This window comes from Phaenicophaeus curvirostris, chromosome 7, assembly GCF_032191515.1.
Source record: "Phaenicophaeus curvirostris isolate KB17595 chromosome 7, BPBGC_Pcur_1.0, whole genome shotgun sequence".
Lineage (NCBI taxonomy): Eukaryota > Metazoa > Chordata > Aves > Cuculiformes > Cuculidae > Phaenicophaeus > Phaenicophaeus curvirostris.
The window spans coordinates 27,220,171-27,292,259 of record NC_091398.1 but is presented as its reverse complement, the minus strand read 5'-3'; the positions used below and the strand labels follow the sequence as shown (position 1 = coordinate 27,292,259).

Sequence of the window (72,089 nt, the reverse complement as noted above, 5' to 3'; positions counted from 1 at the left end):
CTGTTAAGCTCAAAGTATCAAGCTCAAATACAGTAGGTTTATCCCACTTTATAAAGTCAGATAACAGAAAATATGCTGTGCATCAGGACATTAAGACCAGAAGTAACATACAGTAAAAGGACTAATCTTGGAAATAAATTGTTGAGATTGTACAAATACAAGAAAAAAAAATCTCCATAGGCAAGGAGAGAAGAGTTAAGACAGCCTGCCTGGAATTGCAATCTATTTTCTTCTCCTGGTAGAAACTGTCCTGGACCTGATATGCCAGCTGCTGTCACTGATACATGTCTCCTGCCTCCCCATATGCTTCATGTATATGCTTGCATATCACTCTGTAGTTATCCAACAGCTTTAAAATGTCACTCTGATAGCTTGCTGGGTAAAACTCCCCGCTGCCGGTGCTCATGACTTAATTTGTAGGTCTCAAGTCTCCTTATATATACATAAAGGCAGCACCTGGGAGGTGGTTTACAGTGAATTTCTTGAGCAGTGCTAACATGGTAAACAATGGAGTGAGCTAATACAGATGGTTTCATTGGCCTGTTGCCTGTAGGGACAGAAGAGTCATCACAATCATGTCATTGGTTACTCTGTCCTGTACAAGTCATAGATTTTCATTGGCTGATTCACAGATTAATATCTTCAAGGCCACAGAATGATATTGAACTAATAACTTTTGCTTGACTCATAAATCTTCCAGCAAGGTGTCTGTAAGATTCCAAGAAGTAGAAAAATTCATACTTTTTCTTAGCACTTTGTTCCAAATCTCAGTTGTAAAAAAATAGCGTCTTTTTTTCTCAAGTGCATTGTTACAGAGTAAATGTATAATTGCTAACTCTCATTAAATTTTACTCCACTAGATTCAAAATATTTTTTAGTACCTGGATTTTCCTTCCCATGGAGATCCTTGTGGGTACCAATGATATTACCTGTAGATCTTCTTTTTGACAAGTTAAACAGATGTGTTCCTGCAGCAAGGCCTTGACCTTGTATGAATCATAAATCCAATGTACTTAAAGATATCTTAATTCCATGCTTTCAAAATGGAAAAGAAAATCTGTGATTCTGTTGCTTGTTTACCAAAATGTTGATAAGACCACCGAAATTAGCTCAAGCTATCAGTTTCCAGAAGAGGTAAGATCAGCCACTGATTGTTCACCTCAGACTTTTTACAATGATTTGCAGATGATGAGACTTTTTTTAAAAGTGAAAGGACACATTCAGTTTCAAATAGTCAAATAGTCTTTCCAGGGAATTCAAACTGTCTATGTAAGGAGGCAAAAGTCCCTGTACAGTCAGTGGAGAAAAATTAAATGACAACTAAAGGCAACTTAGCCTGCCTAAGAGAGGCACTCCTCCCTCTCTGCTTCAAGAGGTAACCTCCATTTCTTCATGGGGTGGTTAGTCCCTCTCACACTGAGTAGGTTCCCAGAGGGGCCTCACATCATAGAAATGATGTAGCACAGAGGAAGTCCAAATGTGAGCCCAATTAAGTCCTGTATAGCAAACATTCTGCGTTCACAATGACAAAGGCACTATTAAAAACCGACGCCTGATAGTGAAAAAAAGCAGGAAGAACCTATAACATTTAGTGACCAGAGTGCCCACACAGAAACTTGCATACTCCTAAGGGCTTTTCAGCCTGACAGAACAAAATCAGTGATTTCACTTGTCCACAATGAGCTCTAACCATAGTGCTATGCCACGACCCCAGTGGAAGATAACTTCTCAGCAGAGTCAAGAAGTTAAAAAAGTCAAGACATCAGTCAGGAATAAAATGGATGTTCAGTGGCTTCTCATTGTGCTTGTGTGCTTTTTACAAGGAGATACTACGGTGATATAACTTTTAGCCTGAGAGGTTTGTCCACATTTTTACTTTCAGAATGTAAATGTCCTAAACATTTCATTTGATTTAGGCTGAACTAATGTGACTTCTAAATGAAGAAAAGCCACTTATGTCTCTGTATTATAGGTGTGCTTCTCTTCCTAAATAATATTTGCAATACAGGATGTTTCAAAACCTTTTTTTCCCAGTAATCAAAAAACTCAACCATTCCAGCCTTTTCTGTCAGTATGTCTGTAGATGATCTTGCGTTCCTCTAAGCAATCTGAATAATTTTTAGATCTCCACCAGAGATATCTGATACCAGGTCACTAGGAGAGTATGGAAAATTGCTAGAAATATTCGGTCTTCTTTCTGCTATTAAGGTAAACCTGTGAATAGAATTACTGAATCTCCTCACATACCTTCAAAACTTAAAATACACTGACCTAACACTGTTAAAAAGCTGACTATAAACATCTTTTGTGTATGTCTGTGTGGAATTAATGTCTAGATATTGACTATGGCCATTCAATATGCCACTGCATTGACTACTAAGTCAATGTAGACTTTAGTGAACAAGATAAAAATGCTAACTGATATGACTACAGCAGGGTTAGATTGTTCGTATTCGTATTCGTATTCGTATTCAACAAATTTGTTACGAGGTACAGCTAACAGTTACAGTAGATGCAGCTGACAGCAGTGTAGTTGTACTGCAACACTCATGGTTTAAGAGAAGTTAGATGGGAAGATAGCAGGTCAGGGCTAGCAGCAAAAGAAGCAGATGTTAACAGGAGAGACAATCAACAATGTTATTTGGTGGAAGTGTTTCTGGTTTTTTTGCAGGTGAATTGGACAATTTGAATACCTTAGGAGGACAAAACTTCATAATAACCACTGTGAACTACAACAGCTTTATACACATGATATCTGGCTATTCAATTCAGTGAGATCAAGTATCAGGAAGACATTACTATTTTATGTTTCATTTTGTATTTTAGCTGAGATACTGTGTTAGATAATTTACATGGGAATTGTGCCCAGATCCCCTAGATCCTTTAAGTACTTCTTTCTGTCCTTTATTTCTGTACCTGCAAAAAGTACACAGTAATATTTGTACGATTATCAAATGTCTGATCTCACAGCCCAAAGATTAATTATTTTAGGGTACTAGGTACAGCAAAACTCCAAAACTTTGAATGTACTACAGAAAAAAACCGCATTATTTAATGGTAACTGCTGAAATACAACTTCCTAGGGGTTATTCCCAGTTCTAAACTTACAATAAGAATGCCCTATATGCAATAGATGATAAACAGCAAAGAACGGTGTTGTTTTTTCCCTTAGAGAGGAGACAAAATTATAGCCATAATTTTAGCCATAGAATGAATCACCTTCTGGAAACCTCTATCTCTTCCTTTGACTCCGGAGGGAGTGCAGAAGACTAGAATAGATCATGTGGCTAACATCTCAATCACTGAAGTTACACAAAATGACACTAACCCCTTATCTTTAAAAAGCTTCTTCAACAGACTGCTTCATCCTAGAGTCTGAGTATAATTAGGAAATTTAATTTGGGTTATGTGGTAAAAGGAATTGTCCATATATGAATATTTATAGGAAGCTTTCAGTAATCACAAAAATCTTTAAGCGTGCTCTCAACTTGGAAAGAGACCTAAGCATGTACTTATAATTAAGAGCATGCTTTGTATTTTCTTAAACCAAGGTAGCCATGAGGACATTCTTCAGTGTCTCCTTAATACAGGTTTGAGCTCCCAGAGATGAATCAGCAGTGTAGCACCAGTGTTACACAGTTTCTTAATTCCGTTTTTTAAAAAAAAAAAATTACAAGATCCAGTGTTCTTATAGATTTCTGAACTCACATTTTCCCCAAAATTTCCTGATCTAAACAATAATAATTCCACTCCTGAACTCTTCCTGTGAAATCTAGATCTCCTGTCAGCCTGACTTTGCAAGCCAGAATTTATACTAATTAAGTTGGTAGAGAAAAGCTATGTTTAGATTATTCAGATATTTTTCCTGTAATTATGTTTATTTTCCTGACTTACTACTTCCTGTGCAGATCTTTGATTTAGTAAGGAAGAATACTATTTCTAAATAAACCATTACAGACTTCACAATGAAGTATGTATATATCAGTAGACTTTGCTTGCAGCTCATTACAAGAAAGGAGTAATCTTTACATAATTTGTTTCAGCACCTCATCTTTTCCTTGCAGTGTGATGTCTACCATGTCCAACAGGAACACAGGGATGGGAAAATGTAGGTCTATGGGAGTATTGCAGAACTGACAGCTAAAATTTTCAACTATGTTCGTATGTACTTAGGAGATTGTAAAGAGGTGAGAGTTGGTCTCTTTTCCCAAGTAACTAGTAATAGGATGAGAGGAAATGGCCTCAAGTTGTGCCAGGGGAGATTCAGATGAGATATCAGGAAAAATTTCTTCACTGAAAGAGTTAACAGGCACTGGAACAGTCTTCCCAAGGAGGTGGTTGAGTCACCATCACTGGAGCTATTTAAAAGACAGTAGAAGAGGTGTTCAGGAATATGGTTTAGTAGCGGACAGGTATGAATGGACTCAAAGGTCTTTTCTAACCAAACAATTCTGATTGTGTATCATTTAAATAAGTTTCAAGGAAGTCTGTGACATTTTATTCAGAGTCTGCATTTGGAGTCTGCATTAAAACAAAGCAAAACTCATTGCATAATTTAGTTGGCAAAAACATTCATTGTATGTTCCAGTGCCTGCTTAAGATGTGAGTGGGTTGTAGTTGGTGTAGCTGGTGAGTTGCTGTAGCTGGGCTTGTTGCCATTCCAACATGTGCAGTTTGAGAGCTTTTTATTTTGTTTTGGGTTTTGCAGCTGTATATTATTCTCATGCTGAACGTTAAAAATGTTGAAGTAGTGCCAATCAGATACAGCTGGATTGCCTTTGCTGCAGTAAAAAAAAATGATCAGTGTGCAATTTATTATTAGAATAGACCATTCTAAATTTTTACTCCTATCACAGAAGACAGCTATATCCATTTTTGTAGAAAATCATACTTAGCACAAGTAAAACCAACAAATTAGCTGGGTTTAGGACCATATCCTATTTTAGCTTGACTCACTGGGGAGCAGACCTCAAGGATGGCCACATTCAGGGCATTTTGTTATATTTTGGGAACTCTTTCTTTCCCAGTCCCTGCACAAAGCATGTAAACCGTATTAATTATCAGTGGCTTAGGAACCTCACTTCAGTAAGATGATTATTTTACTGTTTGAGAAAATTGAAAATGATCCATTAAGCAGGAATAGGTGAATTTCCTTTAAAAGGAAATGGAAAAATAAGGCACCAATTTATGTCTTGCTAAAAGACAATGAGGAATCACATTCCTAATGTTTGGGTTTGGCTTTGAAAGTCCTCCCCGGTGTTCTGGTTTTACAGTCACTTTCTCATCTGTTTAATTCCTGTATATAGTCTTTTGAAAACAATGGGAGCAACTGTCTGCAGGTTGTTTGTAAATCCAGTCACGGGACTGCACTGGAAAGACACACGTGTCTGTATAGCAAGGGTCAAAAAACATGGGGTTTTTTTTAGAGTACACAGTAAGCAGATAAGGAGAATTTATTTCTACAATGTTACTGTAAGTTTACACCAGGATTTTAGCCAGGGCTCCTTGGATACTATATCTGTTAATTAAGGAATTATTTAGAATAAGAGTTAATAAAAAAAAATTTAAAAAATCAACCAATCAAAGAATTCCCCCAAATCTCCCCAAAACAAACACTACCAGCATAAAAGTTTTCACTGCTTTGGAAGCTTCCAGATTTCATAGTGTGGTCCTAAGGGATGTGCTGCATGCTGGATATGGTAACCAACTGCCACTTTGGGAATGGTGTCCAAGAGCCTAAGGATTTGCAAACACTACAGCCAGACATCAGTGGAGAACACACTCTGAGCAAGCTTGAGAGGACCCAGATCTGTGCTAACTGTTTGTAAGACCGTTCTTCCCACCACACTGTTGAGTTACTGGTACAATTGTAATGAACTCTATTAGGATTGCTGACTACTGTCTTCTAGCTATTTAATTAATCACTTAATAAAGGAAGAAACTTGACTGAGTCAGTAAACACAAACCTCTCCATGATTGCTCAGATAGGTAGCAGAATGATAGAAAAAACAATGTGCATTTAAAGTTGTTCTAAAATAAAAACAACTAAAATCATATGACTTATGATAAAAATGAAGTTTAAGCCTACCTAGGGATAGGAATTCTGTGGAGTTATTTTTAAAGCAGTGACAAGGGCACTGTTAAGTGACAGGGTCTCAGGGTCATCACCCACATCCTCATGGTGCCCTAGTTCATTCAATGTAACTATGCCTTTATCACATGACAGCTTTGTGCTCAGATAGCTGATTGAAATATTAAATATACACTGAAGTATTTCTACTTTTGGAATTAATCCAAGACTATGGAAAGAAGTCTAATAATCAAAGTGAAAACTGTTGCGACATCAATATACTAGGTCTGACACAAAAAAACACCAGAGACTGTGCCTATAACTCTTTTTATTTAACAAATTAGGAACATCAACTACAATCGCCTTCAAAATAGTTCCCTTCTGCGTTGACACACTGCTGCATATGATGCTGCCAAGATTCAAAGCAATTCTGAAGATCATTCTCTGAAAGGCTGTTGTGAATCCCAGTCATTTTTGTTCTCACATTTTCTGCTGACAAAAAATGGATTCCTTTGAGCACTGACATGATCTTTGGGAAGAGGGCGCCAGGTCTGGTGAGTAGGGTGGTTGCTCAAGCACAGTGAGCAGGTTATTAGCTAAAAACAAAGTGTTGTGGGCTGGTGCACAACATTTTCTGACCTAAGGTAAGAAAACATTTATATTTTAATCAAGTTGAGCCTTGTCTCATTGTCACAGGCTAGAACATGCTCTATAACCATCTCTTTATCTCTCCCCTCTCACTCTTTGTTCCTCAGCTATGGGTTAGTCTCAGGGTTTTTGTGTCAGACCTCATAATGAGGATGACACCTTCTGAGTTATTATAAACCGTGCTTGTAAAAATTACCAGGGGAGCATTAATTTGGTAGGATAACTACCTTTGAGTAAATTTAGCCTGCAATCCTGCATAGATACTGCCAGTTGTGGACTGACTAGAGGTACAGAAGATAACAGAAAGAAGAGCTTTTTCTTTTGCACTTACAGAAGGAAGTAGTCTTAATCTGCTGCCTTTAACAACATACAACATGCAAGCTAAAAATGATAGCAAATACCTCAATGTTGTTACAGTTCATGAAATATCATCTGCCAATCTGACTGTGTCTGTTTGTCTCCAAGTTGCTGCAATCTGGGAAGGAGATTCAAGAATGGATTTAAAGATCACATGCAACACCTTTGTTGGACGTATCCCAGCTACTGCTTTGGTCAAAGCATTCACATTTCTCTTTTAATTCTTCTCTTAGATTTCTTGAACTCAGGAAGAGACAACAGTGTGATTCACCCTCTCTATGTCTACCCATCTCATGTTACTAATGTCCAAAACCTGCACTATCAAACAGCATGTCAATATTCTGTTGATTAGTCTACAGTACAAGTAGATGATGTGTTTTTCAGCAGTATCAGTTATTAGGTAGGAGAGGAGGCAGGAATCAGAGGCTCTAAGGCATCCTGTCTTATCCTTGAACATGATAACGTTAAAGATAGTCACAGAGAATCTGCAGCACTTTGTCCACTGAGCTCTTGACCTTGCTCATTTTCCTTCCATGGTGTCATTAAGTAAACCACAGATCATCTAAAATCATTCACAGGGCTGTACACAAGATGTAGAGTCTGCTTATATTTCCATTTCACAGAGTGATGGCATGCTTTGAGAAAGATTTGTATTGTAGTGACATTGGAGTTTCCCCTGAGAACGCAGATACTTTGCAGACACAAACAGAAAAGAACTTGCCCCCAAAAAAACTAACAGCCTAGGTGGGAATGCCATAAATGCAAACATACTTTAACTACAAATAATTGTGCGATAAGGGAAAGCAGGGGCTCTGCTGTGTTCCAGGGATAGTGATATATATCCCAAAGGTTCAAGCAGAAGTCAGAGGGGTGGTAAAAATAAAGATGCATGCCTGAGACACAAAGTAAGAAGGACAGTTGATCTCTTATCTCCAGAATAAATCCTTTTCTTATGGCCTTACGTGAGCATCAAGAACTTGTTCAGTGACAATTACTGTTATGACCACAGACAGACAATTCCTTCTCTGTGTCCCAGCTTCATGAGCTAGTTGTGCTTACAGTCACTGGCAGCATAGGCACCACAGAAAACATGAGATGTACGAGCATCATAGTTCGTCCTGGTTAGCAGGTCTACTTCATTCCTTTTTCTATGGTCACAAAGGTTTCGTTTTCCATTACATTCTTCAGGTGTGAGTTGACCTACACAGGGGATGGGTATCCTATGGCCAGTTATTGCTGCCCTCTTACTCAAAAATAAATGGGAAACAGGAAGAAAACAATAGGGTTGAAGTCAGAGGGGAAACCCTACCAAGAAAGGTAACACATAATAGAATATTATTACTTCCAGAGATTAGGAGGAAGATAATTTCATGGTGTGTTCAGAGCCAAATGGTTTCCTGAAGCATCTCTCATCCAAATTATCCCTCCTTCAGGATTCAGCCTAACTTCTGCTACACTGCAGGTATATCTCCCCCTGACCTGCAAGTCACACATAGCTCACCAGCCTGGCATGTTTAAGACAAGCTGAAGTGTGTAGTCAGCAGAGGAGAGAAGAAGCCAACACCATCTCTCATGGCAGCTGACCAGGTGACCATGGCATGCAGCCCGGTGGGACACACAGATGATCTATGCAAATGTGGCCATCAGTACAGGCATAAGGCTCATCTTGAACTCATAATCAGGCAAGAACCACTTCAGCTGTGGTTACATCCCCTCCTCAAAGGTCCAGGTTGTGGATCCATGGTCCAGGTGATTGCATAAGGCGAACAAAGAAGGATATTACTGAGAATTTACTGCTCAGCCTATGTCAATCTTGATACACCTTTTGCAGGCTGAGATTAGAGATTTTGCACTGTTTTGCCATGAAAATGCAGCAGAGAAAGGAATTTCTAGTCCAATGTCCTGTTGTTTTCTGGCATAACTGCCTGAAGAGAGATTTTTTCCTTTGGCTTATTTATTTATTTTCCTTCGAGTGCAGCCTAAACCCTCCCTTCCTGTTTGGAACAACAGCTGCAGCATGCAGCATTGGCTTGCCAAGCCTGAACGACTGTGAAATATCATTTATCTTGGAGCAAGATAGTATCAAAGAGAATAACTGTGTGGGCCTGACTATGAATTCATTACGTAGCTGTGCTTAGGAGGAGTATAAGTTGCGTTATCAGAGGCAAAAGAGGTCCCATTTCTGAACTAATTCCCTTGGACTTGAAAGGATTGTTGCATCTGAAAACACTACTGAGACAGAAAGGGAAATTTTGTTTCCTTGCTCAGAAAAACACTCTAAAATTTCAAAGGCTGGAGATAGAAAAGTATTCATCAAGGCAAGAAACTGACATTTCTTCGGTAGGTTAATGGGAATATAGTGGCCCCAGAAGTTCAAGTAGTTGTCTAATGAAAGCCACGCAGCTGAGACACCCACTTCCCAGCATACCTGAATTATCCCACAGATCCTGTGGATCCTGCATGAATGCTACAGCCCTTAGATAAAAAATGCTTCCAGCTACCCTTCTACTATCTTCAGTCTTTTGCCTTTTGGAGGGCATTTATTCCCAGAAGCAACCACTGTATTTAAAGTTTAGGAGACAGTTCAGACAAGTTGGAAATTAATAATTAATCACTTTCTCCACCACCATGCCACCCATCTTTTGCTCTGTTTCATTGGTGTCTCCTGTCCCTCAGGGGCTGAAAGTAGGGGCAAGCAGAGAGCTCTAGGCTTCTTTTTGTTTTCTGCCCCAGTCTCAGGCTCCTCCAGAAGCATGCTGGGATCTGTGAAGATGTCATGCTCACTTCCTTTTTCAGCCTCACACATTTCCCATTAATGATAAATGGGAAAGGTCAGGCAAGATCTCTTTAATGGCCTGCCTGAGGGCAAGCAACAGCCTTGGAAAATGGCTCTTTGACTTCCTGGGTATCCTAGCCTATTCAATAAGTAAAGAAAGAAGTCCTAAGAAAAGTGAAGATATTAAGGTGTTAAAGGGCACTTCCCCATGTGGGTTTGGTTCTATTAGAATCCTTTTGTATAAAGTTGAGTATAACTCTCCCAGTGAGAGATAGATGCACAGGGCTTAAGTGCTAGGAACTAACTGGGCTCACTTTAGGGCAGCCCATTTGGGTGCATGTATGACGTTTTGAGTAGTCTACCACAAAACTCCTGGGAAGGGTCTAGACCACTGGCACTAACATAATAAACGCATCAATACCTTCAGTTCTTCAGTTCACCTGCAGTGGCCAAGAAGCCTTTTGCCAACAGGAGTTCTGAAATTTCTCAGGGATAAGGATGATGATTTAAACATAACAACTTCACATGACAACAATTCTCATGTCCCAGGATAAAAAGCTCTAATTTTACTTGTGCACATTGTGCTTCAAATATAGAAGAAGTAATACATAACATGCTCAATGATATCTTCATAGAAAAGTTACCTGGTGTAAACCAGTGTTCTGCTAGACAGTTGAGGCCACTGGAGCAATGTCAGGAGTTTTCACTATTATTTTTCCCTCTTTGTTTTGTGCCTTGCTTTGCTCTATCATTGAATGTTCCAGAGCTCTCTACCACGAGCCTAGAGCGTGAAAAATGCTGACCGATGTCAGCTGTTACTGTATCTGTGATCACAAACAAGCTGTTATTTGTCGTTCACGTGTAAATAAGTTACTGTTCTTTCAAACCTATAGCTGTTAAATAAACACTGTGAACCAAGTTTGCAGCATTGGTTTCTTGTAGGAGGTCACTGAGATAATTTCACAGAAATATCCTGCAACAGTTTTGCAAAACAGGATGAGTCTCAGCCTGAATTTCATGACTCTGTTTTTTTCCACTTCCATTCCGATGGTTACTGTGTTTTTTCTGTCAGGGACAGGCAGTTAATTCATCCTGATTCACAGAGAACTGGAAAATGGAAACTTTGTCCACTCTTCTTAGAGTCTAAGACATGTGCATTGTAAACTACATGTATTTTGGTATGACCTAGAAGTCCTAGCCCATGTCAACAGCAGACTGCCTGTGTATGCACATTTACAAAATCTACATACTGCTGATCGCAGTGTAGCATGCAAAGAGTCAAACAGATAGCTTTAAATGGTAGCAATATGAATGTGGGAGCTGGTAGCCTAGTCCAGGCTGAAAAACTTGCTGCTGAGTTTGAGTAAATTAACTTATGCAGACCAATACATATGCCCTATTTATAAACAAAACCTGCCTGCAGATTAAAATAAAATTACCAAGACTGGGAGGAAATCGGTTGTATCACCTTTATTCTGCAGATGGCAAACTGAAGCAGAGGTTAAATGCTTTGCCCAAGGTGCCTTAAGAAGCCTGTGTCAGAGACAAGACAGGAGTTACCTGTGTCTCAGCCTGCGTCACAGCTACATGTCCCTCCTTGTTCTTCGCACAGTGTAAATGAATGCTATACGCTGACATAGCTACTCTGACCAAGTCATTGTCAGCCTCAATTTTCACCCACTAAAAGGACAGAAGCAGTTAGACTGTGAGTGTTAGGGATGCTGCTGGGCAATGAAAATTGAAAGCCCTACTTTCAACCTCATCCACTGATGATAGGCATTTTGGGAAGGGAGTCAGCAGCATGTTTTGCTCTTAAAAGGAACAATATCAACACTGGTGGGTAGGGGTTTGGGAAGTAAATCTATTAGGTGTGTCTAGATTTGGCTGGGCAATGAAAAGAGTGTTTTCTTTCCACTAGTTGCTGGCTAGTGAAAGCAAAGGGTGGAATACATCCAGCTTGCAGAACTTGAAAACAGTTACTTCTATCTGCAAATGAGTGCCCCTCCCCGCTCATGTGAGCTACACAGGCAAAAGAGAATGACACATGTGCTGTTTCCTTTTCCAGTTGCAAAGAGGTCAGGAGCCAGGCAAGGAGAGCCTGAACAAGAGGAGCATTTTCCTGGGCTCTTCCAGCTGTTTTGTTCAATCCCGTCGTCGATTCTGAGCAGGGAAGAGAGACTGTCAACACAAATAAGGCATTTTTCAAAGGCTTAAATTATGAGTTACCAAAACAATACGACATCTCAACCACGTGAGTACCCTTATCCTCCCCCCCTTACAGAAGAGTGCATTTATCAGTCTGCCGCTTAAGGAAAAGATTGTCTAACTGCTTCATATGTTAAAAAAAAACCCAAAAGAATGCCCGAGACTAATCCTGAAGGAAAAAAAGTTGTGATGAAACTGTTTTCCTTTTTTATTCTTTGTGTTTGTGTGTGAGTGTGTGTGTGAAGAACTGAAACGAACTCTGCAGACTCTGGCTCCTGAACAGGACTGAGCAAAGTTAGTAACGTTTCTGCCTACACCCTGGCTTAGAAAAGTTTCATTTGAATGTTTTCCCCTCCCCCTGCCTTCAGGAATGAAAATACAGAGCATTTTGAAAGCGTACTGATGCTTTTCTGCGATATTAATGGTGCTGCCCAACTCTTGTTTAGAGTCTCAAACGGTCTGTGTGTAACATGAGACGTAAGCCACAAACTGACAGGCTATATTTAAAGCCACAATGTGTTTCTGCTCCTGAAAATTTAGAAACACGGGCTTAAGGACAAGCAAATTAGTTTCTCAGCAAGAGAGGGTATAGGAGGGCAAGTCTGCAGCTGGCATAATTCTGCATATTTCAGGAAATTTGAAAAAACAGAATTTGGTTCAAAGAGTCAAGTGAGCACAGAGGCTCAGCTGCAGCATGGCGGTGTTCACTTTGGGACAGTTTTAAAAAGAAAGCAGAAGGGAAGGAGGTGGATTCTGATTACATAAGCTGAGAAAAGTCAACGGGAAAACTCTGAGTTTTTGGCGCTGCAATAGCTCCATATCTCTTTTACCGCTTTACTATAATCTTTTCTGTTTTATTTCAAGACAGTAGTTTTGTATTATTTTTTAATGAATAAACTATCAATAGCAGAACTGTTTATCATATCATGATATCTATCATGAACGCAGAAAGGACAGACAGTGCTGCTGGGAGCTGCCCGCGATTCAGGATTTGATTCAGAGATTGCTGTAAGATTACTTGTTCTGTATGAATGTTGACACTAATGATGTTTCCCAGGCTTTGAATGAGACAGGCTGATCCAGCAGAAATACACAGTGAGCAGCACCTCTGGAATCCTGACCAGCAATTTCTATTTACCCTTTAGTCCTTTTTGCAAATTCCCATCAACAAGAAAGATTAGATGCTAGCTTTGTATTATATTTTATTCTGTTTTATTCAGCAGTTTAAAATATTTTAGCTTGTTTTCTATTGTTTCTATTACAGCTTGTATTCTTTTACTGATAGGAAAGAAGTATGCAGGCTAATTCAGGATTCTGAGAGTTTAAGTTTGGAAAAGCTTGAGTAAGTTACTACCATTGGTGATCTTCAAGCATGTGCAGGAGGGTAGTTGTAACTCATTGAGGTGCATTTTGCTCTTTGTGCAGTACCAGTAAGGCTCCAGACCCAATCTTGTCTCCTTCGTGACAGGCTTAGCCAGATGACAAGTCCAGAACCAATTCTATAGTCCTGAATACATTACAAATCACTTATCTGACATACCCAGGTTGTCAGAGGACCCTACAGAAGGCCCTAGGATGGATCTGGATGAGGAGTTAGCAGCCTGTGGGCCCTTTTGTCTGTTCATAATAAAAAAAAAGGCTGATCCATCAAGTTCTCTTCTTTTTTCCAAAATCTAGACAGGAATTCTGAGCTTGAATTATTTTATGATTAGATGATTGCCAGTCAAAACAAATGGCTTGCAATCTAGCTAGAAGATGTATTCTGACTGAAAAAATAGAGACTATTTGTTCTTTATTTGCCCTCATAATTTCCCTTCCCGATTCAGACAGGATGTTCCTGTATTTTATTTCAGTTTGTCTTTGTCCTTTTTTTTTAAATTACATGGATCAAATTTACAGATTAAGAGCAAAATTAAATTAGAAGGAAGCCTGATAGTACTAAATTCCTGTATAACGCAAGTTTGGTGCATTGTTTTTATGACTGAGGTTTTGGGGGTAGGTCTTTGGGAAAAGGGTCTTATTTCTTAATAAAATTCCAGGAATTTTTGCAAGAAACAACATATTGAAAGATAGGTGTATTGACAGGCACTGCACAGCATGGACAGCAGATGCTTGCCACAGAGACAGAGTAGCTGGGAAATAGATTTGCTTCATAACCATAGTAAAAATCCTTGAAATTGGTGTGAAAATGCATAAACAATCAGCAAAAACCTTTAACATTACTGAATATGTTATTTTTTTTGCTGAGTACCTGCAGGTGAGACTACAGAGCAGCTGCCTACTGATGTAAACTGAACAGTGTTAAGTTGCCTAATTGCTCATGTTCTTTGCTTATCTCCTTGTGTTCACTCGTGTTTGATAAGGAATTTTTATTCATTCTATAAATACAGTATGATCCTGGCAATACAGGTGGGGCTGGGTTTCTGTTTCAGGTTTCAAATATTCAACTCTGTAAACCATAGAAATGTATTCTGCCTCTATAGGAGTACACCACACCAGCTAACCTCAAACATTTCCCGTGTCCAGCTCAGATATCCCATCACTCTGAGTGGGCTCTCTGTATATTCAACGGAGAGGCAAGAGAGCCAGTAATTCACCCTGCTGATGTAAGGCAGTATGTGTATATTTACTCCGTTGTTCATTGCTAATGGACAGCTGTGCGTGACTGGAGTAAAATGAAATACCTAAGTAAAGAAGTCCGTTACCAAAGCCCAAAATGGAGTTTGGTTTGAATTTTGTTCGCTCAGATTCAATATAATATTGTGCTGTGAATATATCTCCTGTTTATTTTTTTCTTATTATTGTTATTATGATGATGATATAAAAGAGATTTAGACTCACTGGAGTGTGAACCTCATGATTTTTAAATGTATCACTTTTAAATGCATCCCCTTCTGGTTATGCATTTTCTTCCTCTCACTTCTGCTCAGATATACAGGCAGCAGCTAACTGATTTACTACATAATCTGAGGAATTCTGCAAGTTTGGCAGTCTGTTCATTCTGCAGCTTTTGCCCTCTTCCTTTTAGACCGCAGCAACCTATTTCCAAGGCAATGGGACAGCTCAAATGAGGTAAAAGACTCACGTAAACAGACGTCACCAGGTCAATGGTTCAGTCTGGGGAGGCAGTGATCTATGCAAAGCCGTCTTTGGGGGTCAAAGGTGTTCATCCCCTTGGAGAAGGTGTTCTGTGCCTTAAAGGATTTAATCTGTACTTGGTATGCTGGGTATATTTTATCTGGGGCCTCTTATACTTCAAATGCCAGCTGTCAAAGGAATTGGTGGTTAAGGAGAACAGTTTGTGGAGGCTTCTCTTCTTCATCACCTACCAGCAGGCAAGGTCTTCCTTCTGGGTGGGTAAAGAAGCAGTGCAGGCCCAAAAGGAAAGCAGGAGGCAAGACTGCACATCAGGCCATGCCCCAGCTGCAGAGAGAGGAAGAGATGAGGAACAGGGCAAAGCAAAGCAAGCCTTCTGAGCTGTCTGCTTTCCATCTGCATTGCCAGCTGTGTTTCAGCAGTACCCCAGATGCAAGCCCTGCCCTGGTCGCAGGGAGCAGACCTGGTGCTGTCCCTCTCCTGCAGGCAGGAGGTCTCAGCTCCATTGTGCCCGGCTTCTCCACCTGCCAAAATGACAGCTAGGGTTTCTGGCAGAAGGCTGGGCTGTCCCCTCCAGAGAGGCTGAGAGCTTGGCAAAGGTGGCCCCTGATAAAGCCAAAGAGACCTACAGCTGTGAAAGGCAAGTCTGCTTCTGAGAGCAGACTTGCCCTATCTTTAACACATTATGAGATATATTTTGAGGCTGCAAACTAATCCGTTAAATGTTCCTGGAGCAATATCACTTACCTTTCACACAGGGCCTTTGAAAAACCATAAATGATCCCCGTACACTTTTAATCATGTTATTCACTGCATTGGCAATAGATTTGATTTCATTGCCCTTAATCAACAGAACCACTTGTCTGTGACAGTAACTAATAAACAAAAATGGAGGCTATTGATTATGAAAATTTCGGTCTTCACTGCTAAACCTGTGAGCACTTATAAGCAAATAAACCTGTAAATTATAATAACCTGTCATTTTAGCACAAAATTCTCAAAACGTGTCCCACAACTTTTATGTAAATTGAATGCCTCTACTTGTATATTTACAACTCCTACCACTGTGCATATGAATTGGAAAATTTGGCTTTATATCCCACGGCTCTCACTGACACCTTAGTGCTTGAAATGTTGGTGTGAAAGTCTGCAAATTGAAAGGCTCAGAATGCCCCTGAAATTTCAGTAATTAACAGCAGAAATGTTGACAAACTGCTAAACTGGAGGGAATGGGGGGATGTCCACTCAAATAGGAGTCTTCATTTTAAAAATATACAGTTGCCAGCATTTCTGGGCACTGCTTTTCCAATAAAAAAAGAAAAAAAAAAAAGAAGAAAGAAAAGGCAATTATTTACACAATAGATGTTAAATATTCAGGTTATGGCTGTCATGTGCTTAAGCCTATTCATAAAACAGAATTGTGCAGTGTCTGCATCTCATTACTGATATTGCTGCACCTTTCTTTCTAGGCTCTTGTGGAACATACCCTGTATCCATCACTGTTCAAATGACTGAGTCCAATCAGCAAAGCCTTTTGTAAAACAGGCTTTTGGGGCTTCATTCTCTAATGAAAGTCGGTTTGTGTGTCTGCTCTGTGGAGTGCCTGTCTCTATTGTTGGGGTGGATTAGTATTCCTATAGCACAGAAAAATTTAAACCAACAGAGGGATCTGATTGTGCTAGGTGCTGTACAGGCACCCTTTTTTCAAAAGTCTACATGGGGAGAGAGGGCAGATTACAGGTAGAAGAGAAATGACTGCTTCTCAGGGGCACTGCTGGAGAGGCCGCTTTTGCCTATGGGAAGGCATGTATAGCAGCCAGAAGGTAGGAGTCCAGTAGATCCACTGGGGCAACAGTTCATTTTTTCCCACTCTCTAATTTTGTAATGCATGCTCCAGGGAAAAAAAAAAAAAAAATTAGCTAAGAAGTTAGTTAGCAACTATCCTATTTGTTTCCCACAGAAAAATCAGAAAACTTTAAAAGATGGTGTTTGGCACTAGTAGGATCTTTGTTTATATTTTCTTGGTTTGTATCCAAGTTGTGATAGGAAATGCCTGAAGAACTTAGGGGTACCTGCATGCCACAGTGACAAGAATACATGAACACCTTAGTGGGGCACATATTTGGACAGCAGACAGACTGCGCTTTACTTACTTCTGAAAGACTTAAGTTCCTACGTCAAATGAATTTAATGGTGTTACCCCTATAATGAGTTGATGAAAAACTCACCAGCTGCTACGAATTCTGAAAAACTACTTAGAGAATGAAGAAAATTTGGATTTGGAGAGATCAAGTTTCGTTTGCTAACAATTTATGAACACAAATGGAGAAAAGGACTGTCTTCTCTGGGTATTTTATTTGTGACCCATAACTCTGCTGCGTCAAGTAACAATACTGTAACTTTATAACACCAGTTATGCCACTCATAATTTTTAGCTGAAATAAGATTTGTACTCCTCCATTTCTCCAAGAGACAGCATGATCTAATCCACACCAGATTCCTGTCTCTTCAATGTTAGCAGGGAAATCAAATACACTGTCCATGCTATGCTGCTTCCTTATTGAGGATGTACCTTGCACGTGTAGTTTCACCGATGAGACATCTGGCTAAGTGATTTTCCTCTTAATTAATCTTCTCATCTGCAAAGGAGGACAGTTTCTTGTATCTTTCTCTCTTCTGACATATGTTTCACCACAGGGTTCTTCCTGATGAAGCAGAAAACTTTGCTTAAAATCTCAATGGGTTAAACTTGCTCTACTGCATTGAAGTTTTAAAGTAATTTTTTTTCCTTTCCTCTCCCTCTCTTTTTCATCTTTGAAAAAAAAAATCAGTTATTTCATGAGTGTCCACCTCTTTCTTCTTCAGATAAGCCCTGAAATGGAGTTAAGCTTTTTATCAGTAAGTTGCAGGGGGGCTTTTGAACACACCCTGAGAGAGCTCCATGTTATCTTGAGTGATAAATGCCTATTTTACAGGGGACTGCGTGTTTAAAATGTCTAGTTTTATAAGACAGTCCACATTATAAAAAGCCTGTGTGACAATGTCACAGCAATGCAGACTCAGACATCAAGTATTTACTTATGTATAGGTGTTTAGGTTTGCAAACAGATTATTTCAGTGACATCAAACCTAGAAAATGGATTTGATTTCTTTATATACCTACATATATACACACAGAGCTTATGTATATATAACATACTGTATATCTGTATGTGTTCATACACACAGACATACGTATATATACACACCACCCCTCTCCAGTACTTATAGGGCTCTTCACTAGTCAGACTTCTGGGTGTATATCTATTCACAGACTAACACTCAAGATCATGTTTCCCTTTTTGTATCATCACAGAATCATATAACAGTTTGGGTTGGAAGGGGCCTTAAAGATCATCTAGATCCACCTCCCCGCCATGGACAAGGACACCTTCCGCTAGATCAGGTTGCTCAAAGTCTCATCTAACCTGGCCATGAACACCTCCAGGGATCGAGCATCCACAACTTCTCCGGGCAACCTGTGCCAGTGCGTCACCACTCTCACAGTAAAAAATTTCTTCCTAATATCTAATCTAAATCTCCCCTCTTTCAGCTTCAAACCATTACTCCTTGTCCTATCACTGCCCCCACTCCCTGATAAAGAGCCCCTCCTTGTCTCTCCTGTAGGCCCCAATGATAGATGCCTTCAAAAGTAAGAAAAAAATGAGTAGGTTTTGAAGGCTTGGCAGAGGCATAAATTCAGTAACAAGAAAGAAAGGAAGATGATGATGTGGGCTATATATAAGAAGGATGTTACAAAATATCCATTTATATGGTATAGTAAAATGTGAGTGTAATAGCCTTATACAAACTATCCAACTTACTGCTGGACTTGGTGATCTCAATGGTCTTTCCCAAACTAATAATTCTATAATTCTGTGATTCTATCCCTTGCAGGTGCTGGATTCAGTTGTCTTTCTGCTGACTGTATGTAGTCAGAGTGTAGCAGCTCATAATAGTATAGACACTGAATAACTCCGTGTTTTGAATTTAAACATCTATACTATTTGCCTGAATCCATCCTGGAGACGATTACAGGACCATATCCACATAACAAAAGATCCAGAGAAAAACAGTGATAATGACATAAGAAACAAAGAGGAAACAGACATTCCATATGCATCAGGCTACTTAAAAGCAGACAATCCAATCTGGGAAAGACCAAGTCTGCGCTCTTCTTCACAAAGTGAATGTTGTAAGTGTTGAACTCAAGCAGGCAGGAGATTTGTTCAGGTTTGTGTTCCTCTAGTAGTTCACCTGTGCTGGGAGAATTTGGTAGTTGCATCTTCAGAACAGTTTTCTGAAAAAAAAATGGCCATTTTAGCTTATTCATGCTGAAGTAAGTTATTCTTTAAAGAATGTCTGCCCACCTTTGGAAACAGAAAGCTTATTCAAGATTTCATTCAATCATATTGTGTAATTCTGTGTCCACTTTAAGCAGTCATGGGAAAATTAATTCATACCAGAATAGCTTTCACAGAATTGTTACTCGAGGTTAACTTGATCCTTTTGTGTAGACAAATCTGTTCTTTTTACACCAGAAAAATAAGCTGGCTATCTTTCAAGGGGAAAAAAAAAAAAAAAGGCATTCTTACTAAGACAAAACCAAGATGCTTCTCATCTGCTATTTAAATATTTCAGAAATTTCAGTCATTTAACAAAGGATGAAAAAGCAGCTCTTGACGACCAGTTTTCAGTAAACCAGATGATCCTTAGGTAAAATAACTGGCCTGCAAATCACTTAACCACAAGTGATTAAAAAGTTATATGTATGAATGTGTTGAGGGAAAATATTTCTAGTGAATTATGAAGAGTTATCATGAAAGTGCCATCATTCAAGAATTCAGGAAGCTTACATATGTTTTGAAAAATTCTGAGGTACTTTTAAAATGACAGACAGAATTTTCGTGTTTTATTTCTGTCTTCTTGGGTCTATGTGGATATATTGTTGAATTCAGCTTTCAAGGTTTTCTTAACACCTATTAGCGCTAGAAATTTACAAATTTGATATGAAATTACATTTTCAGTAGAGTCTGTTGTTTCTTGAGGCTTTAATAACCAGCACTCATGACCTAGCAGAAGTTGTTCTTCTAACTGTTGACAGTTCATTCAAGTGGCATGAGCAATCTCTTTGTCCTATCCAACGTAGTAAACAGAAAATTAAATTCTTGATGTATCTGTGATGAAAGGATGCTCTCAGAGAGCAGACCAATCTCTATCATTACCTCTTTCTCACATCTGCCCTCTCAGGTTGCCTAGTTTAGATATCCTTTGCACATCCTAATCCTTCCTGTCAGCCCATTTCTCAATCCACAGGTAAGTACTCATATCTCAACGTAGGAGAGACACAATTGTTTAATGTCATTTCCTCCATTTAAAGGACCTTCCACAGTCCTGGCAGTGGGAAGGAAGACAGGCAGAGGCAAGGAAGACATAAATCTTCCCTTGTCATCCCCTGGGCTGAGAACTTGTTTCCTCTGGCAGTGGCCCCCTCTTCCATCTCCCTTCTTCTTTTCTTCTCCATTGGTTTTTCTTTGCTGTCTCATCTTTACAGCTTGCTATGAAATACCTCCCCCCTCCAGATCTTTCCTGACATCACACAGGATATTGTATTTACAACCTGGGACACACTTCTTACATCCTAGATCATACTACTGGGGCAGTTCATTACTGCTTTCCTCTCTTGAATTTCCATAATTATGCCAGTGGACTTCGATTTTGGAATCTGTTGCATAGAGATCTAATTTTTCTCTCACTGAACTCATGGAGACTTTTTTGTTTTAAAGAAGCCTACAGTACCAGTTATTAAAGGCAATTAAGCCCTTGGTGGAAACAGGGGGATATTCACAGGATTAGGCTGCATCTCTATGGAAAAACCTTCATAAGGTGTTGAGCAGAGCCAACCAGGAAACAAAACTGCCATTGAGAGCCATGCTTCCGTTCCAGCTTCCCTTTTGCTTTGGGAAAAGGGGAAGTAATGATTTTCTTATTCCTTTTCAAAACCGCTCGGTTTGTTCTGCACACCCGGTCACTATTCCTATTACTCATCCTATCCCTGATCCAGTCATGAAGAAGAGTGGAGTGAATGGCTTCAACTAGCACCAACACAGCCAAGAGAAACCTGGTCAGGGAGGAGGATAGTGCTTTGGAGGTTCTTCTTGTGCAGGCTGTGTCCACCTAATGAAAAGGGACCAATTCTTGTGTAACCTTGTTGATTGCCTTTGGCACTTTCCCATCTCCAACTGAGGGGTGTCTTTTCCTCCATACCTAAAGATCAAGCAACAGTTTGTTTCAGGACCCTTAATTATCCTTAAAATGAAAAATTATCCATCGTCTTACTTTTGTAGATCTGGATGGATCTGGTCCCTCCAAACACCTTTCCCATGCTGCTTACTTCTTCACCCACCTTACCATGTCTCTGCAGTTTATGCTTCCTCCTTCTCAAGTTAACCAGCCCACACCATGACCCAGGAAGCCAGCTCTCATTTCTACTTACTTGCTGTAGAGGGTACAATTTGAGGTTATTTCAAGTCCAAGCCATTACAGTAAAGGCAGTGATGCATGGTGACTTTGTGTGGTGAAAGACAATAAAAATGCTGTTGTACGTCCCCAGAAAAAAAAGCTGGTTTGTTCATAGCTTGGGTCAGTCAAGTCTTTCCTTTGTTTCCAGCTTTCCCATCAATGTGTCTTTCCTAATCATGATTAATACCTAGCTCTTAACATCTTTCCTCTCATATCCTTCCCATTCCTTCTTAACAAAATACAGTCTTCTCCATTGCATAAACATATCCTTTTGCTTTGTTTAGTCTAGAAGTTCCTCAGGACAGAAATCATCTATCCTTCCACCTCCTTTCTAAAAAAAAAATCACCAAATAATTATTTGCCACTTCAGTGCTCATGATAAGGAGCATTGACCACATCCGTCTTCCCAAGTTGCATCATCAGGTTGCTCATTCTAGGCAGAAATTTAAGCCTCCTGAAGCATAAAGATAAAATGCAAAAAACAACTTTACATATGACATCAACTGGCAAGTTGGAAGGACTTTAGGGCTTTCTCCTTGAAAAGATTTTTCCCCTAAACATATTTATTTGTATTCTCTGAGATAGTCTCTAGACTGTGGAGATCAAAGCAAGCTGGAAATCCAGCAGAGTTTTTAAGTGCATTAAAGGTAGCATGTTTCAAAGCCACGTTCCTGAACATTTAAGTACTGAGGAAGAAATGAAGTAGCAGGTGGTAATACATGTAAACATGATTGTTCTAATCTTCATAATTTTCAACTTGTCAAAGCCTTACTACATGACACAATGTTTGACAAAGGACAAAAATAAAGGATGCTGTGTGCACACACAGATACATAGAAGTGCATAAAACCCAAGGACGCCAGCCAGTTTTGTGGTTTTGCTTTCAGCCACATTTCTGATCTTGCGAGTCATTTACAGCAATAAGGTTGTGAATTTACAAGACTTACACGGAACCTGGCAAATCTGAGCATGGAGCGAGTGCTTCTTGGGAGGCCTGAGTACAAGAACGTGGTTGTCTTTTGCACATTTTTTCACCAAAGTAAAGAGTGTAAAATGTCATCCACTACAGACTAATGGCATTTTGTGAATGCTTTTGTATCATGAAAAGATATAACCTGTCTTTAATGTTTCTCACTTAGCAACTGAAGCATTATGGAAACAGTTTCAGGTGGTTTCAGAGAGTCAAAGTGAGACAAATGAGGTTATCTTTATTACTCCTAAAGAAATGAGAACATAATAACGAGAGATGTACACCACATCTAATCCCTTTCCTACCATATCTTTCAGTGGATGTTTTCAGATCAGTTCTAGCTATAAACAGAAAACTACCTCACCCGAGGTCCTGGCATGTAAACAAATAGTTGACCATTTCTGCCTCCTTCACTTTTCTCTAGAGCTTCTCAAGAAATGTCTTACTTGCTGCAAGTTATCATTGCATTGCTGAAGTCAGTGGTGTTGACATACTATACCCTGAAACTTCAGATTGCTCGTATTGATTTCTTTGGCCTTTGGATCAGAATTTGCTGATTTCAGATCTTTACTTTTTAGTATTACTCTGCTTCAAATACCTTGATTTAGTTCATGGCAGCCTCATATACTATTACCATAGATTTTAATGCAGGCAAAGTGATTTATCAGTGGTAACTAGAGCTTTTGTAGGAACCACTATTGAAGGCAGAGGGTAGTGGGGAGCAAATAAAGATAAACAGGTCCTATATGCTCCTGAAGAATACTTCCTGCTGATTCAAGGTTCTTTAAGAAAAAATGTCTGCAGCTCCTGAGCTCATTCTCCCTGTGGATTAACGATCCATAAGGGACTCTTTGTACCAAGGAGGAGTAAATCACCCCTCCTGCTTTTGGCAGGCAGGAACGCGACTAGGGAGATAAATGCTTTTGCATTTCTCTGAACTTTGCTATTGCTTCTCAGCAAAAGATTTTGCCTTCTGGAATTCATTAAAATCTGTGAATCTCAGGCAGAGACTCTTCTTCCTCCTCGCATGTTTTGTGGGAGATGCTTAATCTCTGCATCCTAAGGACATAACCATCTGTGAGCTGGAAACAGAGCATTAGCCAAGCTCTTCTCTTCTTGAGGTACTTCCTCTTATTTCCTTTGCTTGTGATGAATGAAACCTTTCATCCCTACAGCATCTGACTTGTGTCAGAAGGTTCATGACTGACTGGAGCAACAATGGGGTGACAGAGATGGATTTAACTGTTTAAATGCGTCACTGCTAAATAAGTAAGAACCAGCTTTAAACATGGGGAGAAAACATGATGAGTTATGACTGCATGACACTGTTTATAAGATAAATGTATCCTAGACTTCTTTCCCTTCCTCCTCTCTATAACTTGCCTTTCCTTTAAGGAAAAGGTCATGCCTTCTTTCACAGGCAGCTTCAAGCCTTCCCAAGCAGGAAGCATATCCTGTGTCCTATATTCTCCAGAGGCCAGTAGCAGAGCAGATGTGGGAACGTGGCTTCCATGTTGCTGCTTCTGGTGTGCTGTTTTTAACAGACCTAAATACCCAATAGCTGGGTAATTCTCCCTCCCTTTCAAATACGGTACAGCCCAGCCCCAGGACTTTGCAGATGCTAGCAGCTGCTGGAGGTGGCCAGAGGGGAAAATACAAGCTACTCCCTTTGGAGGTCTGGGTGCCTATTTCTGTCTGATATGAAATTGCAATAGTAATTGGGGGGTGCAGGGAGGAAGGCACATGTCCTGTAATTAAAGCCTGTGTCTGTGATTCATTCCAGAGGAGAATGATGTATTTTCCTCAGGAAAACCGGCTTGGAAACTGTAACACCAAGCACATGTTGTTTTCCACACGAGTGATTTCCTTCACAGTTCATACCTGAGAAGAGGTTCTCAAATCCTAAGGGATCAATCCTCCCTGGCCATGCCCTGCTACCTGCAGCACACAGCAAGGCCCAGGACTCCTGAGTGGATGAAGGAAGACTGTCAGGGAGATGCTGATAAATGTGGATGTTCAACTTTGCATTTGATTTTTTGCCACTATTTGGCACATTAAGGTCGCAGCTTGCTGTCTGTGGTCATGAGCATTCATAGCCCTAAGAATATACTTCTCCCCCACACTCGACGTAATCCTGGGTGAGGGGAGATCTCGCAAGAAATCACAGAATCATAAATCATAGAATAGTTTGGGTTGGAAGGGTCCTTAAAGATCATTTAGTTCCAACCCCCCTGCAATGGGCAGGGACACCTCTCACTAGATCAGGCAGCCAAAGGCCCCATCCAACCTGGCCTTGAACACCTCCAGGGACTGGGCATCCACAACTTCCCTGGGCAAGCTGTTTCAGTGCCTCACCATTCTCACAGTGAAGAAATTCCTCTTTAATGTAAAACCAGCCCCTTGACAGGCACAAAGTCATGGCATACCAGCTATGGCTGAGAGTTATATCATCTCTCCTGACTCCTAGGGCACATACATCTGTCTTTCTCAATCCCCATCTTTGCTGGGACATTTCCAATCCATCCTCTAGCTAATGGAATTTGGTACCAATTTTTCCCATCCTTCGTTTCACTGCCATTGCAAAATGAAGAGATGTTGTGGCATTGCTAGAACTGTCTGTGTGTTCCCCTTGGCCATCACCAGATGGCTGTTAGGTTACACCAGTCTTAAGAAAAATCCTTTATTATCCAGAGACACTGCCACCTCTGCTACAGTATCCATGAGAAGCCATTGCCAAGGTAAGTTTGATCCTGATGGTGCTGGGCGTTCTTGCCTAACCAGGACTTAAACTCTTTTTTCGCTTTGCCCATGAAAGTGCTATAGTAAGCATGGAGCTGATGCTCTGTCTTCCCTGCTAGAGCCAGTAGCAGATGCCTAATGGAGAGTTAAAGCACAGGACAACCATCCAGGGATCTGAGGCATGGGAAATTCTTAAGCCAGAATTAGTATTTCTGTGTTTAAAAGGTTGCCTTGGGGTATAAAAGCTTTTGCATTTACCAGAGTTTCTCATATGAAAGACTTTAACCTCCTGCTCACATCTACACTCAGCACTTAGCAGGGCTGAACCTTACCTCCCCTTCTTCCCCCTTCTTGAATGAGTTCCTTTAACTTGTAGTTGAAGGAATTCAGCCTTGGGAGCTCGGCATTACTGAAAGCACAGCTCGTGTCAGGGAGCAAGGCGCTCCTCTTCCTTGTTCCCTAGGTAACCATAGTGCCTCCAGGAGCCACGAAGAAATGCATGTAGCCAGGACTTTATCCTTTTGTCCCCTCCAGAGCCAACTATGTGCAGTAGACAGTCCCAGCGACAGTAAAGGCTGTTGCCTGAAGCTATCCATGCGACTAAATGCAGCACAAGGGTGCCAGCATGCCTAGCCCTTGTCTGGGAATGCGAGTAGGATAGGGAAAGTCTGCCACTCCTTCTGCTCTCCTCATTCAGTGGAGCTCCTACTTGTCAGACAAAAATCTTCAGTGGAAGGCTTTAAGGACATCAATCCAGGCTGCTGTGTGTGGGCCTTCTTTATAAAGCATGTGCTTAATAGAACACTTCTTGCTTACTGTCTCCTAAAGGGACTCTCAAGAACAAAGAGGCTGGAAATACAAGCCTTAGAGCTTCTGCCTTTGTGTTTAGGTCTTCCAGAGGTGACAGGGGCACAGAGAAGGACTTGTGGGAGTAGGAATTAAATTTGACAGATAGGCCCTGTAATAGTATGGGCTTTTAGTTTTCCACTTCAAAGCCTTCCACTTCCGGTAGAGGCTTTCCACTGCTTTTAGTTTTCTTTTCCATTTATGCAGACAGAACGAAAAAATGCAAAAGGGATGTGGGCTTTTCTCCTTTCTGACTTGTAACAAATGCATACTTGTGTCCAAGCCTTGCCATGACATGAAGTACTGCAGAAGTCTCCCTGAAATAAACTGAAGCTCGTGCATATCTTGGCTGTTCAAGTTTAATTGGAGTCTGCTCTGGCTGAACTCTACTTATGAGTTCACATTTTCCAGGACTGTGCTAGTACTATTGGTTTGTTCTTTTTTTTTTTTCATTCTCTTTATACTAATAGGTGTTTCAGTGGGATAAATTGACCTTTGACGCTGTTCCAAAGCATACTTCTCTGTAGGCAATTGCAAATAGTTTGGGTATGTTATGAAAGGGCTTTGAGAATTTTGCAGGCTCTCTCATGACTGCTTGAGACAGCAGATTTTTGCAGCCTGTTTGGCAATTTCAGCTTGTGAATTAAACTGGGAAGCTGGAAAACAGAGACGGTGGACAGAGTCTATATATGATGATCTTTCCAATGTATCCTTGGTTCTATTATGTTTCTAGTATCCGTAAAATAGAGTTTTTAAAAGCTTTCACTACTGGCTGAGCTGAGCAGTTGGAATGCACGGGAGATCTACCACCAGCTTCAAAGGGAGAGGAAGCAGTTTAACAGAGAGAGTTTTTGCAAATCCCGCCTTGAATGTGTACCCCTGCATACTTAATTTTGTGTTGGAACAGTGCCCTGCTTTGATACCAATGTAAATAGGACAGCAGTGACTGCTGCTGCTGCTCTGCTGCAGAGTGTGATTGCTGCTGATTTGGCTATGGAAGAGCAGTATCTGCCAGGCAGGGAGGGAGATAGGAGTAACAGCTCTGCCCTAGGGTCCCTGTTTCGACAGCCTAGAGAGGGTCTTTACATGTTAATGCATTCCAATGAATTCTTACACAGGAAATAACAAACCAAAATTTTTCCATGGCCTTCTAGAGCCACTATGTTTCAAAGAAATCATTTGAAAATCTGGAGTTTTCTGTTATGTTCTGACCAATCTATGAAGGAAATCTCCAGCTTTAACCAGCTGGTTTTATCCTTGTCCTTCTCTTTTGGGGAATCTGTTTTTTTCTGACTGGAAATTTATAATGTACCTCACCCACCTCAAGAACACTCCTACTTTTTGCCTTCTCTGTACCTAGTAAACCCCTTGTTGTTAGCAGATCAACCTATAGTCAGACCTCATGGTGACTGAGATCAGTTTGGCATGAAGTAAATACCTTACACCTCTTTCCTTTTGGTGGGCTGGTTTTCTGCTGGATCAGCTTGAAAGAAAAGGGGTTAGGAACAAGAATGCCCTTTTCTGCTGGAATGCAGCAGCCAGTTCAATTCATAGCAATACATTCTCAGCTTTCCTGCACGTATATTTCACACATTTTGGAAAGGACCAGCTCAAAAGCTTTACAGTAAGTCAAATATATGTTGATCAGAGAAGTGCTGTAGCAAGCATTTGTTGCTATTGAAAAGTGCTAGACCATATTTCTTTCCTTAATGAGACACATTAATCCTCCATTGAAATTGCCAGGACTGTCTAAGCTGAATCTGGCTTTAAAGATTTAAAATATAGTCCAAACTGTAAAAATGTAGCATTCTGACCAAGAAAAGAAGCTGAAAAAAATCTTAGCAATGTCCTTTTGGTTTTCTGCTTTGCTGTTTGAATCACTTAGGACATGTTCTACAAGTTTTGAAATTATCACAAAAAATAAAAAGGTATTTTTAAACTGGTGACCAAAATATGAATATTATCTAAGAGCTCACTACTACTTTTGTTTTTAGTCCAGTTTCCTATTGAAATTAGTCTTATGTGTTATTGCTGAGTATGTGTCTGCTTGATCATCTGTTCGTCCATCTGTCACTTCCCATCAATAACTTTTGGATCCTCTGACCAGTTTCAACCAGATTTTAAAGAGAAGCAGAAGCCTCAGAAATTATTATCTTCCTACTGGTTGTGTGAAAATCAACATTTGTATACAGAGAGCTCTCCAAGTGAGCAGTAAGACAAAAAAGGACTCCTTATCAGGAGATTGAGTCCTTTTCTAGTTAGGAATGTAATAGCATTAAATTTTGGAAAAATAAGGTTGCTTGTATAAAAATGACTGCAACTGAGCAGGCAAAAGCAAAGTGCAAGGCATTATTTAAGCACCTATAGGAAAGATGTAGTCCTTCTGAGCCATGCACATTGAAAGCTCTGTGAAAAGGCGAGGCGAGGCGAGGCGAGGCGAGGCGAGGCGAGGCGAGGCGAGGCGAGGCGAGGCGAGGCGAGGCGAGGCGAGGCGAGGCGAGGCGAGGCGAGGCGAGGCGAGGCGAGGCGAGGAGAGGCGAGGCGAGGAGAGGCGAGGCGAGGAGAGGAGAGGCGAGGAGAGGAGAGGCGAGGAGAGGAGAGGCGAGGAGAGGAGAGGAGAGGAGAGGAGAGGAGAGGAGAGGAGAGGAGAGGAGAGGAGAGGAGAGGAGAGGAGAGGAGAGGAGAGGAGAGGAGAGGAGAGGAGAGGAGAGGAGAGGAGAGGAGAGGAGAGGAGAGGAGAGGAGAGGAGAGGAGAGGAGAGGAGAGGAGAGGAGAGGAGAGGAGAGGAGAGGAGAGGAGAGGAGAGGAGAGGAGAGGAGAGGAGAGGAGAGGAGAGGAGAGGAGAGGAGAGGAGTTCCAGTTGGAAGGCAGCTCCAAAAGTCAGCTATTCCAATTGCCAGCTAGTATCCTCTGTGCAGCACCTGCACAGTGGAGACAGTTTAGGTCACAGACTCCTTTTAGTAGTCAAATATCTTGCCAGGCTGGTTATTACCTCTCCACCTACATGGTGCTTACTATTCATGTTTTATTAAAAGAGAGAAACATTACTAATGAGTTTTTCATGAATCCCACAACAATGTAAGTCCTGTGCTGAAACACTTCCATAATGTGGCTTCCGTGGAGATTTTCTCATGCTCAATTCTGTTAATGCATTCAATATGCTATTTGCCAAATAATGCCCAATGCTGGTCCAAACAAAAATTGACAAGTGAGACATTCCCCACCACCACCCCTTTTTAACAATTATTGCACAATCTGTCTAGGATTGCTCTGAGGAATGATTGAAGGTAAAGCTGTTTTACTAAAATTGCTCAACTCAATTCAGATAGCTTGGACTGATACATAAAGGCTTATCAGATAATGAAATGGGCTTTTTCTTTTTAAGTAGAAAAGATATGCAAAAGAAAACTTCATATTCATTGCAGAATCCTTGGAAAATGAGAAATGTTGTTGCCCTGAGCTACTATTTGCCTCGCAAGTTTTTAAGGTGTTTCAATATGTTTTATTTTCATTGTTTAATATGCTCACTCTTTAAAGCATTTGGAAGATTGTTTCCACTTCAGATATCTCCATTAATAATATTAATCTCATCAGTGCTCCAGGAAAGATCTCTCTGTCCCTAAAGAGCATATGCTAAATGTCCTGACATTTCTGCTTGCAATGCTTAGTAGATAGTGCCTTAGGCAAGCACCAGCGTATGAGCTGGATGTAGCTGAATACAATTCGTATCAAATAAGCTAGGGGATGGAGCACAAAGAGCTCCGCTTTCCAAGAATTGTCTCCTATTGGACTCTTTTGCTACAAAATGTTAGTAGTGGGAATGAGACATAAAGGAAGAAACCTACCCTTGTTGGGAAAATTATTATACTTTTCTAAAGCTAGTAGCCTAACATTACGTTCTTTGAATTGTCAGGATAGAATCTTTGTGCATAACTGCATGCTTTCACCAAGTTCCAGGTCATTTCTAGATGACATCTCCTGCAATTTGTTCCTGTCACCTGTAATTTAAGCACAAGTTCAATCTTTTTCATGTGAAAATGATGAATAAATATTTATGAGCCTTAATATAATAAAGACCATGTTTCTTTCATATCAGTGTTCATTAAAACAAGTTTTCTGCCAGCAACAGAGCCAGTGAAACACTCTTGCTTTTGGATTTGTGTCTCTACCCTCTAAATCCCATTCCCAGCATACACTGGCTGTCTTCCACAGTAGCTCTCTATATAACCACGTATGCAAGGGGTTGGGAAGGAATTCTCATGTCCTCCAAGACCTCTTGGCCTTTGACTTTCCACAGAAAGGTTCTGGCTTAAATTTTTATACTTACATTTCTAACATGAAAAGTTTAGGTCAATGAGGTGTGTTTCTTTCATGCATTATTTTTCAAGAATTACAAGTGTCAGTTACAGCTTGTCAGATGGTCTTTCACTATATCCATAGTCAGCTCCTTTGATTACCTGTGATCATTTGCCATGGTTAATCAATTAAGCCAGTGTCTATTTTTCATTTAGCTTTGATCTCAGTAAATGTGCAAACAGCTGTTTTATTCCCATTTTGATTCAGCAAAAATGACTAGAACTTGAAGTCGTCAGCTTTGGAGGAAAGTCACGTAGAAATAATTTGGCAGATTCACTGGATATTTAGTGTTTCTTTCAAAACCTTCCCAATTAAAAAGCCCTCAAAATGAGTACACTATTGCAATGAAGAGGGGGGAAGGAGGAGGAGGCGGAACATATGCAGAAAAAATCCTTATCATGGACTGTACCTTATGGATTGAGTCATACCCCATTTGTCACTCCTTCTTTAATGAAGCAATAACAGGTCAATTTATCTTCCCCAGCAAGATGTTGCACATTTGGAGCATAAGCTGACTTTGGTGGTTATGGAAGAAAAATGTAAATGGTGACCTGGTTGCATTAACATATCTCCAGGGAAAAGTAAGGAGCTTTTTGCAGTGATATGAGTCAGACAAAACAGAGCACAACTTGCAAGTCGCCACATGCAGCGATTTTTAAAACCATTAGAACTTCTTCCAGGTCTACACACTTCATGCACCCTTTGTATGATAAGAAGGCAGTGTTTACTCTTCAGACATCAAAAAGTCCCATAGGAGTACAGCATGGCCAATATACATAGCCAGCAAGACTACCACTGGATTGACCTTAATGGCTTCCCACATCCTGTCTCTAAATACAAGATAGCAACAGCATCCTTTTGTAAGCTTCATTGCCCACTTGCTAAGGAGCTCCACAGCTAGTAGAGGCAGTTGCTTTTTCTCACTTCTTGTCTGCTCTGGGTTTCTTCTGCCCACCCTCAAATCTTCTCATCCTTCCTGATGTTATAAACAGCAGGCACCCATCTGAATTTCTCTTGTAATTTTATTTTTTTACTGTGTATATACATCAGTGTGACTACACAGGTCACATTAATTATGTTACCAGAGGAGGCATGCACCTACAATAAGCTCCCTTTCAAGTACTGTGCTGTATGGGAGCTTTGAGGTTGTAACATTGACAATACTTTTAAGAGGAGATTGCCATTTTAATGCTCTTACTGGATGCACTTTACTTAATTGCCATTAGAATCAGTAGTTGGTATTCAGCCACCCTGAGCTAAGGAGCTAAGTACTTTAATGTATGTTGCTACTTAGTGCAAGTAAAAAAAAATAATATGTTATTTGAAGTGAAAGGGGAATTAAGGGTTTTTTGAGTCCTTGGGGAGGATAAACAAAAAAGTTTTATTTAACTAAAAAAGATCTGTATTTTCTTTAGATCATGTAATCTTTTAAAAGACAATTTTCTTCTCTTTTGTAATTTTTTAGCTAAATTTTTTATTTCAAAACATAAAATATCTGTTCAGTTTTAAAGTATCCTTGTTATTTTTCACCTAAAATTAATTTCCAAAATTTCATGAACATTTTTTCCTTCTTCTTCTTATTAAGGGATATCATGATTATTTTTTGACAAGCTGACTTCTTTTTTGATTTTCCCTAAAACAAGTGCAATTCAGCATCTCAAAAGAAGGAAAAATTGTGTGAGTGGAACCGTTACTCCCCCAGACATTGGAAATCATATTTCTTCTTATGTATTTTATAACATTGTATAATGATATAAAAATATTTTGCTGACACTGTCTATCAGAATCAAATGTAAACTGCTAAAATTATGCGGCAATCCTAATCTCATTAAAATAATTTCACAACGTCCTTTTATCCTCACTGCATTACAAAGTGTAAGACATCTTGAACAGACCTTTATTTTAATTGAATGGGCTGGATTTTGCCTTCTCAGAATGAATGAGAAAGTATAATACCTGCTAGCTAGGATAGCAAGAGGATTAGGCCCAGTGCATTTTAATTTTGTAGATATTTTTCATCTGTATGATTTACCTTACATTTGGATCACAGTCCATTTACTTACCCACAAGATCATGTAGTTGTTGTTGTATGTCACCATTATTATCCTTATAATAATTTAGTATATAAATGGAAGCCAAATTAGTCTGTGTTCTATCCAGATTGACAGATGAGAAACTGTTCCTTAATTTTGAAAGAACAGCCTTGATGTGTTTCATTATCTAATGGGAGACGGTGATGACTTTTTCAGCAGAATATGTCAAAATGATGGGTTCACGCTGATGACCCTTTGGGATAAGATATGCCAGCTCTGGCAGGGTAACACACACTTACTGGCAAATATTAGAATAGGTAATGACACTTTTTTTTTAATCCAGAAAGGCCTCAGTGGAATGCATCTGATATGGTAACACAGGCCAGAGAGCAGCTTGAGCAATTAGAATATTTTTAACACGAACTTTTCAGAAGTTGTTCAGCCCATTTTTACACATGCATCGGCAGTGAACCAGTTCTAACTATAGCTTGTAAATTAAATCGCTACACTAAGGTTAATAGATTAATGATTTTCTCATGAATGCAATGTGTTGGCAAGGCACAAACATAAACCAAAGGGCAAGAAGGACATACCACAGTTGCATAAACAATGGAGATGTTAAGACTTCATTATTTCTTCCATACTAAATGTAAAGTCTTGCGTTAGTGAGGACAATGGGGACACATTAAGATCTGCTTTTACAGTCAAGAGGAATTGTGACTGCAGAAAAGCATACAAAGGAGAAAAAGACACCCTAGGAAATTAATATTTTTAAAAAACATTTTAATATACATCGTATTAAAAAAATAGAATTTTGCAAAAATTATATTACAGTACATTTTTTTAACAATTACAAAAGCTTCCTGGTCAACTCTGCAATGCTTTCAGATGTTTGTAACATTTTACTGAACCCAATCAAATACCTTACTATTGTCTTCAGTGGAAGCAATTAGATCAGTGCTAAGTATTTTTGAAACCCTGCCTAAATTCTTTATGTAAAAGGTAATCTTGCTTCAAAATTACAACTCTTTAAAATATGGCAAAATATGGTATGGTGTGGCAAGTCAAGTAACCCAAACCAAAAAATAGACAATAATTTACTAGACTCAGCATTACTGATGACTCAATGTCCAGATAGAGATCCATGACAAGTAGTGTCCCTCAGGGGTCCATACTGGGACCAGTGCTGTTTAAGATTTTCATCGATGACATAGACAGCAAGATCGTGTGCACCCTCAGCAAGTTTGCAGATGACAACAAGCTGAATGGTACAATTTTCACATCAGAAAGACAGGATGTCTTCCAGAGGAACCTGGACGAGCTGGAGAATTGGGCCTCTGTGAATCTCATGCAGTTCAACAAAGCCAGGTGCAAGGTCCTACACCTGGATCAAGGCAATCCATGGTTTCAATACAAGATTGGAGACTACATGATTTGAGCAGCTCTGCTGAGAAGGACTTAGGGTGCTGGTTGATGAGAAACTTGACATGAGCCAGCAATGTGTTCTCGCAGCCCAGAAAGCCAACAGTATCCTGGACTGCATCAAAAGAAGCTTGGCCAGCTGGTCGAAGGAGGTAATTCTGCCCCTCTACTCAGCTCTTGTGAAACTCCACCTAGACTACTGTGTCCAGTTCTGGAATCCCCAACATATGAAGTTTATGGAACTGTTGGAACGGTCCAGAGGAGGACTGCAAAGATGATCCGAGAGCTGGAGCACCTCTGCTATGAGGATAGGCTGAAAAAGTTGGAATTGTTCAGCCTGGAGAAGAGAAGAATCCAGGCAGACCTTATAGTGACCTTCTAGTCCCTGAAGGGAGTGTACAAGAAAGCAGTGGAGGGACTTTTTACAAAGGCAGATCATGATAGGATGAGGAGGAATGGCTTTAAATTGGAATGGGGAAGATTTAGAGTAGGCAGCAGGAAGAAATTCTTCATGATGTGGGTGGTGAGACACTGGAACAGATTGCCCAGGGGAGTTGTGGGTGTCCCATCCCTAGACGTATTCAAGGCCAGGCCTTCGAATTACATGATGTTTAAGGTCCCTTCCAACCCAAACCATCTATGATTCTATGATTCTGTGATTCTATGAATCTATGACACTGTATTTCATTAATCTCCAGTTATGTTTAAAATGCTCTTTCATATGTATGAATGTATGAAAAGAAAATGAATGCAGAGGAAAAATCCTTCTCTGAATTGCGTTTATATCTGGTCTGAATAATGAACCTGATGTTATTCAGTTTGAATATCTGCCTTGTTACTGGAAGTGCGCAGATAGATAGTACCAATTTTAAGAGAAAACCAGTAAACATTTAATAGTTAAATTCTAAAGACACATTTTAGCTTACAGACTACTTACACCTAACTTCCTGCAACAATGTGGTTAATATTTGGGGTGGTTCTACAAAGCAAGTCCATACATACCTCCATTTCCTTACCTGGAAAAGTCCCACTAGCAGCACTGTTTTTCAAAGTGTGGTTAGTTGAGCTGGTTAAAGATGAAATCTTACAGTGCATTTCTTCATCTGCACACCTAAGCCCTAAGAAGGAAACCACAGCCCTAAGGAGCTCAGCTCATCATTCACAGGCTTTGAATGAATTTCAGACACTTCTTATGTAAAGAAAGGCACATCAAGAGGGAAAATAGGTTGGCCAAGAAAGCACTTAGAGACTCACTTGAGTGTAATTTAGCAGCCAAGGCTTCATCTGAGATTGTAACCACAAGCAGGCAGCAACGGAGCATTATGATAAGGGATGGCTTATGTTGCTAAGAATCAAAAGCACAAGCTTGTGGGCAGGAAAATCCTGAAAGTCAGTAGCAGGAGCAATGCTGCCTTACTGGTGGTGGGTGGCTTTGAAAACTGTGTTGTAAAAGCTGCTTATCACATATAGATATCTCTATACTCACTCAGACTGACTCATTGACTCTAAAACATCAGTATCACCCACAGCTGCAAGGAAATCATGGCAAAGTAAGCTGCACTCTTGGGCTTTTCTTTCTGTATTCAGCACCACTTGGCAGTTAGCTCTTGTTCAGCTTTAGTTTGGCATTTTATCTCAGGAAATGAGAGAGACCAAGAAGTTTGGGATGAGGTCTATGCTATCCCATCAAATTGCCCTTGTAGATTGCACAGCAGATATTTGGTAGTTTGCTGCAGTAGATTAGATCTGTCCTGTAGGATAATGTGACAAATGGGGATCCCTTTGCAGGGATAGTTCTCTTTTCATGCCTTTTTTCCTGCCTTTCTCCATAACAAGTTCTGCAAGTAGCAGGATTTAAAATCTGTGCTTCCTATTCTGGATGGGAGAAAGTATTTTGAGAACAAATATGCTCCTTACCATCACCACATAAGTTGAAAGGCTTGTCAGTTAGGATGTCTTGATGGTAACACTTCTAAAGTAGTGCACTGACAAGTCTTGCATCTTTATCAGGATTCTCATAATACTTCATGTTTTCCTTAAAGACCTGCTTCCTGATGATACAAAATCATGCCAACATTTCAGTTTTCATCTACAAAGCACATTTGTCTTTAGTATTGTAGAGAAGGTCTGGAAAGTAAGACTCAAATGAAGCTCAGATATGAAAGAAAGGACAAATGAAAAAATGCATGGTGAGGCACTGGAACAAGTTGTCTAGAGAAGTGAGATACCCTGTCCTGGAGGTGTTTAAGGCCAGGCTGAATGAGGCTTTGAGCAACTTGATCTAGTGGAAGATGTTCCCACCTATGGCAGGGCGGTTGGAAATGGATGATCTTTAAGGTCCCTTCCAACTCAAACCATTCTATAATTCTGTGGCTCTATTTTCAAGCCAGTATCATAAATTCTGAGCAGGAAGTTACTTATGTCTTTTAGCAGCTCAAAGTACAATAAAGGCTCATTGCAACTATCAGGAGAAGGGCAGGGCAAAACAAGTAGAGTGCTGAGCCTCGAACAGACATTTTCACTGCTGGACCTGCCTCTTTCAAACAAGTTTTCCTCAGCCAAAATGGAATGGCATCGGTGTAAACTAGGAAAAATTATCAAAATTAATAAAAATCGAGTTTATTGAAAAATCACACTTAGAGGAGGTGGTTTAACAAATTTACTGACAAATTTAGCAGGAAAAACTCACCACTGTCTGTATTAACATAAAAGATAGTTGTACTGGCTTTTAATCTTTGAAGTACAAAGCTAGAGATCTGCTTACAGTATTTAAGCCAGTATGCCTGGGGTTTTCCAAGGCTGCTGCCTTCTCAGCGTGATTTGATTGATGAGAATGAGACAGGTAGAAATTGTCATCCTAATGCAAAATTCCTTATCTATAACTTTATAGGCAGAACTAGAACTTGATGAATTTCAGGTCATGGCACAAAGGCATTTCTTTCTCTTCATTCTAGCTCTTAACATACTTTCCAGCAACAGGCAATTTGATTTGTGTGTTCTATTCTTGATGTAGTCAAGTCATTCTGATGGCCAAAGATTTTACGAAAAACAAGTTTTCCCACAATCTTTTGATTTTTGCATATCATGGTAACCAATAGCACCAACCAACAACACTGTCTAAATACTTTCAGGATCAGATTGTAGCTATGGATAAGGGCCAGTGTAACAGTGAGAGGAAGTTTTGCAAGGACAATTTAGCAGTAGATAACACAAAAGATTTCCTTGAAACAACAGAAAATAACGAAAAGAGGTGCAACAGCAGTTACTGAAACACAGACCTCTGAGTGTTCTGCACACAAAGAAGAGCAGAATAAAGAAGGTAGAAGAAGGCCAAAGCCTACAGCCATTTCTTTTCTGCCTCAGAAAGTGAAGATTTATTTCTGCAGTAATGCAATGAATTTCTCACATATACTGAGCTGAAGTTAAACAGAACATGCTGAGGCTCCTGGCCAAGCATGGATTTCTGTCTGATAGTGACTGTTGCCTCACCCTTACTCTAGGAAGATGGCTTCATTTCATGAATACATGCTTTGCATTTTCCTCAGTCATGTTTCATGAAGGCTGATACTGCTTGAATTTTGAATGACACTGATACCTTCTTCCCGTCTAGCAATATTGTGATATTGCCATGCATCACATAGATATTTTTAGACAAAGTAAAATTTCAAAGACTGTGAGACAGGCATTGAGGGTCTCTCTCTCTCCCCTCTATCTTCCTTGTTCTGAAAACTATCTGGGGAGCAAAGTCCAGATTCTTCTGGTCATTGGTGGTAGCTGCAGTGTCCTGGCCCTCTGGGTGACAAAGCAAAAGGCCAGCTGAGAGGGCAACAAGCACTTTCTGTGGTAAAAAGTCAACACACCGAGAAGCCTGACTCTCATGCTTGCAGTAAAATGGGAACTGTGGTGAATTAAACCACATCATAATTGCTAAATGGCACAGCATCATCAGCATAATAGATCAGTGCCAGCTATGTGGTAGCTCAAGATGTGTCCAGCCTTATTCTGAAAACTCAGAAAGTACAGGATGAAAATGAAAACTTTTCTGCAAAGTGATGATACTGTAATCCATTATCAAAAAGCACTTTGATGGCAAGTACTAGAGATAAGACACCTGCTTGTTATCTGAACCTGAGAGGCACCTGGGAACGACAGAAAAGAGCAAAGAGTTACGTGCATACCTTTTTATAATTAAAGGGATGATGATTTGATCTGGAGCTAATGTTTGGAAGCAAGCTGTGTGGCTAGGGAAGCACTTTAGAATTCACACCTTCAAGTATTTGATTGCTGTAGAGGAGCCTGCTTTTTTGGCATGCAGCATATATTTAGCGTAGAAAGAGGTACAGAACAGTTTGACCTTGAAGCAATTAATCTCTTCTTAGGCACATGGGTTTTGAATGGACGTAGACATAATTAGAGTTTTTAAATTACACAAGGCGTGCTCAGTCTTTCCATCAGTATATAGCTGGAAGAAAATATGGGAAGTATCTCTGGGCAAGAGGAAAAGACTCCTGCTTTCCAGAACAAGCATATTCCATGTTTGGGAACAGAGGTGTCCTTTTAACCTCAGCTCTCCTCTGTTTATTGCTGTTTGATATAAGAGACCGGACACGAGTAAGGAGAAAACTGCTGATAGTGTCTCATCCTTGTATCATCTATCACAGATTTAGTGAAAGAAAAGACAGATATCCATTATATTTACCAAAATGAAATGAAAAAAAAAAAAACCAAAAGGCCTCACGTAAAGCTATTTTCCTTTTTTTTGGAAACCAATATAATTTACAATTGTATAAATAGCATTATAATAAAGAAAGGAGTTTCCAGCCATAAACCTAGCATGAAAAAACTCCAGGAGTTCATCACCTTCTCAGACATCCACATAATTCAGGACTAAGTTAGCTCGTACCAATAGCATGAAATAAGGAGCAGAAAACAAGACCCCAAATTGTGCCCTGATCAACTACAGAGAAGGTAGCGGAAAAAATCTTGTCTATATGAATTTACTTTCACTGAAGGTCTATATCAGATAATAAGGAGAGAAAAATCCACACTGGTTTGAATTTTGGGGGAGGTGGTGGTTTTTTCTCTCCCCTTTAAAGTGCATTAGTTATTCATTTGTTGTTTTAGATATTTTTAGTAAGTGCTATAATTAAGATCAAAATTCAAATTCTAACTGCCTTTTGAGCAGCTTGCAACTTTTCATAGAAATTTCTTACTTCTTAAAAGGACTTGAAGGTACTTCTCTTTTGCATTTAAATTGCAAAGTTATCTTTTTTATAATTTATAATCCAGTAAAGAATGTAATTTGATTTATCAGCGCTGAATTCAGACTTATTCTAAGTGACAACTGTGTTTTGTACCATGTACGTATCACAGGCCCCCCTTCATTCCAAATGTAGGCTTAAAAGAAAACAAATGCTAAGATTAAAAACAGGATATTGCAGATAAATAAATACTAATTGAAATCGATAGAGCCAGATTAATTTGCATCAAATAAAGATCTAGACCAGACTCTGAAGAGCCATAAATGGGAAAATAAATTGGCACTAACACTTTTTCCCCAGAACTGGCTTTCTGAGAGTAATCACAGTACCTTAACACTCTTAATTTAATCATTCACTGGAGGATGTTACAGGTAACTGCTCATAATAAACAGTAGGTGTTTCCCTGAGGGCCATGATAGCTTGCATAATGTGCTAGATATTTATTTTCCAGTGTTATGGTGACAGAAAGCTGTTACAGTACACCTAATTCTAATGAGATGTTTCATAAATGTCTTTTGCTAACAAGAGGTGTTGTTTAAGTTCCAAGTTTCAGAGGTTAAAATAATACACCACCACCAGTCTAGTCATTGCTATTACATACGATCCAATTCCTTTTTCTTTAACTAACTTTTGTATGTTTTAATCTATTTGTAGAGGGAGACATCGAGAGCCCCACAGCTGGAACAGATGTGGCTGTTATTGGAGGTAAGTAGTAGACCATACAAAGCAGCACCATTAGAATTAAAACAGCAGGTTGGTTGATGCCTTGCATTTTGCAAAACCCTTACTTTGCTGACAAGACAACAGGAGCAGCACAATTAGTGTTAATTAGGCCAGTGGGAAATGTGTTCCCAGAGGGGATATTGGCAAGATAATGAGATGAGATAATGAGCATAAACCATACAGTGAGGAGTACCACCCCCATCCATTTCCTCATTTTAAGACATAATACCTAACAGTCCAGCAGCAAAGTCAGCCTCTGATATTTTTCATTATTCATTGGGCCAACATTGTAATTTAATACAAAAAATAGTGTATCACCTTTGATTTGAGCCCTGCTAGCTCATACCAGCTGACCCTTTATTTTTACAGAACATACTACGATGCATTTGCTGGTATTCCATTAAAGGTCTCTCATGCATTTAAACTAAATACAGTTGTCAGGATAAATGAAAAAAGCTATGTTCACAGAGGGAACCTGTCTTTTTATTTTTATTGTGTTTGTTCATTTCCACACTAACACTCTAATTTCAGTCATTCACAAGGGGGTATACCAATCATTAGTGCAAATTGGTGAGGTTCTGCTATATTTCCCTCAGGTCCCATCTCCCGTAACTTTAATTTCAGCTTTCTATGAACAAGCAGCAGTAAATTGATTTGTACTTAGTCCCTTAAGCTTATTAATATTGTGCTACATCCAAATCCTATTAAAGCCTCTTGTGACAAGGGATACCAGTGAGGTCCTAAAAACTGATGAAGCCCCCACTGCAACTACGATATTATTCTAAGCCTAAAGTTCTTTGTATAAGCAATTTCATTTCTGCTAGCAGTAACTTTAGTTTCCAGAACCAGACACTGTAAAACCTGTGGGATAACATTGCAGGCATATTTTTAAAGACAGACTTATCATTTTTACTTACCCTGTTAACGTTCTGTCTCTTCCCCTGTTCTCATACCAATAAGGTATCAACACTCAGTTTACTGAAGCTGAGAAATCTAAAGCTTTCAAGATACACACTCCTGTTACAAATCTTGAACACAGGAGACAGAAGAAAGATACTGTCTACATACCCCTCCTTGTGTCTACAGAATATCAGGCATTTCTAGGGAACAATTCATCTGACCAACTATAGGAATTAATTTCTAGAAGAGGAATCACACACCCTGTCCACCATTGGCAGCAGATCATAGAATCACAGAATCATATTATATAATACCAGGTGGAAAGGACTGCAAGGTTCATCTGATCCAACCTTTCTTGGCAAAAGCACAGTTTAGACAAGATGGCCTGGCACCCTGTCCAGCTGAATGTTTAAAGTGTCCAAAGTTGGGGAAAGCCCCAGAGGAGTAACTAAGATGAAGCCTTCCGAACTGTAGATGTTTACAATGAGTCAGATTAATTCCTACCTATTGCATCCTCATAGCAACTTCACACTCCACATATGGAATTTTCCTAGGAATGTCCTGTTCTGGTACATTTTACTGTGTATTCCTTTTATTTGTTATTCACTCATGGAATCATATGAATATAGAATCAGTTCAATATTATGTATTTGTACAGAATCACAGCTAAGAGTTTAAAAGCACATCCCAGTTGTATCTAAAAAATGTTTAAATAAAATCAGACAAGTTCAGTAAACTTCAAAATGCTTCATTTATTTTCACAACTCTCAAGTGAACAATTTCATTGGAGGGAAAGGGATAGAGCTTGTAATTTTTTAACAATGGGCTTGTCATGGGTGCCTCTCTTTTATGGACTTCTACCTTTCATGGAAGAAAAGCAAAAAAGGAAAAGGCTCTGGGAAGCGAGGACCCTGTTCTCTGACAGCCACCCCTGGACTTTAGACCTACTTTCCTTCAGTAGGAGTGCTTCCATTCACCATTTAGTCCTATGTACATTTGGGTTACCTGCAGAAATTTCTGTCTAGTCAACACATCGCTAGTAATTAGCCTTCATCCAGGAGAAAGGGAAGATCTACACAGAATCCTTTCCTCCTCCCAGGTTTCACTTCTACATTCATTACAATCAGACTTTCTTAATTAGAACACAGCATGAAATGGCAGCTTGCAAATACAGAGCAGTATTGCAGTCCTATGACTCCTGCTATTTGTTGAATGTCTCCTAAGAAATACTCAGTGCCCTGAACTCCTGAAATTGAGTGCAGTCATGAAGGCAGAATTAGGTTGCCTCCAAATTCCCCTGGGTTTATGGTACCAGAAGGATGAAAGAACCTATGGGTTTTCCTTTATATTCTCTCACTTCTTCTCATTTTGTAATGAACTTTAAGCTCCAATTAGTTCAACCAAATCAAGCCATTGAATGAGACTTTGACCTGCAGTATCTATACCCAATCTTGTTTTTTGCAGTGTCAGACTGTTGTGACTCTGGCCACTGCAATGTGCAAACAATTACAATACACAGACTTTTCCCTATCAAGTAATTCAAGTTGCAATGGCTGGCTGTGACACACTACTTGCATTTTATTACTGACAATACATTTCACCAATGTCTTTCCTCTAGGTGTGATTGCTGCAGTGGCATTTGTCCTCATTTGCCTGCTGGTGGTGATGATCCGGTACATGTACAGGCATAAGGGCACCTACCACACCAATGAGGCAAAAGGAACTGAGTTTGCCGAAAGTGCAGATGCTGCTTTGAAAAATGATCCCGCTCTCCAGGAAGCAGTGGATGAGAGCAAAAAGGAATATTTCATCTGAGAGGCAAGGATTTCCATGGAGACTTCCCCAAGGGAATCAATCAGAAATGCTACATCAACAGAAGAGCTAAGAGATGGATAGTATTAGGATACAGGCAAGCATCCTAATTGAAAAGTATTTCTTTACCTTTTTTTGTCACTGGGATATTTCTTTTCCTCTGCCAGTGAAGAACTGAATGCCAGATACTTGCCTGTTGATTTTATTAGCAACACAGCTGGTCACAGTTGAAATCAATATCTCACAAGAAGAAACAAAATCGCAGTATGAGTGATACGCCAAAACCAGATAAAGATAGCAAATGTCAAGCCTTGACATTTGTTGAAAATAACAGATGCCAATGGAAAACATCCTCTTAGAGTTAATGATGCATCCTATGCTGATATGATACAGAACTACCTGAAATTGAATTTCAAATGGTCACAGAACAAATATTAAACTAGATGAAGCTAATGTAGCTGGAACTAAAATAGCCTTGTATCCAAGATATCTCCCCCCTCCCCTTAAGTGGGCAATTTTGCTGGCACAGGGGAATTCGGTTTGTTTGCTTGGGGATTTAGATTGGGAATATTTTTTTAATTGTTTGAATTTTAAATATATAAAAGTCAGACACTTCAAAGAAATGAAACTGTTAAAAACATGGAAAATGTAAGAATGAAGGATTTATTTCTAACTTACTTTGCATGGCAACTTGAGAACTGTAAATTGTTGGAATTTACAATATTGTGTATAATAGTCAGTAGACTTACAAATATGATTCCAAATAGTTGGTAGGTTCCCTGCATGCAAGCATAAATAGATAGATTTTAAAAGGTAAAGCATCTTGGTTTGAATGGGCCTTTTGAAAAAATAGGGCTCAACTTGATTTTTTCAAGTAAGATATTTTTGCCTGAATATTTATTTATTTATTTTGCATTGGAAAATTCTCTTGAATGCCTGCCAGAAGGATTTTTGGTTTTTACAGGGAGAGGAATTCAGTTTTGGTGCAGATACTGATAAAACTTTTACAAATGCAGCCATAAGATTGCCAGTATGAAAAAGGTTGCTCATCTGCATCCCAACTGGCTTGTATTGATGTCTCCCTCTGTGTGGCCTCTGTATAGCTTTTATATTGTGCTAGGTAAGAGAATTGCACCAATCATCAATGCTTTCTTATAAATAAATAAATAGATTATTCATGGTGGGTCAAATGAAAAGATCTTATTCCTCACCAAAGAATCAACGGTGATGAGTTTCTTTACTCTAGTAAGCTGGTTTCCTAATTGAAGCCCATAATTAGCTCCAGAAATAGAATAGTTGTTCTCTACACCTGCTCATCCTCAGCTGCAATGGTGCCCTGGACTACTGAACATAGAGGGGGAGAAACACACAGTAAGAAATGACACTGATGAGGTCTGCTCAACTCAATTATGTTTTTCCCTATGTTTTATATATATGTGTGTAGTCACACAAACACAAATGTGTGTGTATATACATACATATGTGTGTGTCATCTACAACTGTCCTTTCAAGACATTGTTGCTGATCACTTGCGCTCACTTCTTGGCACCAAAGCTTGGAAACCTCCTGGACTCCAGTATTGATTATCAACATTGGCCACAAAAATGCTGTGGGAGAAGACAGATCTGAACAAGAAAAGACTCTGAGTGAAGAAATGAGTTATTTTTATCTTTTTAATCACAATCTCAGCCTTTTCTCAGAACCTGAAGGAAATGGACTCTGAATTAGTTTTATGACTCTAAATAGCTTTGATTTTGAATCTTAAATACCTATGTGTTTGCATTTTAACCAAAGAATATCAAAATCATGCCAAATTTACTAAATGCTAAAGAGATATTTGTAACACACCATTGCAGAACTGCATTGTATTCAGTGACTAGTGCAGTATAAAATGCACAAAACCCAACACTAGAAGAGCTCAAATATTTTGATATTATGCACCTGACTGTTTCATTCTAAGACACATTACTATTTTTACTACTTTTGAAAAAGGAACTGGTTTTATTTTTCTAGGGCAAGTGTTGGAGAAATTCTCTAATCTTAGCTGTAAGACTGAGTTTGTAAAACTGTGGACTCTTGACCCTCTAGTTCAATAAAAATGTAAATACTTCCTCTGAGGAGAGGGTACATGGAGTGACTTGAGCTCTGCTGCATCTCCCACACAAAGAATGGGAACACCAAAAAACTTTCCTCCAGTGCCAGCAGGACCTATAGAGGACCACCAACATTTTGTCCTTTTTCATATATTCAGAACATGTAATGTAAGTCTGGCTGTTAAAGAAAATTAACTTTAGAGGAAGGTGTGAGGTACATGGGGAATAAATTCCTGCTTTCCTGTCCAGTCATGAAATTCTGTTTTTTTGTAATTTGACCCTGCAGATTATAATTAGAAAACTGTGTCATACCCAATACATAGGAGAACCTGAATTAGTTTCTCTTTTGGGGTGTGTGTGAGTTTTTCAATTATGAGGTGGACTGAGGCAGACCAGCTGTCCATGTTGGAACTACAGAGGGCAGAAATTCTGGTAGCACAGCATTTCAGTGGAGCTCAGCCAATTATTAGCTGAACAGTCAACATCAGACTTTGTGTCATTTATTTCCCTAAATCTGAACTGAATGGAACTACTGGTCTTTGACTATATTCTTTCTTTGTAGCTTAATTATATCTATTTATCCCATTTTCCCCATTTATCTAGGCTGACAGTTCAAGCATACAGCAACAGCTTCCCCATTGGTAATGACATGCTTTGAATATTTGCAGAGTAGCGACTCTGGCAAGAGCTGCACTTTCAGTTGGTTTATTTTTCACAGTGTTCTTTTGGGTTCCAGGGTTTTGTATGTTTAGTAATGACTCAAGCACACTGAACAGAGGGAATAGATTGTTTGCGGAGTTTTTCTGCTTATGCAGTATTTTTCTGGATAAATTTTGCTTCGTATTGAAGAAAGCTCATGACATCTGATCACTGGTAGATGCTAACAGCCTGATCCTGCTATTTCATACTCATGCTGTCTTGAGTCATTCAAATAATGCATTACAAACTTCCTATAACTTCTAGGACTAATTAGCAAAACATCCTTCTACAAGAAACATGCTGTGCTAAAACAAACACTATGTACCACACTGGGATGTCTCTGTTGGCAGACATAACTTTTCATCACTGATGATTAAATGATTTTTACAATTTGCTTCCTGAATAGGGGAATTAAGAAAACTTACTTTTATCCCAGGTGCTTCCACTGTTATGCCCTGTTTTCCTGGAGCTCTCTTGGTGCCCCATCTCCCCAGTCGTGACTGCTATTCTCGTTTGCAGATCCCTTGGTTTGCTTCTGGATACCTACAGACTTCTCTATGGCAAAGAATTGGCCATTTACTTAAGTATTTATTTATTTATTTCTATCAGTGAAGAGACTGTCTCTCTCTGCTGGCCAAGAAACAATTTTCACATAGGCTTTAGGTTTGGACTTCCAATCCTATATCAAATTTCATCAAACCTGACAAACCTATCCTAAGACTGATTTACAGAATGATCACATAGGCCACATAGTCGCAGAAAACAACTCTAGAAATAGTACAGCAAGCTCTCTAGTTAGTTAAATTTAGTACTATAGATCTCTAGTGTTCAGTAAACAAGGGAGCAGAATGACAATTTAATGCCCTGTGAAAGTTTGTTGAATCCTACTTTGCACAGAAGGTGATGGGTTTATGTTTAGAAATATAAGTAATATTTCAATGATGTACAGGAAAGCTGTGCATTAAAGTGACCAATATTTTCTGGAGTTGGAAGAGAAAAGATATATATGATCTTGTAGTAACACAAGACATTTTTTAAAGATATATGGAAATGAAAGGAGTTAAATATAATATTTCTGATTACGTTGGTGAGCTTTAAGAGTGGGTCCATGGAGCTTTCAAATTCTCTCACTGAAAAGAAATCATTGTTTTTAAAGAGAAATTAATTTCCTCTTAAAACATCTCTTATTGCCAAGCTTTGAAAACGGTCTTCACAGATGCAGTATTCTACAACTCTGCTTTAACATCTGGAACTTAATTTCCTCTGACTTTTGGAGCAGACCTGTACAGTCCTCTCTTGCACAAAAATGACTTCTTGCTGTTGTCAGCCCCTGCAGCAGCTTTACAGCTCAGCAGGTGATTCTGTCCAAAAGCAGTCAGTCCCAAATTTGCACCCATTACCTGGTACACATGGTTTCTAGGGCTCAGCCTCTATCATTCCATATTTTCCCAAGGTCCAATGTGCTATTGCATATTAATGCAGTCCTGAGGAGTATGTAATGAGTCACTAGTTGAAGTAACTGCTTATATATGCTTTTTTCTTTTAAGAACAACAGGACCAAATCACTTTGGGGGAACTATTAAAAATAGAATCATCAGATTCCTCAGAAGGTTGACATTGATTTTTCTCTAAAATCAAATCTAGCGATCATTGGGGGAACACCAGGAGAGGAAAATAAAAACGACTGTTCCCTTTCAGCAATGAATTCAGACAAGGTGCTGAAACATTTATAGCTGCAGGGTAAGTAGGGTAGCACTGCTAGCTACAGCCTGTGAGAATTCCTCGTAGAGTCCAGGAAACACTGAGGCAAGATGTAAATCAGTAAAAAGATACAGAGGGGGAGAACGCAATTAGGTGCCAATAGAGATGGAAAGCAGTTTTTCATCAAACAAAATAAATATTCCTATTTGGAGAAATCAAATTGCATTTGCTGAACATAACTGCTGACAAAAAAATTAATTATATCAAGTGTTTGAATTCCTCGCATGTGCCAGTCAAATCAAAAAATACTGGTAAATGTACACTAAAAGACTACTCGTTTTAAATGCATTAAGATCTGTTTATCACATTTTCAAAAATCTCTCAGTTCTTCACATAGGAAAGCTTTGTGTGTTTAGAAAATGCAGAAGCTTCACAGGAGCAGTTCATATAAGACAGAAAAATAAAAAACTTCTCAACAAGCAATGAACACACATCTGATTTCTGGAAATTCAGCTAGTTAATAAAGGAAGCTAACAACCTCAAAGAAAAACGTATTATGAGTAAAAATTTCCATGATATTACAAAGAAACTAAATGTTTTTAGTAGCAGAAGTCCTTCTCGTCTTGCTAAGGTAATATTGTCAGTGACTGGAAATAAGGAGTCCTTATTCTACACAACTGATCCCTGTGTGGTGAGATAAAATCCCACTGACATCAGCAGGAAAAGAATTTCACTGACTATTATTTATCCCTCCTGCAAAAAAATCATTTTCCCACTCATGTCAGAAAGGAACACACTAAATTAAAGTAGAAATCTTTATAAGGGCTGATCTTTCAGCTTAACCTCATCTCCTTACACCATTTTTCTGTTGTTTCAAACTATATATATGATGGAAATTATCTGACATGTTGTATTAAAATCTATTTGAATTGCAGCATTGCTATGACATGCATATAGAACACAGAGTGTTCAAACCTTACTGTTGATTGTATGTTAAAGCTGATGATAATGTTTGTATTTACCGAAGCTATTAATACACAGCTGGTGTAGATCTACTATATTTTGAATTTAAGAAAAAAAAAACTAAAAAAAGAAAGAAAGAACTTTACAATTAAAGTTGTAGTTTTCAGCATTTAAAAGATTGTTCTCATATTTCTATTCTCTTTTAAAATATCATGAACTTTGAAAATAGCAGTTATATTGTTCTCATAAAAACATAGATCAAAAAGAAATAGTTATCTGGAACTCAATAGAAGATACAAACCCTAAAAGATTCACTGCTAGTACTGGGATTATGGAAACAAGAAAAGCTTTTGATAGATCTAAGAAGGTGTCTAACTTAAAATAAGAAATCAAAAAATAATTCACTCTGAAGGAATTCTGTGGATGCCAATGTGGACCTGTACACTTATTATCTATTGCACAGTATTCTTAAAAGTTCCCAGCAGGTTTACAAACATCTAATGGGTTTACAAGCCCATCTGATGGATGGGCTACCTTCAACACAACAGTACCAAATGTGAATAGTGCTTTGCTCTTCATGCTTTCCATACAATTTCTCTTGTATGCCTAGTATAAAATGTATTGCAATCTTACCTCTGCCATCTCTTTTTTTCAATCATTGCTGTCAATAGTGAAAAAAAAACCAAACACAGTTGGTCTTTAAGTGATATGTTATTGGGTCAGAATAATGTCTCAAATTAGTGAAAACTGGAGGGTTACAGAAGTGCATCATGTGAGTTTTAGTATCCATAAGTGGATAAGTTGTGTTAAGAACAGCTCTTCCAATGGGCCTTTCATATGCTGTGGAACTTTGATGTATAAAACTGTTTAGAGGCCAGCATAGCCAAATGGTTGATTAGCAATGCTCTTGCTGGATTGACAGGCAGAGGCGTAAGTCTACCGGGGGCTGCACGCTGCATCTTCCAGTATTAGCAAGCTTATAATGGAAGTTTGACTTTGACTTCATACCATATCTGACCATGGGATTCAGTGTTATTGGAAGTGCTTCAGCATGTAATCGCATGGAGATTGACCATAGACTGTTTGCCAAGAAATAATGCAAGTGTTTGGGATCACATTCAGCCTTTACGTGTGACCAATAGTTGATAAGCTTACAGCAAAAACAAGGAGTTAAGTAAAGGAAAAAAATACCAAATAAAGGGGAGAATATGACAAGAATTGTTCTTAGCAATATGTGTCATCACATAGCAACATCCTACACATTCATATAGGATATTTTGGCTACTGAGAAAGAAAAGGGTCCAGGCCTTGCAGTAATGGATCTGCCTCCCAGGAAAGATTTTGATTAACATTTCCATTTCACTTTAAAGAAAAAGATGCTTAATACCTAAACTTTTTGCAAACAGTCTTTTTAGGGCTGCATATAGAGAGATTTTTCTAATGTCCGATGTTTGGTTAATGAGCAAGAAAAACAGAGTGGTCCCTCAGTTTCCAGTATCTTGGAAAGAAAGTAATTACTCTCCCTGAAGGATGCTAGCAGATTCACTTGAAAGCCCTTCTCAGTGTGACATATGGATATGATGATAAAATGCAACTCGATACCACATTCTTGGTTACTGGGAACAATCATCTTTATTCATTCTAACACCTAATGGAGTGATCAATAGCATTTTAAAAAAGCCCACTGTAAGTCATACTTAAATCAAATAAGATTTTGTATTGTATTTCAATTAAATTACACTTTCTGCGGTTCTTTACTGTCGATTTCTGCTTTCTTCTCCATTCATAAATTTTTGTTTCACAGATGCACAAGTGACCCTCAGGGCTCTCCATACCTTTTCTATTGTTCCTGTAATGTTATGCATAAATACAGTGTTGTGCTCAGAAATTCTTCCATAGAGCTGAAATGTCTGTGTTCCCTTCTGTTCAGCAGAAGCACAACTTACCAACCAGAACAGACATTGAAGAATCAGAGAGATTATTACACCTCTACTTTTCTAGTAAAGTGATAAAGACTGTTGTTCCATGAAGGGAGCTTGGGACTCTCTTAGTCCTTCGTCTTGCATGACATGAATGATGCTTCTGACACTGGGGCATAAGAAAGCAGAGTGAAAAATGAAAGGCACAGCATAGATTCAGGAACAAGTTGATTCTCCTAAACAGAAATACGCTGAACACTTGCCAAAAGTTAAACCACAAAAACTAGACATGAAGACTTCTGCTGAGAATTATTTTTCTTAGTCTTCTCATTCAATACCCCTCTCCCCTTCTTTCCTCCCAAAAATCATCCGGCAGCTGTATTTAAGATTAACCAGATCTCTCATCTCTGTAGCTTCACTGACTACAATGAAAAACTAATTACAGGTCCAAGGAGAAGACCACATAATTCAGGCTCAGATTACTTTAAACTTTAACTGACTTATTACATGGATTTTCAAAGTCTGTCCCAATTTTTTCATTTTACTCCAGCCCTCCAGTCAAGTTTTTGTCTTCTCCTTTTGCAGGATCAGGAAGCTTCTTACTAGATTCTGGCTGACCTTTTCATAGATCTAGTCCTTGGGCAGGGAGGACATTGCTGTTGGTTTGCTTGGGGGGGCAGGAGGGGGTCATTAAAAAAAAATGGCTATTGAAAGCTTAAAAGAAAGCATCACCAGAATATGGTTCTGAGTTAGACAGAACAATATCTTTTCTATAAACCAATTTCTTGGCAAAAGGTAAATTCTTTTTGAAAAAATGTTCATGTCTTAAATCCTCAGTCTGAGGAAGAAGTATTTTTAATCAAAAAGACTAAAAAGAGGTCATTATTCACTAAAACTATATTTTTTCAAGCAGTTCAGTGCTGTATAGTAAAATTTGTTAACATCGCACAAAGCCAAAGTAATATTTTTGTTTCATCTTCCCTCTGCACTTACATTCATGGAATGTGTTTGTGTCATTTTATCTAATAATCATTATTCTTGTGCAGTGTCTCCCAGGTCTTGTCCTCTCTCTATACATGAGTATCGGGTTAAGGTGGAGCTGGGAAAATGTATATAATCATTCATTGCCTAGCTCTAAGTCCAGGCAGGAGTTCATACTTTCAAAGGGCTCTGTTTGTTTTATTGGTATTATTATGGAAAATCAAACCCCTGAGGAAATGGTATACATTTTCTTAAAACTGTATATTTAACATGTATCTCTGTAGTCACTATCCAGACTGTCTGCAAGAACATATGCTTTTTTTTTTATTTTGTAACAATCTTCCAACATTTTCCAACATTGTCTTTTCCACATCGTTGCTGTGAGTGTGAGTTTAAGAATATATTTCTTAAGTCTTAACGCACAGCCAATATTCTCTAAATTCTCAGCCAATATTCTTTCAGAAAGCCTGAAAAAATCACAGCATCATCTACGAGTGCAAGGCTGCATAAAGATGCAGTTGGATTACAGTACGTTCTGTTGCTAGCAATCTGTTAGCGTGAAGATCTTTTCAATTTAGTTGTCATTATCAAAGCTGACTTTGGCTTCCGCTAATAAAGTTGGTTCTGAATTAAAGCTGAAAACTCTTTGAATTCTGCAAGCAAACAAAAAAAACTCCTCTACCTCAGGTAAAATCTCAATGATCCCTATCAATAACAAGTTTTGATGTCCTTTCACAAAGGTGAAGACTTATTATGCAGTTCTACATACTGGTACCTTAAAAGCCATAGCGAAAGCTGAAACTGTGACTACTACAGCTAAAAGCAGAAGCTTCACCAGATCTAGCTAAGCAGCTAAAAGAGTCATAGGATTATAGAATATCAGGTTAGAAGGGACATCAGGGATCATCTGGTCCAACCTTTTTAGGTGATATATAGTTTTAACGAGATAGCCCAGAACCCTGTCAAGCTAAGCCTCAAATGCTACAGACTAAATGCTTTCCAGAGGATCTTATCATCTCTGATTGGACCAGCAAAAATGCAAAAATATTTGCAATAAATTTAACAATGGCTGAAAGAGTCTACAGATATGAGTCTGGAACTCTCAGCAACAGCTGGATCAGAGACTGTAAAACCAGAGCAATCTATGAGCTAGAAATGCGGTGTCGCTGGGCAAACACACAAACACATGGACATTTAGAGGCAGATGAGCTCTGCCATGGTACCTTGGGAACCATGGAAAGTAAACTCATGTCACCTAGCACCTGTGCTGTGTAAATACAGCGATATGCTTGTGATTCAAAAGTAGTCTGGCTATGAAGACAGACTGAATTAACCTAGCACCTATCTGCGGTTGTTCAAACACAGTTACAACAGAGATCGAGAGAAAACTCTTCTGACAGCTGAGTCAGATAGGAGTAGGAATTGATGGCAATTAATCACTATGAAGATCAAACTGTGGTTCATGCAAATATTCTTTTTCCATATAGCACAGAAAATCTCTCCTCGAAATTCTGTACAGCTGCACACTGACAGGCAAAGTCCAGGCAGAACATTCCTGCTTTCTTATTTGTATCCAGAATTCTAGCTTAGCCCACAGGCAGCTGGTATAAATTAACACAGTCCCCTTTACTTCAATGTAGCTACTTTGACTTAAAAAAACCCTAAGCGATGTAAATTGGTCAAGGATCTGATACATGAACATACTGAAAATTGAGATGTGGATGAAAAATAGTTACCAAGCATATTTTTTGTTAGGTTTCCAATAGCCACAGGTAAATTAGAGAATTAAAAACACCTCAAACACAGCAAAAAAAACCCCATCATCTTTGAAAGCAGAGGGACCTGATCCTTTCTAAATTAAATAGTCAGAATCTTAATTTTGCAGAACTGATAGCTTTTGTTTTATTTTCTCAGAGCAGTTAATCTGACGATGTGCTACTGTAATTATAAGCCTTTATACATACATTCTAGGGAGATAAGTTTTTTAACCAAAAAAAAAACAAAACAAGAAAAAAAAGAAATACACTGTGCATTAAGGACTTCATTAAACAAATTTCTCAGGATATTGGGAGGGGGGACTGAAATGATGGGCAAGAATTATCTTCTTCAAACATCTGGGAGCAAAGCACAGCTGGCGCTCTATTGGAGCCTGGCACTCAGCATGCTATAAGACATACTTGAGTACATAAGAGAGGCTCTTATGAAGCTGAATCATTTGGGCAATTAACACTCAAAGCAATTTTCACACAAGCCCTTGATATATGAAAATTAAGTTTTCTGTAAATGACAGGCAGGCTTCTGTATGCAGAGAGCTCCAGTCTTGCTGTAACATTTCAGGGTTTATGAAGGGAGAAATGTTTTCAAAGAATGAAGGTGTTTTCAACAAGTATTTTCTGCTCTTTTAAGAAGGAAGTCTTACTGAGAATGTTTTACTATTATAGGCTTGTCCAAAGTTAGTTATCTCACAGGAATATTCAGATCAAGGGCAAAAGTTAGAAAGTTTTAAATCACAAGTATATGATGGCTTAGGGGACTAAAGAAATTACATTTAAATTATTTTCACCTCTTGCAGATGATCTTGCACTGGGTGTAAGCTATACAATCTCTCTTAAGAAGGGACACAGTTTGCTCACATTTTCTGCAGACAGCAACAGCTTAAAGTAGTGGCAAGAAATCGAAACAGCTGAGAAAAAAAATTATGGATTTCATAATTGTAATTACTTTGTACCAAAATTTCTTGAAAATAATTGATTTTTAAAAACTATAATTTAAAAAGCCAACAAAAGTTAATTTATCTATTAAAGTTAAGAGGCCACATGCAATATAGTTCACTGACTCAGAATTCCCAGAGATCTGGGAACTGACTGCCGGATCTATAATGCTTGTAATGGGTAACTGTTAATATGGCAGCCAGAAATTATCATAGGCAGGTAAAGAGGGTAAAATACAGAGTTAGTCACAGACAAGAAGATTAGGAATAAAAATAAGATTAGGAATATAAAATAGAATTTGTTCTACTACCATCCATAACCTAACACTTTGCAAAGTAAAGATACCAAGCTTAAACAAAGTATAAAATCCAAGGAAGAGCAAGCTGCTTCTCCCATCCCTTCAGTCTGTGAACTGCAAGCAAAGGGTCAATGATCACAAAAATATTTTAATTTATTTTTTAATATATTCCTGTTACTTCTCCTATTTTTTAATTAAGTGCAGGACTGAGTAAAATAGAAAACAGAAGAATGCTCTGAATTTTGCTAGTCTTTTGGTCCTGCAGGGAAGTGACTTCAGATACTCTTTGAAAAGGAATATTGTGATTTAAGGGCAGTACAAGCAAGGTTATTTAGAAGACGAAGTTACATAGAGTATACACTGCCCACCACTCTGCTTTTATGCTATCAGCTGGTTTTGATAAAGCTTCTCAATTTCCACAGAGATAACTGAAAACAGAATATGCCTGAAAAACCCTGGTTTGATTATAGTTTTTAAGTCAGAGTTGAACGCTATCTTCAGAAGTGCCTCCCTATCAGTAACTGCTTCATAGTTAGAAATAGAGATACACAGTTGGATCCTTTAGACCTAAGAGAAAATTGAACAGAGATGCCTTCAAGAGGTATATGTCTGTATCTGATCTTTCCAAATGCATCTGTAGCCAAAGATGAAGTATGGAGAAAAAAATTAAGAAGGAAAAATAGCAGTGTGAAAATGCAGTTATGTTTATCACAGAACACCTAAAAATTATATCTTCTTGGTGAATAGGATACTCTGAACTAGAAGAGCGGGTCCATATTTCTGTATAATTCTATATGGCTATTCTACATGAGGACGTTTTCCTAGAAGAACAGGATAGTTAGAGGGTGTGCAATTTCTTCTGTCATCTGTCTCTCTCCCTGCACTCATCAGCCAGTGTGGTGTGGGTTTCTCAGTGAGCTCTCAGCATTGCACCATTCCCATTGAGATATGAGCTATCCCCACAGCACAGCTCACACATCTTGGTCTGTTGTAGGGACAATTAGGTACACTGCTGGGCAGTACCTCTCTTCCCTGCTCTTCTGCTGCTAGTCCACTATCAATCTCTGAGTGACTGCGCCTAGCCCTTAATTTCTGATTCCCTGTGTAGTGAGCATTTCTTTCAGCTTATTTTGTCTCTAGTTGATTCAAGACAACAAATCTTTCTCAGCTTCCTAATATTGATATCCCAGTAAACTGCAGAAGCAATTAGAGGCTGACCTTGGTATCACAGGGAAAGTGTGTAGCTGTGTAAGAAGGTTAGCATAGTATAAAAGAGTTTTACATGTCAGCCCATGTAACCTAGTAACTCATCTCCAATTCTTTCCTAATTGCTGATATATAAGGGAAGAACACAAGGCAGCTTACAGTGCAATTATTATAGAAAATACTCCAAACATTTATGACTTAGGGATTTCCTATATCAGAGGAAGGTCATTGTGTTCTTAGATTGTAAGAATTTTTCTTCCCCTAACTTATAGGATAAAGTTTTGGATTTGTGTAATTTTTGTGATGAAATAAGAAGCTACGCAGCTCAGCAGCACATTTAATAAAGTAGTACTCACTATTCCTTGCACTAAACCAGTTCTTGGTGGTTTCTCAGCAAGCCAATGTTTGTCTTTACATCAGTACAGATGACTAACAGTTATTTCCATTTACCTCCTCAGTGGTCCTCATGCCACTTGGAAGCCCTGTCCATCTTCCAAGTGGCTACTTAAGAGAGCTACAGTAACATGACCTGTCCTGTATGACAGAAACTACAGCCGCACTTTCAAATAATGAGAGAGTAGATTACCTAGAAAAGTTATTTTTCTTATTGTTCTCAGCTTCTGCTAAATGACTCTTTTAAAGCTTGACATCTCCTCATGGTAGGACTCGATGATCCGGTGGGTCTCTTCCAACCTCATTATTCTATGATTCTATGATTCTCTGATTCTCTGTGTAACACATTCAGAAAGACATTGCCTTTGTGGCACAAGCTTTATTCAAGAAGATAACATTCTGCAATCCATGGCTTCTATACAACAGACAGCATTTTAATCTTCATGTTATTATACACCACTAGAGAGTTTATAGGATTGTGTTCATGTATAGCTTTGATATTAAAAAAATAGATGATTGGCTTCCAGTTTGTGAAAAGTTGTTCTCTTCCCCACATAATGAACTGTTGTGTCAAAACTCATTGGGCTGAACCAGGCTAATATGCAAGACAAAGCCCTGATGGATACCTAACAGTCTTAAGCCTGAAGTTTGTCTTATCTTGAATGGACTTGTTTATGGAATCCAGACAAATTTGTGGCAAGGATCTCTGCTAGCACAAAGCAGCTGCAGGCTGCAGACAGGATGAATTCTAGTCACAAGTGGCTCATTTCACACTAGCTGACAGCATAGGAACATTACCAGAATGTTTCACCTACGCGTCACTCTCCAGTTTCTTTTCACACTCATAATGCTGTTCTTTATCCAGGCTAAACAGGACTTCCTTTGCCTTTTTGAGAAACATGAAACAGCTCTGCGTTAGAACCAGGGAGTTACAAGCCTGAGCTGTAGAGTTCTTAGTTCACTTTCCTATGGGGTATCCCATAGGTGAGCTGGAGGTAAATACAGAATTGCTCCTTGTCAGAGAGGGTGACGTGAAGAAAAAAGGTTAATAAGGGCAATTACAGATTTCAAATTTTAGAGTCTGGTCCATTGAAACAAAGTGCATTTTAGCTAAGTGAAATGCAGTATTACTGATCTAAAGATAAGAAGAGAGGAACTGATCCCTCGTAACCAGTGAATGGTATTTATAGTTCATAACAAAGGAAAAACTCATCATTCTTTACAAGGATGGATAAACAAACTCATTCCTTGAGTACACCAGTAGGCAAGCACTGCAATGATTTTAGTTCACTGTCTGATACAGCTCACCTGATACTGGCACATCTCCTGCATACTGGAATGGCATGTCCAGTTCTGATGTTAATATTTTAAAGAGGATGTAAAAAAAATACAGGGTGTGCAGAGAGGAGACACAAATCTATCTCAAGGGAAGGAAAAAATATTTACAGGGAGCAAATTTGATCTTATCTCAAAGAAAACTTGAGACAGCTATGATTAATGCAGTAGTAACCTTCCTGGAGAGAAAATAGCACATGCAAAACAGTTCTTTAATCTTGCATAGAAAGGCATAACAGACAATTTATGGAAATTTAAATTGAGCAAATTCCTATTAAACATTTTTAATGAGTGTGATTAACCGTGGAAATACATTGAATCAGAGCATAACAGGTTCTTGTTCTCTGCAGCTGTGGCTGTACTAATGCTTAAAGGAGGTAAGGCTCTCATCAGGAAACCTAGAATCTTTTTACCTAGATGTGGGCTAAACTGATCACACTCACACCTCTGTGGCTTCAGACCAAGCCCAGCTGTGTTTTCTGAAGTAGTGTGTAAGATGAAACACACCACAAGCCATTGGACTCCATCCAGGAGTGACAGTGTGAGACCGACTGGCCAAGTATTTGGACTCTTTCATCCAAGGTTTTAGTTAGCAGATCCACAAATCTACACAACTTTTACTTGTTCGCAAAATATCTTCATACTCATATTTGCTCAAAGAAAGCTTGCTTCCAAAAATTGCTTACCTGCATGGAGGGCAAGTACTGCAAATGGTAATAAAACCAGCATCACAACTGTGCCTTATGCATGAATGAAGCCAGTAGATATTGCCTCCTGGAAATAACAGTGCAGGAGGCCTATCAGCTGCTCAGGTACTGTTTAACCTGCAGGCATTGTTGTTTGTTTTGCTTAGCACAAAAATGTGCTAAGTGTTATCACTCACTCCAGCAGATACAGCAGTGCTAATTATCCCATCATGTAGACACTTTGCAGTGATATAAATAGCCCAGTTAGTGTCATTTTACATTATCCAGCAGAGAACCTCTAAAGCATGGGTAGAGCACAGAAGTTCCTTAAAAAAGAAAAGCAGGTCACTTTAAAGGTGGATGCTGCAATTTCTACCCACATGCTTCAGATGCTGCTGCTTGCTTAAATCAAATCAGTTAGAGAAAGAAAATGGAAATGACAAATAGCATCATGAAAGAGATGAATTAGTAAATAGCCCTATTGCTGAGAATTCACCACAAGTAGAGATGTGGAGGGCGATGCAAATAATATTTGCTTCACTGTCTCCTAGATACCATACTTCATAGTTCTCCCATCCAAATTAGTTCTATAACTTTCATCTCCTTTTCCTCCCTGCAAATAGTCATGTTTCCTTGTTGCCAACAGAATGGTTTCTAGAGCCATTCCTTAAGGACCTCTGAGACTTACCCTTGAGATATACCTTACAGCTGAGAAACACTTCTGTAAGTGTCCTGGACGGCGTATTCAAATGTTCAACACAATGGCAGACTATATATGGGATATTATGCCTGATGAATGGGACTCCCAGATTTCAAGCTGAGATTTCCAGTCCATAAATACATATAATCATGAGGGAATTGTGAAACACAGGCTGGTTTGGACCATTTGTGCACATGCACATATCTCAAACAGCTAGAAATTCTGGACAAACATTTCAAATCCTCAAACTCTGCCTAGATAGAATTTCCGGGCAGTAAATATATCTAAATTGGAAAAAAATGTTCAAAGGGGTATTATTACTATTCTAAGCATCTGTAAGAAAAGATTAGAAAAACTGGGAAGCTCAGACCTAACTGTTAGAGAGGGAATTGACAGAGAAGGTTATTAAAACCAAGCTGAGCAAAGGAAAATTTAGGCAGTCTTAATGAAAATTTGCTGACAGTGAGATATTGTGCTAAGTAGTGGAATCACTAAAAGGAGGCAGTATGAGCCTCATTTCACAGCTGAAGAATGAAGAGAATAATCCTAGTTAGATATTTGGAAAAGGAAGTGACACAGGGGTCTGAAATTTTCCAAGTTCTGTAATAATTTTTGGCACTGTAGTCCTTTCATCTGCAGCACCTCTTGCTTGTGCTGTCTCTCTAATATGCAATCAAGATCCGCTTACTAGGAAGCACATGGATTTTTACCTTAGCCAGCTTGGCACCAGGAACAGCCCTTGAGTTCCCTGCAGATGAAGGCTGCATGTTCTTCCAGTAGCAGGTTGCCATACATCAGTATAGGTAGCACAGTTTACCAAAACGAATTCTGTGATCTTCCAAGGATACTTCATTCTGGCTTGTTCTGCTTGTTTTCAGGTACCTGATTTTGCTTTAAAACGTGGAGAATAAATATCTTCCCAGTGTTTTTTTTTTCCATAAAGAAGACAGACTCTGGAAATCTGAGACCTTCTGTACAGCCACAACTATGGCAAAGGAATCAGACAGAATGTAACAAGGAAGTCTTGGCAAGGAGGTGGAGAGTAACTAGTTAAGTGAATTAAGGGGAATCTGGGTAAACACTTTTTTCAAAAGTCTTCCTGGAAAGGGCAGCACCTCCATGGAAGTACATTCTTCCCTCCAGATTGCATTTATGCATGGTCATCTAAAAAATGTAAAGCCATAAGCATATGGTTTGAAACAATAAGGAAATGACTCTTTGCAAGCAGAAGTCTGTGCAGCCTCTGTAGGAAAGAGCAATACAATTTCTACAGTGTTGGACATCAGATTCTTCCCAAAATTTACACTAAACTCACACATATTTTGTGTCATAAATTCTTTAGGGCAAGGAAGTGATTTGCAAGCCCCAAAGCAACCTTAGGATATTATTTTCTGAGTAAACACCTCTAAAATGAATGTAGTAAATCTCATTTGTTCCTTGAGATGACACTCAGTTGCCTATATGTCTTAAGGCAGAAGCAAAATTTAAAAAAACTTGCATACAGTTGTCTAAGGAATTTTTCATGCACATCTCAGGCTCTATTTGCTATGCAAATTGGATAGCAGCATGCCCAAATAACTTACACGTCTTCCTGCTCATTTGCAAATTGAACAATGTAAGTTAATAGCCAGCAGAAGACTGGGTGCCCACAGCAGAGTGCATAGATTTATTGTTATAAATCAGCACCTCTCTCTTGCTGCCTCATAACTCAGTTGCCCATTGAAATTACCTCCCATCTTGCCTACCTCTAGTAAATTTGGTTTTCTTCTGCCAGTGTATCTAATAGCACTGTTTGTAAGTATGCCACCCCTCTATAGGCCAGCTCCAGAGTCTATTGAAGTCAGCAGAAAACCTTTTATTAGTCTGAGAAGCTTTTGGAGTAGGCAGGAAGTAAATAGTCATATTGCATGCATTGTTCTTCAAAGGCATGCATTGTTCTTCATGTCAAATCACTCAAGGTACCATTGTGCAGAATTCAGAAGTCATTTAATGGAAATGAAACTGTGTCCCATGAAGTCTAGAGAGCCAGAGCTGAAGCCCAGGAACCCAGAATGTAACATGTTCTGTGTGGTTTTACTGGCATTTCTACATTTTTCCAAATTTTAATTCACAGTACTTCTCAGGGGACTCAGCATAAGTAGCTGCAACAGATTGGACAGGACAACCCTTTTATGTGCATTACCTCCACCCTTGCATTTCACCTCTAACAATATTGCTGTGATGCTCATCTCCCTAAGCTTTCTGGTGTTTTAAAAACAGCTAGAATTTCTATTAACCAAACAATTTTTCCCTTTCAAAAGAAACATTGCTTTCTTTGGAAACAAAACTTTTAACAGGAAGGAGTCCACATAGAGGAATGCTTTATATAAAAAGCATTTTAATTTAAAAAAAAAAAAAGAAAAAGTGTTGAAATTATCTATTTTTATGTGCATGACAAAAAGTTTTATTTTCCATTCCATCAAAGTTCTATTTGCATATTAGTTTTTAGCAAAATAAGTAAACTGAGCTCATGACTAATGCTTTGAAATGTTCATAGTGGCTTCTTTTTTCTCACATGGATTCATTATCATTATTGTTTCTATTAATGCATTTCCAGATTCTGCACCTCTCACCTCATTTGTGCACTGAAAACATGACAACCGTATCCCTTCCTCCCCACCTGCTGCCTGGCTTCCTGGGGTTAGGAGAACTGGATTTTCACCAGCTCATCACTGACACCTTCAATTATTTTTTTTATGTCCATGCAGGATACTGCATTTCTAGATCCTTTAGCCAAGCAGGTTTCTTACACATCCTAGATCAATGTTGCTTAAAGGAATATTGCAATCAATTTCTGCCCTTTTCTTGAATCAGATGCTCACTACAGCTCTGGTAACTCTGTTCTAATTGTGCATCATGCCTGGGACTCAAAGCACTCTAAGAATTTTGCCACCCTAAATTTAGTGTTTGCTTGTCTATGAACCCAGCCCAGTGGGCAGTACATGCCAAAAGCTCGGTCACGTTTCCTTTGGAATCCGAGATGGGATTTCCATAACTCCCTGGGTAGCCGTGCAGGGGCTTTTCTTCAGTGTGAGTCAAAACAGAAGGGCATGGACTCTGAAGTGATTTTTGCAGCCACCCTCCCCACCCAACATAAATAAGTTTCTCAATGTGGCTTTTTAAATATTGGACTAAGAGTCTGAATGATTGGAGAGAGGCGTGGGCCATGTTGTATGGACCCAGCACGGTGTAGGTTAACAAGACTCAAAGTGGGTGATTCTGAAATGTGACCCTGCACCCCTCCCTCTCCCTGGGTGGGCAGTGGACAGTGTTACCTGTTACCTGATCTGCCACCTGACCTAGGGGAGTGGTGGGGACAGAGAGTTTAAAAAAAACACACATACTTGTAGCCTTGTGGACCCGTAGGACAAAGAAAAATACATGCTAGAACACATGAAACCTTGAAGGTGGTGACTATCTTTCATCCCCTCTCTCTCTCTCATAAACTCTCTCTCTCCTTTTCTCTCTCTCTCTCTCCTGATTCTCGTTTTCTTTTTTGCCTTGTAATAAGTGTGGCTGCAGCAGTCTGTAGTAGGCATTTCTGCAGGCACCATCAGGCATTTTTAGTTTTATTTGGTTCCACTGAGCAGATTGTTATACAGTGTTACCAGTGCTTCTAAGTCACAGATTGCTCACAGTAACATCGACCTTTATGGTTTCTTGTTGGTGCTCTGTCACCTACAGTCGTTGATTGTTTATATCCAGTGTTTCAGGTCATGCACCTTTTTTTAGTAAAATATTACTTATACTCTCCTCCTGAGTGATTTGTGTCACTCTGGCATCTTGTAAGTGATTCCAAGGAGCTCACCCTGGTTGCCACTTCAAACTGGACACAATACATGTACATCAGATTTTAGACTTGCAGGCCTCGGGAATGGCTGCATTTGAAGTCACACATAATTGCAGGGGAATTAAATGCAAGTGTCTGATAGTTAATCATAAGGTTTGGCCGAGGACAGCAGCATTACTTCCATTTATTATGCATAAAGCACTTATGAACGTGGATTTCTTGGTAAAATACAATACTTCTCTGCAGTCAGCACCTTCACACACCCAGATTTTGGGAAGGATCAGAAGGTCTCTCTCTCTCCCTAAAACCTCTTATTCCTTCTTTTCAATAGGATTTGGAAGGAAAAATAAAAGGAGTGAGCATTCAGCCACCCTCAGCCTAAATCAGCATCTTTCCATTGCTGCTGAGAGGTCATGTTGTGACATGTTATTGCAAGATTCATAAATGCAAAGATGAAAGCAATTGAAAGTCTGAAGGGAAAGGCAGGGAGGATAAAGCGGGAGGTAGCGGCAGGATGCCACAGGGTGGGAGGAGAAAGCTGGGAAGGAACCTTGAGATTTGCTCTTCCCTGCCTGGCAGGTTTTGAACTGTCTTTGCCTCCCCTAAGAAGGCTTGCTGTTTCTGTAATGGAGTTTTTATTGTTTGAAGGCTAATTATACTTCCCAGCAAAACAGACAAAAACAGAGATGTTGGGTGAGGATGAAATTCTAACAAAGTGAAACCCAGCAAAGATATATGACAGGGCCTCTCTCCATCCTGTCCGAAACCACATACCTGAAGATAGCCTCCCAATCTAGTGGAGGGTGTCACTGTCCTATCTTACCCTAGCCTATCATATGAATAACTATTTCTTAATTCTTGGTATTCTCTAAGTTAGTAGTTCCCTAAACTGTTCATAGGTGAGCCCAGAATGAGCATGCACTGAGCTGGTCATCACTCTCTGGCTTTCAGACCTTGAGCTTTAGTAAAAGTCGAAGAGCTCAGGCTTAGGAAAGAGTAGACTAATTTTGATTCTTTCATATGACGTGAATTGTACAGGGAAAACCAGTCAAAATTCAAGAGTCTTTCAGAAGTAAAATTATGGTTTTGTTTAAATATAAAATTGATTTTTTTACTTAATTGAAACTAAATATCCCAAATGACAATGTTGTCCTTTCCCATGCAAAATTATTACCGTAGAAATTGTGGTTCTAGTGGAGGATAATGATTCACATGTGTCACGCTCCATCTTCTTCTGTTGTGCAATAGTATGATTTCATCTCAGACACTGCATCATGGTAGCAGCCCGTGTCACCCCATGTCACCCCATGATACACATCTCTGCAGGCATGAGGATTTTGCAGGCTAATTTTAGTCTTCATCATTTGCTCTGTGTTAGAATTGTATAAATTTAGCTGAAAAGGAAAAGTTTAGTAATTTCACACTACTTAGCCCCAGTAACTGCAATATATGGTCACAAGTCAGTGTTGGGAACTCTGAAAATTGAGTTGCTCTTTCTTTAGAGTACTCCCCCAGCTCTCATGAATAGGCCCTGAAAGTCTAGTAGGCAAACTTTGTCAAACACAGGGAGAGTACACCCTTAGCTCTTTGATCTATAATATTCATTAGTATCCTGCACATACCCAAGAAATTGTTGCTTTGATTTTCATCTGGTTTTAAGTGTGTTCGAGTTTGTGGGATGTTTTGATTGTCTTTTCAATATTTTTACACACAAACTCTCTGCTATAAAGCTGCCATCTGTGTCTGAAATACGCACCAAGCATCCTGGGGTTTTCCTCCCTAGAGAGCTCCTGTTCTCTGTGAAACAGTGAATAAAATTCATATGGGGGTTTCAAAGTCAAATAATAAAAAAGGTTAAAAAAAAAATAGAAAATTAAAAGGAAAGTAGATTTTGTGGGATTGAGGGAGTCAGATTCAACCATCTTTGTCAGCATTATGTTATTCAAGTAGGGTTCTTGCTACAACAATAAAAATATTGTTGCAGTTAGCCATTACAATTCATCCTCAGATGACATCACAAATATTAGGAAGCTTGCAGTATATAAGAGGTTTACACCCTCCAGACCAGAAAGGCATAGAGGAGGATTTGACTTGTACAACAAAATGCAGCAAACACAAAATAAAGCTCATGGGCACAGCTCAATGGGTAATTACAGCCACCCATTTCATTTTTTGTGGCTGTAATTAATATCCTAGCCCTAACCTCTGATGCTGCTTGGGGCACCAGTGCCAGTGCCACTGTCACTTATCTAGTCTGTTCACTTGAGGGCATGAAGGGCATCTTAGATGTGACTCACCACTATTTTAGGTAGCAAAACTTTTGATCATAGACTCTGGTAGGACCAGCAGTTGCCCAATGGATTATAGAACATCCTTTGTTTTCCTGGTGTCCTTAGCAGGTCATTTGAAGTTAGACCTAGCAGATGACATTGTTAAATCACTGGCAAGACTTTTTCTTCACCTAGTCAGGCAGTATCACACAAGCAAAGAGGTCAAAGACAGTCTATGTTGATTCAGCCCTTTGATCCACAAACTGGAATGTTCCTGTGTGGGATTCCTTCACTTTCCATGAGTGCTTTATGTTATAATAATGCTCAGAAGTTGATTCACGAGCTAGCTGCCATACTGATGGACAGCACAATAACAACTCATTAAGGGTGGAAATGACTGCCGTGCTCTGTGAACTCCATCGTGAAAAGAATTGGCTCCACTATGGCTTTCTTTTCCCCTCTGAACTGGAAAGTCTGGGTAGTTAAAGCTAACTCTGGTCACATGCAGTAAAGGCAATCCCTACACTCATGACCAACCCAGCTTCCAAAGGTTTTTATTAGAGAGTGGGAAGTTGCAGTGCTGGGACATGACTTGCTCCTCTCTTCTGCTGAGGGGCGGAATGAAAGGTTCAGGTCTTGCTGAAGAGAGAAATTGTAGGTGCACAATGCTGTCTTCAACAGCTACACTGGAAAGACTTTCCGATGCACTTGTTGGGACCTGCTGCAGAGTGCTACATCAAGCAGTTCATTCACTACTAAAAGCAGCAATATGCTGTATCAGACCTACAGATCTCAGGCATTATGCTGTGCGTGTGCTCGGTCAAAGCCCCTGACACTTATGTGTTAATCAAGAATACAGCTGCTGTTGTCGTGACACAGCAGTTACTCAGAGATATCCAAGTTCTCTGCAAAAGGAGAACAATTACTCCAGCTTTGGAAGATTGCTTAGTTTGTTAACACAAAGCAAGAAGATAGAGCAGGTAGCACTATGGAAGAGTTAGTTCATCATAGACTTGAGTAGAATAAAGTCTAGGTAAGAATTGCATGTACAGAGCAAATATAGGATTTCTCAGAAGGAATCCCTGAGAGACATCATTAAAACAGTGAAATTCTTGGCTTCATCTGTCCCTGGCCTAGCTCATAATATTAAACCTTGTGTGGCCTGTAATAAAAAAAAAAAAAGCCTCCGAGCTATGAAATGATAGTGAGATAGTGAGGCACAGGTAGGGAAGGAAGCTGGTGGCCCTCATTCTTCACACCCTCCTCTTCCAGCAGCAGGCAACCTACTCATGTACAATAATGGAAACAGAGACATTCTTTCTCTTTAAATCATGTTACAACTTTGGTATAAGTTGTTTATTTTTATGACCTGGCACCTTTGAGGCAATAGAAAAATGATTGTTACTCTAACTGAAAAGCACATCTGTCTGGGATCAAGCACTGTGCACTATCCTCATGATATCATGGGACAGCTGAAGATTCGGGGCTCACTTGTAACAAGGGAGTTTTTCCACTGACTTCCATGGGTGCTGGGTAAGGCCATTATTCAGCTACTTTATCAGTGTTCAGTATTAAAAGTTTCTTTTTTATGATATTATTAGTTTACAGGTCTGATGTACACAAGACTTCGGAAAACATTTTTACTGCCCACCCTCTGTTTGAACCAATGGACAGTTTGGCATATTATGGTCCATTATTTTTGACTGAGGCTCTAAACTTCACCATAAAAATGCTGTCCTTGTTATTTTTCTATCATGAGTATTGCCATAAACAGTTTCTTGCCAACCAGGAGACAAGTAAGGTAATTTCTGATGATCTGATGAACCCCTGGTTATTCCCAGGCAGCAGTAGGATGCTTGAGCTGGGACCACAGTGACTGAAACATCAGACTGAATCAGGAGTGAAGCTGTACACAGTCCTTTCAGAGATATATCCCCTCCTTGGCTATTTACCCGCTGTATGCCAGTGACTCACATACGGAAGGATAAACCCAAGCCCAACTCACATATTTTACCTGAGGACTAAGCTTTCTATAAAGCCTGCTAAAGCTTTTAATGTGCATTATAGGCCAATGAGCAGGAAATTCCCTCCAGGCTGGTAAGCACGGAATTTATTGACCGTGATTTACCAATGTAATTCGGGGGAAAGCTGTAGCTTTCTGCCAGCACCTGCACTGGAAGGAGAAATGACCACCTGCACCTCCCAGCAGATTCCCACCAGCTTTTGAATAGCACTACTGCATTTCATCTTACGAATTTATAGATCTATAACAAACAAATAAGGAAAACTTAAGACAAGAAAATAACATTAGGCAGCCCTGCTATACGCAGTTTCAGTTCGGATTTTTTCTTAGTCAGTGATTTTAAAAGTTGGCATGAGTTTGAAAAGTAACTTGAATAATTAATGGAAAAGTAAGAAGAACGTAAATGGGTATGTAAATATGAAGACAGCGGCCCTGGAGGGTGGGAGAGCATCATCTGTGTGTATCTGTGGTAGCACCTATCTTGGAACCTCCCATTGGCACCATTGCATATAGGACCTCAGCCCTGGCTCCCCTCTCCCAGTTATTAATGACAGCTAGATGCGGGGGGGGGGGGGGGGGGGGGTGTTGAGATAAACTAGAAAAAATATGAGAGTGTACAGAGATAGAAGCATATTAACAATACAGCTAAGCAGTGAAGCTGTGTATAGCTTTTTCTTCCTTTGAAATCAAAGACAATTCCACAACTGCCCAATTTACACACTTTTGCAAAGCTCACCTCTGCAGTGGTATAGATAATAAATAACTGTGTTACTTTATCTCCCAGTCTGAGAATGTCAGATGTTTATATGTTTCAAGAGATTTCATTAGGCCTTTTTTAAATAAATAATGGGTCAGAAGCCTTATATCTTGAGCTCTGGCTCCCAAAATATGTTTTTCAAATGGTAGATTTGTATGCAGCTGGATAGTGGCCCGGGTTCCCTGTCTGCTTTAATGTGAGAGAGCTGGGCCAGGCAGTAGGGCAATCAGGCACCCAGGAGTGGTTGTCATCACTAATGAGACGTTTTCATCTGGCTCTTTGCTAAGAACAGGGAGTTAAAGGGGAAGTCCAAGCTTCTGCTAGGCTACAGTACCTGGGCAAGGCCACTTCTTCAAAGTATTGTCACTCGGGAGATGGGTAGGTCCAGGCCATTCCTGCTGCAGAAAGGGAAAGTGGATGAAGAGACAAAGGGTGGGTATGGGAAGTGCCCACTTCAGGAGGTGTCACTGAAGTAGTGAACTGGCCAACAATGTGTCTCCAGGTGCTCCTTCCTCTTTCTGAGAGATGACAACAACAGCATGATCCAAAGTTTAGATGTGCGCTTCCTCTAAGGACTGATGTTACAGCTCCTTGCTATACAGCAACCTGCAATAAACAGGTCTGACCTAACAGCACTCCTGCAAAAGCTGGCAAGAGCCTTTAAATTTTCAGAAATAGTGAATTCTGATGTGGGGTAAGAGAATAGACTAGATGATCACAAATACAACATGTCTCATCAGCTCTGCTGACCCTGTAGGAGCAAGCGGTCACTTTATCATGGTTCGCATGGGGGATATTTTGAAGATACTATATAAGCTTTTTTTCCCCTCTCACATCACCAGACAGCTGTTTCATGTTGGTTTTTCATGCAGTTACTTGTGCTTGCCACTGTGATCAGATGAAAAAAGCAGATACCTTTAGCAAATTGATTTTAAACACCAGGGAATAAAAGTAAATCAATTAAGGTTCAAATATCTGAAAATAAAAAATCAAAGTCATAGTCATTCTTAATTATTCCTTCCACAATCTTTTTTAATTCAAAAAGAGCTTCTTTGGTTGGGAAGGCTATTACCACCAACAAATGCCTTTCTTTTTTTAAAAAAGAAAAGACCTTTAAAGTGCTGAGTGCTAGCAAGTTTAATTGGCCAAGATTAAACATGCGTTTATAACAACTACCCAGAAGGGAGAAGGGAAAAAAAAAAGAGAGAGAGAGAGAAGTTTCTGCCTATGAGGTCTGGTTTATGTGTTGAAATGCAGAAAGCTGTATTATTCAGCCCCTGTATCTCAATAGTGTAGTCCAGGATCCTTTTCCTGGGGCTCTCCCCACTGATTCCTAGTTAGTCGCAGACTTGGGATACAACTTTGGGTTACTTTTAACCCCCAAAAGGATGAATTAACCAGTAAGAGGAAAGCTATAAAATGTCAGAATGAATTGATATTTCACACAAAGCTCCAATTGTGGAGAGACACATGGATGAAAATACAGAGTAGTAGCTAAATCTTAGTGTTACTATACTGACTAGTTGTTTTCTTCCAGTACCCTGCAAATGTGTACAATCCTACTGAGGTGGCTCAAGCCAAGGCACTTTATCTTATATTTACAGTGAACTAAAAGTATATATGTGACTGTTTACTGCTGTTCAGATGGTAGGTAGTAATATGGTAATTCCTCATTACTCAGTCGTGTCTCGTTGGATTTAAATTTTCACCATAGCTCATGATGTGGATGACAGGACTAAAGCCTTGGGTACATATTGTCTTTTCCCCAGCAAGCTTTTCTGGGGTATGTGTATGTGGAACAGGTTCTGTCCAAGAAATCCAGAACTTTCCTCATTATTCTGATGAAAGCAAAATAAATCAAAATAAAATCTCTGAGAAAAATCCCTTGACAAATAATGTTTCCTGGTCCTTATTAAAGGTTCCTTCCTATAGAGTTCTTGTAAACTTAGTTTGCAATCTGTCTGGTAGATTTGAGTTGAGATTTGATGTCTCGTATTATTCATCCGAAATTTGTGTGAGATTGTGAAGCTTGGTCGAAGTGAAGCCAAACTAGAATAATTGAATGGCTCCTTTTAAACCTTCCTTTGAAAATTTGAAACGATATCTTCATGTCCATTTTTAAATCTTGCCATGAATCATTTGTTCAAGGAAGTTTGGGAGGAGAAGTAATTGAATTCAAGTCGCCATGGCTCCTGCTCAGTGCTGTCATTTCTCTACCATCCTTCTTGGCAGGGGATGAAGCACACAGCAGAATTAAAAGTCTCACAGAAGGACAGTGCAGTGTGTCAGGCATCAGCATCCAGTTATTTAACTACAGATCTTTTCCAGCTGGATCTACTTATAAAACCCTCAAAGCTCCAGCTGGAAATGGCTGATGATTCCCACTGTGCTGCTGTAACTCTGGGAAGCTCCTACAGACAAATAAAAGCAGGAGGAGACTGATGGTCCCTTGATTCTGCGCACACTGACCCCAGCACCTGCCTGTAGTCTACTCCCTTGCTGAGCTGCGACATTAGCTAATGTGTTCTTGATTGCTGCTGCACTTAAGCAAATGAACTAATGGAAAGTTGTTAAATACAAAGTAAACAATTAATTAAACACTTTTTTTGTGCTGTTTAAAAAATGAAAAAATAAATGAAAATGTGAATTTACTCCCCAGCCATTTCCACCTCTCACGCATTTTCTTTTTATCAGCACACCCACTCTGCTAATGACTTGCCTTTTCATAACATAACCAAAGATAGACTTAATGGCTTACTAAACACCTCTGTGTGGCAAATAGGTTCAGTTACTTTCTCAATCACAACCCATCTGTTTACAAAATGTTTTATTGGCATTTAGGGCTCTGTTTTCTGGAAATATGGATCCTGGACTCAGTACATGCTAGCAGATACTTCCCCTGTTCCTATTAGTAAGGTCAAAACCTTCCTCTAAGCAGCGTCCACCTAGTGGCAGAACTGTTAAGACTCAGAATTCACTCAAGATAAGCTTTTGTAACCTTTAAACTGTCTGAATTCTTGACAAAGTGTTTGGGGTTTGGTGGTTTTTTTTAATTTCCTGGCATTAAAAATCATGTACCAGGAACTGTATTGCACAGGTAGATAAACCCTCTAGACAAAATCAGGATCCCTGTGTGGAAGAAGCTGTACACATAGAAAAATCCATTCCCACAGCTTTGAACAAAAACTGAATTTAGACCCCAGTCTTCTGCAGATCATAGCATTTGGGGGCAGTTCTATCAGTCCACTCCACAAAGAAGCCATTCAGAAATGGGAAACTCAGGAGAGAGAAGATTAAGGGACCAAATAATGGAGGTTGGCCAAATTTTTAAAACAGAGTTCCTAACCAAGTAAACTCCCTTTCTTGGGGATGTGTTCTGCAAATCATCGATCCTCATTTTTCATGAGGCATAAAACTCAGTTGGAACATTGCTTCTGGGCTAAAACTTATGTCAACACTTTTAGTCAGAAAGCAATTTTTTTGGTATATTAAAAAAAAAAAAGGTTATGTGAGTGATTTCAAGCTTACAAAGTTTGAAACAAACAACAAAAAAGGACAAAAACAAATTGAAGTTAGTTTTCCTGAAGATGCTTTTTAATATTTCCATAATGGGTTTGTATTTCTAAAAAGAAAATTTTGCAGACCATTGAGCCACAGCACAGTGACTAAGTGAGTTTGCTACTAAATCATTCAAAACAAGAGTTATTTAGCTTTTAGAAGAAGCAAAATGTATTGTTGCATAAGGCTCTGAAAGGACTATTACATTTTTTGTGCATCATTAAAGCAAAACCCCAAGTAATCCCTTAGTACGTAGGTCGGGAAACCATAGCCCGTAATGAAGCTATGAATATTTATTATAGGAGAACTACAGCAAGAGAGGAGTAGCTTTGTCCTAATAGCCTATAATGCAGTTGGATGGATAATCTGAATATTACAAAGTCAAGAATTTACCAAAACTAAATAACAGAAATCTGCTATGCAAATAAAGCAGAAGAAACAAGCCTCCCCAACATACTGGACCAAAAGTGACTGTACCCCAGCCTTCTGCCTCTTCTATGGGTCAGTAGCAAGTGGTGATGGCCAGCATCATCTCATGACATTCACAATCTTCTGCTACCTCAAACTGCTGTTATGAAAGGACAGCCCTTGTTGATTCCTCTTTCCTGTCCTTCCTGAGGTCATATTTCAGCTCTGTCCCACTGAACCCCATGGTTCCAGCACACATTTTAACAGACTGATACTGTTCCTGTCTGCATATCCAAACTATTTCATCCCTATACTCACATTGTATTGGAGACATGGGCACAGCCTGGATCTAGAGATGGCATGAGTGGTGTTTTCTGCCCTTGTCTTATTATTTACCTCATAATTTCTGACAGATGTTTTTGTTTCTCTGTTAACTGACATTTCTGTACTTTGATTTGACTGATATTTTTGACCCTGCCAATCACAGGGTTAGTGTTTTCAGGGATATCTGTAATATCTAATTTAGAGCCTGTACTGAATACTGTGAGACTGCTAGTCTTGGTCCAAGTGAAGCCAAACTAGAATGATCGAATAGCTTCTTTTAAACCTTCCTTTGAAAATTTGAAACAACACCTTGGTGTTCCTGGTGTCATTTTTCCTGTTGTGCATTACTTTGCACCTAGCAACACCAAATTTTATTTAACATTTCATTATTCAGCCTCTGCGTTTCATCTATCTCCAACTATTTATCTGCACCATCAACTTTAGGATTGTCCAATCAAAA

The 72,089-nt window shown here is 39.3% G+C and overlaps 1 protein-coding gene across 1 annotated transcript; it reads left to right on the top strand.

The window, feature by feature from the left end:
• The first annotated feature begins 11,893 nt into the window (after window positions 1–11,893).
• On the top strand, window positions 11,894–45,645 carry GYPC (glycophorin C (Gerbich blood group)). Its single transcript, XM_069861386.1, has 3 exons — window positions 11,894–12,102; window positions 39,995–40,045; window positions 42,582–45,645. Exons 1-3 carry the CDS (start codon window positions 12,069–12,071, stop codon window positions 42,776–42,778), a joined length of 282 nt encoding a protein of 93 aa, XP_069717487.1. The 5' UTR covers window positions 11,894–12,068; the 3' UTR covers window positions 42,779–45,645.
• The last annotated feature ends 26,444 nt before the right edge of the window (window positions 45,646–72,089 follow it).

What these genes read in the sequence shown, in the direction of transcription:
- GYPC (XM_069861386.1), top strand. Translation starts at nt 12,069, where the DNA reads ATGAGTTACCAAAACAATACGACATCTCAACCAC. An exon ending in CAATACGACATCTCAACCAC is followed by an intron (nt 12,103 to 39,994) that starts GTGAGTACCCTT and finishes ATCTATTTGTAG; the next exon opens with AGGGAGACATCGAGAGCCCC. An exon ending in AGATGTGGCTGTTATTGGAG is followed by an intron (nt 40,046 to 42,581) that starts GTAAGTAGTAGA and finishes TCTTTCCTCTAG; the next exon opens with GTGTGATTGCTGCAGTGGCA.